At 32.1% G+C, this 71,856-nt stretch overlaps 3 protein-coding genes and 1 long non-coding RNA gene across 5 annotated transcripts in view; all 4 read left to right on the top strand.

Moving 5' to 3' along the window:
* The window catches only part of LOC132727792 (glycoprotein-N-acetylgalactosamine 3-beta-galactosyltransferase 1-like), a 12,544-nt gene extending 2,373 nt beyond the window's left edge, over positions 1-10,171 (top strand). Inside the window, exons 2-4 of the mRNA XM_060713377.1 lie at positions 5,747-5,809; positions 7,026-7,693; positions 8,262-10,171. Of these exons, the coding sequence (XP_060569360.1) occupies positions 5,747-5,809; positions 7,026-7,693; positions 8,262-8,393 (863 nt within the window). The 3' untranslated portion in view covers positions 8,394-10,171. The remainder of the gene's footprint in view (positions 1-5,746; positions 5,810-7,025; positions 7,694-8,261) is intronic.
* An 8,732-nt stretch (positions 10,172-18,903) lies between these two features.
* Positions 18,904-30,161, top strand: LOC132727791 (glycoprotein-N-acetylgalactosamine 3-beta-galactosyltransferase 1-like). Of its 2 annotated transcripts, none has more exons than XM_060713375.1 (4): positions 18,904-19,308; positions 27,275-27,337; positions 27,972-28,639; positions 29,168-30,161. In XM_060713375.1, exons 1-4 carry the CDS (start codon positions 19,146-19,148, stop codon positions 29,297-29,299), a joined length of 1,026 nt encoding a protein of 341 aa, XP_060569358.1. In that variant the 5' UTR covers positions 18,904-19,145; the 3' UTR covers positions 29,300-30,161. The 2 variants fall into 2 exon arrangements, with proteins under 2 accessions (XP_060569358.1, XP_060569359.1); XM_060713376.1 differs by lacking the exon at positions 18,904-19,308 and adding an exon at positions 25,073-25,276.
* A 5,730-nt stretch (positions 30,162-35,891) lies between these two features.
* LOC132727810 (uncharacterized) lies at positions 35,892-37,597 on the top strand. Its single transcript, XM_060713399.1, has 3 exons — positions 35,892-35,970; positions 36,529-36,642; positions 37,010-37,597. The coding sequence occupies exons 1-3, from the start codon at positions 35,898-35,900 to the stop codon at positions 37,543-37,545; spliced, it is 723 nt and encodes a 240-aa protein (XP_060569382.1). The 5' UTR covers positions 35,892-35,897; the 3' UTR covers positions 37,546-37,597.
* A 4,474-nt stretch (positions 37,598-42,071) lies between these two features.
* Positions 42,072-44,186, top strand: LOC132727798 (uncharacterized). Its single transcript, XR_009625394.1, has 3 exons — positions 42,072-42,295; positions 42,702-42,826; positions 44,156-44,186. It is a non-coding gene; the product is annotated as an uncharacterized LOC132727798 (long non-coding RNA).
* Positions 44,187-71,856: the final 27,670 nt, after the last annotated feature.

Below are 71,856 nucleotides of genomic sequence, written 5' to 3'. Positions count from 1 at the left end.
TTTGCAAGTACTTTTTTCCTACTGCAGCATTTTATTGACACTCAGTTATAAACGAACAAAAACATATCATTTGGATATTCAGGGACCTTATTATATGTTATGTGATTATGAATAGACATTATTGTAATAAAGTAAGGAAATAATAGAGTAGTTGTTTAAACTTTTTCCTTTTTTAATGCATTGTGATATAGCCAGTTTTAACTTCCGTACCTGCTATATAAATTATTATCTTCATATAATTATACAAAGTTACTGATATTTTTTTTGTAAAATAAACTAACTGACTCCATCTGTCAATATGTCAGGATATTTGGTAACTTAGATATACCGATTTTTTTTTTTAATTTAAATTGACAAAAATCAAAATAATTTCAATATAAATACTGTTAATTGCACCATTGTCTTAAGAAATATGGCGGACTTTGCAGACATCTTAGCGTGAAACAATCGCTGATTGGCTTATCTGTAAGAATACTGCCAGCTTGATTGACAGACGGCGTAATGTCAATTATTACGATATCAGCTATACTGACCAAACGATAAAGTAATTGGACGTTTAACTAATTAATAACCATTTGTCAACAATTAGTCATGTGACCTGGGCAGAGGTTAACGGTGGAATTCGAAGTCATGCAATACATTTAAGTGAGTCATAGTTTAAATAGCTTAATAAGAAAAATAATTAAATTATTTAAAATGAAGATTTTTTTTAGATTTTTTACGCAAATACAGATGGATTGATACTTTTATTTTATCCAGAATTGTTCTAGATATATTTATTTAAAATTTATACTGAAAACAGAAAATAAAAGAATGACCAGACGAGTAATGAAAAACGTGGGACACAAACGTATAATTATATATGCCTTAACATAGAGGATATTGAAGTTTTGTTTATATAAATACAGTACAGGATTTATTTTCATCGAGTGGTTTGAAAATAAATATTTCACGAATAGCGATAGCCACGAGTGAAATATGATAAGTTTTATACCACAAGATAAAAATTAATAAATCCTGTATTTATAGAAAAAAAACGTGAATTTTCTCTTTATTTATTTATCTTTTTATTTATTTATATATTTTTGACATTACAATTTGAAAGATTTAGATATACCCTTGAATTTTGTGTATTGGGTGAAATTAGGAGAAAGTAGTCTTGCAAGACACCAGTGAAAATACTGAAAATATGTTTCACTGCAGCGAAAAATATTTTTTTACAGTGAAAATACGGAAAATAAAAAAACGCATTTTATTTCATCAATATTTCTAAATATTTCATTTAAGTATTTCATTTATGAGAATATAACAAATTTACTTATAAATATATATTGATTCTAATAAAGGGCAAAATATTTTTGATTTTCTAGTTAAACCATTACTTTATGAGCATTTTTGTGAAAAATGGCTGTTTTCATTGAAAAGTCTCCCATTACAAGTTCAAATTGCTATAATACTATAAAAACTGCTTCAACACTAAACAAACTTGGCACAAATGTTGACTGTACCCTTGCCCTTGCAACAACATACTCAGGCTTAAATTTTCTGTTACCATGGCAACGAGGGGACATCTCAAAATTGCCAAAAAATCACTAGTTTGCGTTGATTTTTTCCGTCAAAATTGATTCCAAAGTGCTGCAACTTCTCAATGGGTTGAGATAGAGTCAAATGCTTTTCAGCGTTGGTTACACGTTACCTTATGATCAATCTGGGTCATTTATAGCCTCTTAAAAGTCCAAAATTTTCTTGGCAATGAGGGGGCTTCCGTCCCTCTTCAAACCCCCCCCCCCCAAAAAAAAAACAAAAGGGGGCACATCCCCTTCTGGCAACCCCCTGATGTATTTTTGGTTAGGGGGCCGCGCCGAAAAAGTGGTCATTTTTTTTTACAACATTTCTCAAACAAAAACAAGTGTTGGGGCGTGAATAAGGCATTTCTTCACCATTTGAGACAACAAAAAAGGGGGGGGGTGAAAAAGGCGTTAAAAGGCGTGTATATGGCGTAATGGGTTAACAGAAAATGATGAAAATACTTGAAATTACCCTAAATTGCGTTTTTCCATGTTTAAACATGGCCTGTCATATAAATTTGAAGAAAAATTGTTGTTTTGTAGATTTTTTTATTTTTTTCATTAACCCATTACTTCATGAGCATTTTGTGAAAAATGGCTGTTTTAAGGAAAAGTCTCCCATTACAAGTTCAAATTGCTATAATACTATAAAAACTGCTTCAACACTAATCAAACTTGGCACAAATGTTGACTGGACCATTGGCCTTGCAACAACATACTCAGGCTTAAATTTTCTGTTACCATGGCAACCAGGGGACATTCAAAATTGCCAAAAATCACTAGTTTTGCGTTGATTTTTTTCCATCAAAATTGATTTCAAAGTGCTGCAACTTCTCAATTGATTGAGATAGAGTCAAATGCTTTTCAGCGTTGGTTACACGTTACCTTATGATCAATCTGGGGTCATTTATAGCCTCTCACAAGTCTAAAATTTTCTTGGCAATGAGGGGGCCTCCGCCCCCCTTCAAACCCCCCAAACAAAAGGGGGCACATCCCCCTTCTGGCATTCCCCTGATGTATCTTTTGGTTGGGGGCCGCGCCGAAAAAGTGGTCATTTTTTTAACAACATTTCTCAAACAAAAACAAGTGTTGGGGCCTGAATAAGGCATTTTTTCACCATTTGAGACAACAAAAGGGGGGGGGTGAAAAAGGCGTTAAAAGGCGTGTATATGGCGTAATGGGTTAAAACTATTAAATGGTACAGTTAAACCTATAAAGAAAGGCCATCAAAAGGAGAGACAGAACATGACCTTTTAAGAGAACTGGTCTTTATCTGGAGGTATCTTTATTCAATCAATGAAGACTTGTCGAATGGTGGTCTTTATATAAAGGATGGTCTTTATTCGGATGTGGTCTTCAACACAGGTTTTACTATATAATTATGCATGTGTATGATATTTCCCAAATGTAATTAAAATGTATGTCTAGACCAACGAGATCTAGATATTCGTACATGATTAAATCTATTAGTTTAATCACATACTCTACTTAACTGCACTCAGTATAATAATCAGTATTTAAGGAAATTTCCGGAATTAACAATATTTTCCTGTTTCTAAATTACACAGGAAATGCATGTAAATTTATAACTAGATCTTTGCATGTATTTTTGTGAAAACTGTAAAGTTTTAGGGCCTGATTAAGGATGTGCACTTTATCACAGTATTATAAATAATCCACCATACCTGCCAGTTACTCCTGCCTATTACAATAAATATGCTCTACAGTAAAGTATTAACAGGAGGGGAATTGTCCGCCGTAAAAAAATAACGGGAGGGGAAATGTCCGGGTTGTGAAAAAACATTCAAATTTACTGGGAGGGGAATCATCCGAGAGGGGAATTGTCCGGATACCTTAATATACATGTGCATGTAATTATACATGTACTTAGGTGACTGGTCTACTTTAGTATATTTATATCTGCTAAAATCGCTACATAATTAATCATAGACATACTAATTAATCATTACACACATTAAAGCGAGTGTCTCGTGTATTATGCGTATAAAGTTTGTAATTTGTTTGTACACATGTTGATGAACTTTGCGTTATTCTTTTTTGTATGTTTAATCATCATTACAAGCCGGTGCTAGGGGGGGGGGGCGTTGATGGTAGTTTGCACTTACCACTTTCGTCCATGAGCAGACACTACATTTTATACTGAAAATGAGTTTTCCGTGTTGACCAAACTTTTTATTTTGCTGCAGTACAGTAAAAACTCTGAAAACCGGACCCTCTGAAAACCGGACAATTTTAAAAGTCCTATATTTTATCCTTATAAGTTTATTGAAAAAAAATCCTCTGAAAACCGGAACCTCTGAATTCCCAAATTCGGACGATTTTCTATGGCTACTTATGCTAATTATGCATAAAAAATCCTCTGAAAACCGGACAGCAATTTTAAGTGTCAACTTTCTGTGTATTTTAATGTAGATTAAAACATAATCTCAACAGGTGACATATTCAATTACCACCTCTTGCTTATCTATGCAGGTGTGAAAACAATTCCCAGTGTGTGTTAATTTCTTATTGGCAAATAAATTATTGCTCTTTTCATCTTAAGACTTTCCCTGTATAGGTATGATTTTTTCAAAATGTTGTTTTTTTTCTAATACAAATGTCTAAAATAATTAGGAAACTTTGTTAAATAATTCCTGCTTTGCTTAAAAATTTTGATATTTGAATTTATCTTTGTTTGAAAATTAATCATATGCAAAAATAGTAATAATAAATTCCATTAATTACATATTTTCAAAGCCAATGAATATTTTTCAGGCAATATATTGTTTTAGTATCTGATTTTCTGAATTTTATTCTTAGATTTGCATAATTAAAGTACTCAAGATATTTATTGCAAAAAGATATTAAAGTATGACTGAGACAAAAAAGGTTTGAAAGGTAAATACATTAATGATTGAACAAAGTCATTGTTCAAACACATCATAATTATCAAGAAATGTACACAACCTCTGAAAACCGGAATCCTCTGAAAACCGGACTTTTGGTCAAGTCCTGGCAGGGTCCGGTTTTCAGAGTTTTTACTGTATTTGTTTTGTTGCAGTATTTAATTAAGTAATGTGTAAATACGGACTTGAATTGTCGATTAAAGTCCTTGGTTGTTTAAATGTTAAATGTTAAGTGTCGGTCTATTTACCCCCAAGATACAAATTTATAGTCCCAGGACTACCCCAAGACACCCCAAGAAACTTATATATTGCGTAAGTTTTATTATTTACGACGACTGATTTTTTAAATGTCATCAAAACATCAAAAATGGACAATTATGTATGAACTTTTTTCATCAGCAAAATATTTATTGAATGTTCTTTATAGAAAAACATTATTTTTTTAAATCAACTTTACTGAAACAATAAGTCTTCCAAAGTTTGTTAATCTAATGAAATGTGGGGCAGATAAAATAAAAAAAATCAATTTTATGAAACAAATATGATCGATTTAATAATCAGGCATCAACAATACGTTAATCATAAAATGACACATTGTCGCAGAATTAAACTTGCACTACACCAAAACCCAGTACCTTGGCATTATTTCATTATTGTAAACTATTTTGCACAAAAAATAATTTATAAATTTACATTAAATAATACAGGGAAATAAATGAAGGGAGATAATTCAATACATGTGAAATCGCATATTACCTCCTGTAAACAATGTAAAATTAAGACGTATTAACATGTCAGTAAAAGGGTTCTTGGGTGTCTCGGGGTGTCTTGGCGTATCTTGGGGTAGTCTAGGGGTTGTCTTGGGGTGCCTTGGGGTAGTATTGGGGTATCTTGGGGTGTCTTGGGATAAATATAACGACCGGTTAAAATATGCACTTCTACATGTACACTTAGATTAGCATGTTAATTCTTTAACGTTTTTTCTATCTTTCACTTGTAATTGAAATAGATCTAGGTTTAAACAATCTTAAGTTAAAATTATTGACTGACATTTTCAAATGTGCAGATATGCGGAGCACCCATCGCGAAAAGTGATATGTTCCTGTTTGAATTTTAATTCAATGCTGTGTGCATTGCATACCGATCAGTAAATCCCCTTGATTCAGCAGGTGCTCGTGTAGACGGGGCCTCATGCGAACAGGTCCTTCAAGTGTTACTAACATGTATGTTTTTGACAGCAGGTTAAACGCATACATATTTTTATGATTTCAGTAACACAGATGGCGCCAGGAATTCGACGATATATTGACCAAATATCTTCAATACATGAGAATTGTGAGTAAAAAAAACTAACAAAGTTCTCTAAAATATTGTTTCTTCTTTATTGTTTTTTTTTTATCGTCTAAATTTTAAGTACATTTAGTTTCTTATCTATCTATCATGGTTAATTGTTTGTCTAGTTTTGCTATACAGCTTTCGAAACTTCGGTGGTTCTACTCGGGTGCCATCTCGAGCATGGAAAAATTTACGAGATCTTCCTTCAGCTTCAGGCTGGAAACTCGCCAGGTTTGTCCTCAAAAGAGCATGTCCATCGGCTTTGTAATCAAAGGGTCGCTGGTTTAATTCTCGACGGTTTAAAATTTGCCTTTGATGAAATAAAAAAAACAGATGGGATGTGAAGTCTTATCCAGGAAAGTCAGTTTGGTGAACGATCGCAAAGATATGACCAAAACTCGGCGTAAAAACCAATAGATTTTGTTTGATTGAATGGTTTATTGGTTTATTGGCAAATTAACTACAATGCACAGTTCAATACAATCGCGTTTAACTTATCGTCTTCTTTATTATTAAAAGTTTTGTTTTATGCAGTGATACTTTTAGGAGAAAAGAGTTGAAATAAATAATTTCTAACGATTGACCCGAAAAGGTTTAAACTTCTTAGATCACGATGTCCTTTTCGCACCATTTGTTTTGTGGACCATTGAGCATAGTACTCAATACACGACTAAACAGGTCGAAATTACAACATTATTTCAGTCCTTGTACATTGCCTTTTGTCTTTAATTTAAATCTTGCATTGTCGTGTGTCGTTTCGTATTGTTGCAATGTCATTACGAATCGTCACCATGCTAGGGGCGTCCGTAGCCGAGTGGTTACGGTCGTTTACTTCAAACCACTTGCCCCTAGCCGCTGTTAGTTCAAATCCTGGCGTGACTATAGATTCTTTCAGATGTGGAAGCTATCCAGCTAGCTTACGGAACGTTCGTTCTTCTTGGTGCCCATTTGTGAGTGCCTGAAATAATCCACGGAAAGGCATCTGAGGTCTTCCTCCACCAGTAAAGTTGGAAAGCCGCCATATGACCTATATTGTGTTGATGCGACGTAAACCCACATAAAAAGGTCACAATGCTATTTGCGGAAACTACAAGTAATGTCAAATTGCACGATCATGGCAATGTATTTTACCTCTATGTTATCTTTATCCCCAAACAATTTCAGGAGTATGAGATGAAATACATTAAATGTTCAAAGTGTCTGGTTTCTTTTTCAGCACCAGATAAAGTACAGACAAAGAATACGCGTGTGCTTTGTTTGATATTGACGTCATACATCACGTTCAGGTCACGTGTTTTTGCTGTAAATGCAACATGGGCCAGGCGATGTGACAAACAGTTTTATGTGCTCAAAACAGAAAAGAAAGCTCCTGATATTATCAACACCCCTTTTGGGGAAACCAGAAACAATATAGTGCATAAAATAAAATTTGCTTTAAGTTACATTTATGAAAACCATATTGACGATTTTGATTGGCTTATTAAAGCTGACGACGATACGTACGTCATTATGGAAAATTTGAAATTTTTGCTACGAAATCTTGATGGTCATAAGCCAGCATATCTTGGTTTCCATTTTGACAAATTCGTACAGAATGGATATATGAGTGGTGGTGCAGGTTACGTCATCAGCAATCGTGCTCTTCGTAATTTGGTGGAGTTGGGATTTTATCCGGAAAAATGTCCGGTTATTCCAAATAAGGAAGATCCTGAAAATAGCGAAGATGTAGAGATAGGCAGGTGTCTGAACAAAACAGGAGTGCCTGTAATAAACTCTTTGGATGATGAAGGGAAAGAAAGATTCCATCATTATCCTATTCAAAAACATTTGTTTGGTTCTGTTCCTAGATTTGTATTCGAATGGGCGAAAAATCCGCACACAGAGGTTTGCTTTTTCCCACTCTTTCAGTATTGTATGTCATAAATAAAAGTATCTGATTTAAAGAAAGGGATTTTGCTTAATATAACGATTTCTTTCTAATTTTGTTTCTCTGAACAATTGTTCCTTTGCATTTAGAATCTTAAGAAATCACAAATACATGTACTCGTATTAGCAAAAGTTTTTACCGTCCAATAAATTTCTCTCTGAACTCTAAACTTGGTAGCACAAATACAAATCCTACACCTAAGGTTTTTAAATACATTTGCATACGGAAATTTCTAAACGACTTATTTCCGAATGTTTTACACATTGTGTCTGTTTTGTACATGTCCAATACCATCGGATTGGATCAATATTAAAGTTCACATAGATCCACTGTTTTTAAATGTATTTGAAACATTAAATTATTTAACCACGTAGAAAGAAATATATATCAAATATATATATATCAAAATTATTAAGATCTGTTGATTCTAAAGACATGTTCAGGGTGGAATTTATTTGGAACCCTTTCGGAATGCCATACTTGTTTGTGTCTCTCTTAAAGAAAAAAAATCTCTTTTTTTTTCAGGGCATGGCCTGCTGTAGTAAGTACTCTATCAGCTTTCACTACATGGATCCGGCCTCCATGCTGATAGTTGATCACCTTCTATACAGAACATCCGTATTCGGGTTAGAAAGGGTGGATTCAAAAATTTCATGATGATCTTGCCACAGAAATAGCTTCTTACTTACATTTTTTACGTTTTCATGTGTGCATGTCATTTGCCAGACGTAGATATCTGCTTAAAAAGGGACATAACTGTGACGAAAGTCATTTCAAATCATGATCACACGTGGTCCAACAGCTAGGTGATACTAATTAGAGTGCCAACGATTGTGATATTCGCTGAATGAGAAGGAAATGAACCATATTTTTTTCTCGAAAAGAGAATTCTGCAGCGGAAAGAATGGCCGTAAATAAAGTTTGCGATTGGCTGTTGAAATTAAATTGTCGACATCATCCATGACTGTAATCGACCACACCTGTGCTATCCATTTATTATTTATTATCTCTATTTGTTTATGATGACCAATATGATCATTTGCAAACAGATTTTGGATTCCTAAAATGGACTCATCTATAGATAAAAACACATGAAAACCAAATCCTATTAACTGACAAAACATTTATTATATAATTATGTGTTACATAAAAACAGGAGTCTTAAAGACCATCATGAATACATTGATGCATACATCATGGTTTAAAATGGTGTATATCAATTATACCATTTTTCAATAATACAAAGTTCATGTGAGCGACACATAATGACTCATTTATTGAAAACCTCGCAACATATGTTTGTTAATTTTACAATATTTAAAGACATTGTTACATTCCGTCCACTAGAGAAGTAATTAATTTATTTCTATAAAATGTGAGTGCAGCTGCTCTATAGGAAAGATGATGTAGAAATCCAAAAAATAACTAATACAGGGAGTCCTTTTTAACTCGACTTGTATGTTGATCATAACTTTTGAAGTTCTTGATGTTTTGTCTTCATACTTGGCCACAATGACCCTTAGGACATAACCTTATAATAAACCACACTAACCCTGACTTTCATCAGTAAATGACCTTGACCTTCCACAAATGTCTTATTCACTGGTTTTTGCTATTAGTGGCTATAACTTTGTTATTTATGAACTGATTGTCTTCAAACTTGAACATAATAATCTTTTAGGATATACCTTTAAGTTGACCAGACAGACCTTGACCTTTACTCATAAATGACCTTGATCTTTAAGGTCAAATTTCCAAATGTTGCTTGTTTTTGCTTTAAGTGCCTATAACTTTGTTATTTTAGTGCCTATAACTTTGTTATTTTTTAATGAATTGTCTTCAAACTTGAAAAAATAATCTTTAAGGATAATCCTTTAAGTGAACCAGACAGACCTTGACCTTCATTCATATAGGACCTTGACCTTAAAGGATAAATTAATGGAATTTTCACTTTTTATGGATTGACTTCATAATATAATAGAACATTCTTTAGGATAAGATTATTTATGTATATCAAACTCAAATTGACCTTGGCCTTATTTTGACCTTGACCTTGAATGTTGAATTATTGCATTTTCACTAAACTTAAAGCAAACAAATAAACGGTTTAAACAAAAGCAAATGATTTGTTTAAACCGTTTATTTGTTTGCTTTAAGAAAAAAGGAAAAAAAGTCGAGCGTTGCCCCGCCCGGCGATGACTCTTGTTGGTATTTTGTTACAGTTTCAAAAAAAACTCATTCTTATATACACATGTACACAACTTATTCATCTTAAGTTCTGTTAGGGACATTTCCTTTATCTATATCATTATTATGCTTAAAGGCCCATTTTATCTAAGAAATGTTATCATTTTTATTTCTAAAAAAATGTTTATTTTTCGTATCTTGTTACAGTCTCAAAAAAAATCATTTGCTATATACATAAACTATCTTTCGCAACTATGTTTGCAATTTGTATAATTATATTGAATTAGTATTTGTATGGAAGTCAAAAAACTACTTTTTTACATTTTGCTACCTTTACGACACCTAACTGCATGCTGAGCACAACTTCTTTTCAGTTATAAATCATCTAACATGATATTTATCCGTCATTCAAACATTTTAAATAATGTTTGATATTTCTAATACTGTATATTATCTTATAACATATCTTAACATTCTCGTTGTAAATTAAAATATTTTATTACCTAATAAAATATCACTTAAAGTGACAATATGCCCATCAACGGGTATATAGTGAGTGAACGGGTGAAGATCATTTTGCCATAATCCCTTATAATTTAATCATTTACTCCACCTAAACAATAGATAACATACAGATCCGAATGAAATCTCTGTAAAAGAATTTACGTATAAATAGCTTAGTTTATAAAAAGAGTGGGGCAGTTTTTTTTAAATTTTGGGCAACAAAAATTTTTTATCCCGAAAACATTTTCCAATTTATCAACGGGTTGGCCCAAAACACCTTTTTGACAGTAAATCTTTGAAATATAGAGCCCAATTAAAGCTCAACTTGACTTTTAAAAATTTATGGGGCTTTAGGGTCACTTAAAATTAGTTTTTTATTTCCCTTTTTTCGGCTTGCCCAAGAAATTTTAATCACAGATTTAATGTTTAAATATAAAAAATTTTAAAAAGGATTTTAATAGAAAAATTTGGGCCAAAGGGAGAGAAAATTGAAAAAATCGGGGAATTGTTTAACAATGATTGTCCCCCTTTTTTAAATCCCCTTTTTTGTAATCCCAATTTTTTTTAAAAAAAATTGTAATTTTAATTTCATTTAAAATGAAAACAAACGCTTTTTTCTTAAATAGCTTTTGTTTTCTTCAGAAAAAAATATGGTTATTATTATTAATATTTGTATTTGTATTAAAATTCATGTTCCTTTATTTATATTAAAATCGTAATTTGTAAAGCACTTTTTGACTTGTTTATTTACATGACTGGAGGTGATGATGATGATGATGATGATGATGATGATGATGATGATGATTAAGCGAGTTTTAAAAGTATTTTATCTTAAATAGCTCAAATTGCCTAAATTAAGTTAAAACGTATTGCCTTAATTAAGTTAAAACGATACACAATATTATATTTCTGTATAACTTCTTGTTATTGCTTATTTGATTGACGGATTCTAGTTACTTCCCTTGAAGTATATAACTCCCTTTCTAATGTATTTAAACATTGTTTAGTACTTATGTACTTATACATATAAATTATTGTCGCCGAAATATTGTCTTAATACGTTTTAGTAGAAGACGATATAGTGAGAGAGTAACTTTTAATATCTTACATCTGGGATAGCGACACGAATCGTTTTACATCGTCAGAAATTGATCTTACTACAAAAGGAAAAAGTATGTCTAACAATAAAGTGTTCAAAAATTATGAATAGATACTAAATGGCGGCATGGCCGAGTGGTATAGCGTCGAAATAATAATCTAATGATCGCATGGATTCAAACCCTGTCGAGGGATAAATCATTGTGTCCTTGAGAAAGGAAGTTTACAATCATTGCTCTGCATAAGTTGATTCCAGGAACGGATTCGAAAGTGTATCTATAAGCTTATAGCTTCCTACACAATCGAACTAAAATAAATTCTGTTTAAACTAAAAATAAAAGAAACCACTTTCCGGCTGAAGAGCAAACTGTTGCAATTTGGGCTTTTAGAAAACCAAAAACAGCACTAAATGACTGAATAACCAGCTTTTAATTGAAAATATTCCTCAAAATTGAAAATGGTTTTATAAAACAATATGCCGTTGAATATCTGTTTAAGAAATGACCGTTCTCATTGTTTTGTACAAAAAAGGCTGAAAGAAGCAATTCTTACTGGAATAAGTAATAATACCCACCTCTCTATCTTACCAAACAAACACAATTAATGATCTAGTGTCTACTGCATGAAGAATACCCAGGCATTTAGTTATATCACTGTTGCACATTTGGTCCATGTGGTATCTAAACAACTTCTCGACCATCAATGCATGTTTGATCTCATGGACAGGTATCTAAATATCTTTGCATGTACTTGACCATCAAAGATAGCTGCCAAGTATCCCTCGAGTGGTTTGACCTACATCAGTTCCAATCGCTACTTACATAAGATTACTGACTGATAAATCATATATCAAATTTTAATCATGACTGTGATAGGTAGTTTCTTCAAAAACCTAATGTCATGATATTATATATCTATTTCAAATCATCATGACATGGTAAATTTTATGTATCCATTAAACTTAACCAAACAACAAAAAATGGAATGAGAAAAAAAAATATTATTTGTTTTTATATATACTCGTCCTATCGATGACAGGGCAAAATCCTTTTTGTTATCTATTAAATCAATTGATCTGAAAACAAGAAGTATCTTTAAAAATGATACTTGGCTGTAGTAAAACTGATTAACACGCAAAATTATGTTATTTCTAAGTATTCAGTAGAAAAAAGAAATGTTAGCAATGCTTGCATAAAATGACATAATGATTTCTTGTAGCTAAGAAAACACCTATTTTGTAACAATTAAAATTATATTATAGCATAAGGATATCGATGATTTATCAAAGCAGGGCAACTTTTATTCTAGGTGTCTCTTTTACTTGTTTTATGTTTGACTTTATAAATTGTGTAATCATTTACAAATTAACTTAACAGTAAAAATCATTTAATTATTATTTTAAAATGACCATCATATTCACCAATCTTAGTTTGCAATTATAAAATTACCCATTAAAATTTTCCTTTTAGTGGCGGCATGGCAGAGTTGTTAAAGCGATGGACTAGAAATCTTATGATCGCTAGCCGCATGGGTTCAAACCCCGTTAGGGGCAAGTCGTTGTTTCCTTGTACAAGAAACTTTACACTCATTGCTTAGTACTGGTTGGTTGCAGGAACGGATTGATTCAAAAGTGTGTTTATAAGCTTATAGCTTCCTATATCATAGAACTAAAATAAATTCTGTATAAACCAATTCTACTTATACTCAGTCCTTTCATTTCAATTTTACAGGAAGTCAAACTAATAACAGACGGAATTGTTCCAAAAAAAAACAACAAACAAACAAATTGAACAAAATAATCTAATTAACTGACAACTTTCGTTCTTCTTATTTTGTGTATAGACTATTCACAAATGTCAACGAAGCAAAGTTTTCCCTCTCGACGTTTCAAGCGTTTATAAATCTCCTGGACAACTATGAGCCGAAGATCGGACTTGCAGAAATCTTGTTGGAATATAATTACAAGGAAATTGAAACATTTCTTCACGTTGTCTTGGCAACTGAATCCATGATCCTCGCCAATGTGTTCCTTATTAGAAATGGTAACTATACTTTGTACTTCATATAATGCTACTTTTTAAAGATCCTGTAACTCAAATTTTGTTTTGTGATCATAAATCATGATGCTCAAATGAACATTTATCAATATTAAAAATTCCAAAAAGCATTACTTGTAAAGATACTACCGAATTTACATTTCATGTAAATAAAGGAGGTAATTACAAATTTATTTCGATAAAGTCAAAGCCAAAGTCTTCAATAAGAAATGATTGCATACAATTTTTGATTACCTATAATGAGTATAAACATTTGCAGTACAGTTTAACATATTCTTTGTTTTAAAAGACTTATTATATTCATAAACAATGTACATCATTTTACTTAATTGACTGTTGTTACATCCTTAATTACAACATACAGGATCTTTAAATATTTGTTTAGTAACTGTTTATGTCTATGAACTTTATTAAATTAATTATCGTACTCCGTTCAATGTTACGAATTATTACAAGACTTTAATTCCATAGACTTCCTGAAATACATAAATTTGAATACAGGGAAATTATCTTAATTTTGCAATCGTTCAAAAAGGATAATCCACAATAGCATCGCAGTTTAAATGGAATGGCTTATTTATGAATAAGAAACATTGCAAACACAATTTAAAGCTATTCCTGACCAGAATATGTAAAGAGAAACTAAGAGAAACTAAGTGAGAATATCATTCATTTTCAAAACTAAAAATTCATGTAAATAACTTAATGTTTCTACAATGAAATTTAACGCTGAGATTCGGGATACTTCCTCGAGAAAGCTATTTTCAGCTAAGCAAATCAAACTGTCCGTTACAGAAAGGTATTAGGCGAAGTATCAAAATATCACTGGCCGCAGAAGTAAAGCAAATTGTTAATTTTTGTAAGAAAATAAGTAATTTTAAACCAGTAAATTGGAAGTTATAGACTCAATTTTTAAAGGGTAAGATTGTTTTGCTAGTTTACCTGCCGGCTTTATGGGCATGCCATGTTTGCTCTCGTAATCTTGAAAATTACAGTATCAGTATTAATTTCCAAGCGGTTAAAAATAGAAACCACATTACTTTCAAGATTGTGAAAGCTCACCGATGATAGGCTGTTTGAAAGGTCATAAGAAGGTGACCTCCTATTGGTGCCCGTCAGATTCTAATGCGTAGCGTTAATAAGGAACTGATTTTAATCAAATTGTTGCATCTTTGAAACGTAACAGAACTAAGGAACGCTATGGGCAAAATTATTGTTGTTTTGTGCTTTAAAAATGTAATGAGTAATTTAACTGTTGGGGCGTCACATATTTTGATTTTTGGTGTAATAAGTGTTATGCATATATCATAGCAACTATCCACGCTAGATGACATTTGGATTTTCATCCCGTAAAAGGGACTTCATTTTTTTTCTTTAACCAGTAAATAGTGTTTGAGGAATAAACAGTATTCTAATGTAAATCGTTACCTTAATTCAAAACTGGAAGGTAAATATAAATCATAGGATTTATTTAAGCTCTATGACGTGCTGACAAGTCTGTTTGATTTAAGATCTTTCATTTTGTTAAGAGATATGATAATCTACTAAAGTAAAGTGAACAAATATATGGTCTATATTCGTTGGTAACTTCAATGGTATATAGATTAAAGCATGTTTAAGCCGTACAAAGATAATAAATGTCAAACACTTTGAAAATTTAAAGGATTGTGACATGTTGCTTAAACTGTATCTATCTGTCTTGTATTAACTAGATGCAAAGTAATGTATTTTGCAGCCAAACATAAAGGCGGCGGCTTTCCAGTGGTTCGGCGGAACCAATTCAAAATGTTCGTTTTTCCTGGGAACCAGTCCTGAGTTCGATCTAGCGGTTTACACAAATTGTGCCCTGCCAACAGTGTATCCATTCAGACCTATGACGTCAGTCATAAAGCCGGGAGCCAGATCGGTACTGCATATCCGGCTGTTTAAGAGGGAACGATTTTCACGTGAACTTTGAATAGATTCTGACCGATATGCATGATGGAAAAATATAATGCTGATAAACTTCATTGTTTTATCAACGTTATACTAGTACCCTCAAATAAAAGTATATTATTCATACTAAAGTGTTCTGTTGTTGTTGTTCTTGTTGTTAATTAAGTGTTTCATCTTTAACTCTCCTTGTGTGTATATATCATTTGAAATGTTTATGAATATGTTGATACAGAGATGGCATTGAGTTGTTAAATTTATGAAAACAAAGTCAATGACTGTTAGTAATTAATTATTTCTTTACAATAAGAAAACCACACTTAACTTAAAGGTAGTAACGTATACCTCTTACCAATATGAGAATCACATTTAACTTTAAAGGTAGTGAAAAATGTACACGTACTTGTGAAATGTCCGATGGTCTCTAAATGTCACAGGGTGAGAAAATAGAGAATACATGGTTGATGTCGGGATGAAGAAGGTTTATCTGGTGAGCGAGAAAGTGTATCTTGGCGAGCTTTAGCGAGCAATATCTTGGCTGTTATGCCAGCAAAATGCCTATCTTCCAAGCCGTCACTCTCTTTGCTAGTGGCTCACGCACCCTACAACACTTTCATTATTGTAACTTCCCTCGGCTTAAGTCAGGACACCAGCAGAAGAGTCTAAGGTTGCGATAGAAGCCTAAATCCTCAGAGATTAAGGGATAGTTTGGTCCCCAGGACCAACCCTATATGTACAAGAACCGAGCTCGAATCTTAACTAGTAAACGCGTCCTTGGATAGAAAAAAAACGAAGCACCAAATGTTCTGCTGATGCCCTGTGCCTTCTCTGCAACGTGCACGCACTGAAGAGATACCTTACATGAAAATAAGTTTTCCAAATTTATATATAAAACACCACACAAACTATGGTAAAAATACTTTTACAATAGTGCATAGATTTGGAATAGATTATTTTTTTATTTTGAAATCCGCTCTTCTAATTCTCTGACGTCTTCTCAAAATAAATATAGATAACATATATCTGTTTCATGTCATTATACGAGGAAGTCAACAAAGGCTGGAACCGCGAAGCTGGCCCAGGCTTTGGTTTACCTGGCTATAGACTACATGTGTTTATTCAGAAAGAAATGAAATTGAAACAAAAATAATAAAGAATATATAGAATTCTATAAATAAAATTTTACGTTTCAGTTCAATTTGGGCGCCGCCTTTTTCAGTGTAACTCAATGATATGAGACGGTTTATGCTCTAATTCGTTACAGTACACTCAAACAAGCATAAATTATTTACATTCTTTAATAAAACAACTTTGAAATAAAAAAACAACATAACACAGAGTTAAAAGAGGCTAGAGGGGTCTCCACTAACCGTTTATTTCCAACAAAAACAAAATTTTTGACATGAAGCTACATCAATTTTTGTTAAGACAAAAATAAAAATATAGCTTAGAACTACGTGACTTATAGTAACGAATTTTCTAAGCAAATATATCTACTAAAATATGCCAAATACTTCTTATAAAAGGAAAGAAAGATAAAATTTCCGATATGACTGAATAAGAGAGTTTTGGAAAAGCGGAAGTTTTGATATTTTCGAAAAGTCAGGTTGCTGCAAGCGGGATACCCAACCCTACTCCAACGTGGGAGGGGGGGGGGGTATTGTTGAAGGATGAATCCAGACAGCGGCTCCTTCGAACCTACCTGACATAAAACCCAAATTTAGCGGTTTTTATGTCATAATGGAAAAAAGAAAACGAATTTTGAAAATTATAAAAAGGCAAAGGCACAGATAATTTCTCTGAAATAAACTCATTTCATGTACATATTAATTGTATGTAAAAATAATAATAATTAACAGTGAATCAAAACAGAATTAAATGAATATGCCTCATCGATTTTGAAAGTCCATGGATTATATTTATTTCGTGTACTAAGACACATTTTTTCTTTGCTCAGACCTGTACATAATCCTGAAAAAGAAAACAATTGTAAGGAACATTAACAAAACTTTTTGTATAATATAGACGAAAATAGTTTAATATTTTCGGAAATTTGACATCTTAACGGCTTGACAAATAAACCTCGAATTCCCGCTTTACAAATAACAAGAAACTCGTGCACTATTGCTGCCAAAAAACATAACTTATGATTAATTCCTTATAAGGTAATTCTAAGTTACGGTGTAAGATTCCGATAATAAATACATGTATTCCAATGACAATAATCATGAAAACTGAAGCGGTGCATGAATTACCGAATGACACTTTTAAAAAGGAAAAATGAACGAATTTCTAACCGATTTCCCTGTTCATAGGCTTTACCTACTACCATATTATCATAATACTCTTTATGCATGTTTATTTTTTAAAGACGTGTTAAAGGAAATTGTACGAAATTCAATGTTATTTTATTATAGAAAAGGAAACGTTTGTCAAAACTATCAAATTATGTTTGTTATAGGACCAAATCTTAATTGACAATTCTTGTTTGTTGATGTTGTTGGGTGGGTATGTTTTATATATTGTTTAGAAGGTCATGTTTAAGATTAAGACATGTTATTTGTGCTTTACGATGGTGAATTTTCATGTGGTACTTTCTTTAAATGAAGATTATTATTATTATCACTATTATTGTTAGTAGTAGTATTTTTATTATTACGGTTATCCTACAAAAGCATGGTGGGTGGTGTGCCCCGTAAGCGCCTTTTTGTTTTGTCGTTCGTATTGTTACCATGTGGTTTAAACTATCCATTTGCTTAGGGCAAGTGGTGTACGTGTGGAAATGTCTTACTCTTCCTAAGTTGTTGTTGTCGCTGTGTGGTTGCTCTTTTGTTTTGTTGTGTGTGTGTGTGTGTGTGTGTGCGTGCGTGCGTGCGTGCGTGCGTGTGTGTGTGTGCGCGTGCGCGTGGGTTTGTGTGTGTGTGGGTTTGTTTGTTGGGTTTTTTTGGGGTTTTTTGGGGTTTTTTTTATAATTTTTTTTTTTTTTTATTTTTTTTTTTTTTTTTTTTTTGGGGGGGGGGGGGGGGGGGTTGTTTTGTTGGGGTTTTTTGTGATGTTGTTGTTGTTTTTTTTTTTTTTTTTTTTTTTTTTTTTTTTGCTTTTATTAGACATCAATAGAAAATCACAAGTTCCACAAACTTTACAATCATCCTGCAAAATTAACACATTTTTCTTCATTTTTATTTTAAAATTCTTTCAGACATAATTTTACTTTTCGCCACTCATTTATACAAATTTTTGCGTTATTTTTACAAGAAGAATTTACTAACTTGAAAAAATTTTCACAGAGGAATGTAGGTTGAGATAAGAGGCGGAAATTTAGTATGGCGAGCTTTATTTTAATCTTACTGTCTGATCAAGCTTTATGTTGTTGTTGACGCGATTTTTTTATTATTTTCATTTTGATATTGAAAACCCTTAAACTTTGATCGGGACTATACTAAATTCAAAGCTGGATAAATCAAATTTACAAATAATAAATCAAACAGCAAAATGAAGGATTTTTAATACTCATCTTATCGCTCCAAAACTTTTTTACCTTTAACCTTTATTTAACACGTGTGACACGGATAAAATTTTCGACTTTAATGCAGCAGTTATAAACAGGAAGAGTGAATATTAAAAATAAACAATGACAAATCTGAAGAAAAAATGTAATAATATAATATTCTCTAACCGTCATTGGAAATTTACCAAAACTTTGGGTGTTTTGGGATTTGCCAGCCTATTCTGTGTTTTTGGATTAATTTACCGATATAGCAGACTAATGTTAAAACAGGATTTCGACGATGGAGGTTAGTATCTTTAAATGATTGATTTTGAAACTTTTAACGCGATTAGTTTATGATGATTTTGAATTCGACACCCATATTTTTTTTCTATTTTAAACATGCGTTTTTTTTTATTTAGGTTCAAGCTCGCATCATATTTTATTTATATCAACAGACATGCAGGGAATTTAAAGTCCTTCGCATTTAACATGATTTGAGCAAACAGTTATAAAAAAAGATGTTTATTTTTATTTATTTTTTTGTTCTGTCATTCGATCTTATGCCAATATCCCTTTAAGAATGAAAACTTTCAGACCATTTCTAGTTTTTATTTTTACGAATTATTATTGTAATTGTACACTGTTTACCCTCCCCCCCCGACCCTACCCCCCCCCGTCTTCAACCAAGCCCCCCACCCCCCCCCACCCCCCCCCCCCCCAAAAAAAGAAAATAAATAAAAAAATTAATTAAAAACAAATATTGAAAAATTAACACCATAAACATATGGATTCAAAAGCTAAAAATGTTAAAGTGTAATGTAAACAAATATGCTGTTCTAGTACACAATTACAGATCCACTCTCCCGACACGCACCCACGCAAAAATGGAAATTAAGATGCAAAAAATAACATAAAAAAACTTAAAATTTACATGTACACGATTTGGGGCAACCTGTCGTTATTCTATTTCTCTTTATAAATGTAGGTCATGACTTTGTGTAATAGATAAAAACCTGCTAGGTCATCCATAATCCAAGTACGAAAATACCCAATTTTTTCTTAAGTAAATGCGTTTGCCATACGTGCGATAGAGCGAAAATATATGTATAACGCACAGATTACATGCACATAGACGCTACTCATATTTTTGTGTACTTAAGTATTATTTACTCAGTATTAAGGATATATATATATAAATCATCAATAGCCTAGATAATTTAAAGGCCCATCATGCCTCAGAAATAGAAATACTTTCATTTTTATATCTGAAAAGAAAAACTTTGTTTTGTTTGTATCTTGTCACAGTTTCCAAAAATACATACTCATTTGCTATATACCTGTACTATTATTTGCATTTTTAGCTCGGTTGGCAATTAGTATAATTATAAAGAATTAGTACAGAAAAAATTCTAGACCTGTCTGGACTTGACCATAAGTCCGGTTTTCAGAAGATTCCGGTTTTCAGAGGTTTTATATATTTATTGATAATTATGATGTGTGTTTGAGCATTGATAGAATCATTTTGTGTTTACTTTTTAACCCTTTTGTTTTAAATACAGTAGTTACATTTTAATTTCTTTTTGCAATAAATGTCTTGAGTATTATTTATGCAAATTCATAAATATAATTCAGAAAATTAGAAATAAAAACAAACATTATATAAAATGTGCTCTTGTAAAAAAAATATCTGGATCCGCACCTATAAATGATATGTAATATACTTTTATTATAGAATGTATAAGCAAATAAATATGATGGCTAATTTGTGCCATTCGTGTTTTTACCCCGCGTGTTATTAGCGAGGGCGCGGGGTGAAGTTTAATGAATAGAACTTCGCCCCTCGGGGGTGCGGAGCGAGACTTAAGAAATCAAATGGCGGGGTCGCGGGACGAATACACGCTTATTAGCGGGGACGCGGGGCGAATTTCAATAAATATAACTTCGCCGCGCGCCCCCGCTTATTAGCGTGCATTCGTCCCGCGACCCCGCCGTTTGATTTCTTAAGTCTCGCTCAAATTCCCTTGAATTCATTTATTTAAAAAGAAGATCATATAAATGAAATGTAATTTCGTTGGGAAAAAATGAAAATTAAATAATAAATTGGCCATTAAGTTTTACTGAGTTTTTTTACATTACGGGACTGTGTTTAATGTTTTTTATCTCTGAAAGTTGATTTCAAAAATCATGCGTGATTAGTAGTTGTATCATAGTTTGGGGGCTTTTTTGTTAAAAATGTGTCTGAGTTAAATCGTAAACATACATATACATGTAAAGTGCGTGAACTGGAGTGCAGGTAATAGTTACCCGCACTCCAGAGCATGCCCATTGATTGGCTCAGTTTTGATTGGGTTTACTTATTGTGACGACAGAGAAAGGTAAAGCGATACAAATATGATATTCAGATGCTCGTTCATTGGTTACTTTTTTCCCGGGTTTCATATTGTGACAACAAGGAACCTGTTTTATGTTTGACTATCATACAAAAGAGAATGAACATGAAAACACTCGGTTACGCCAGCTCGTACAAATCAGATAGCCCCGTGTTTCGATGCTCTTTCTATTACTTTATCACTATGGAGTGCTGGAAAGTATGTCAAAACCTGTTTTAAAATCTGCATAAAACTAGAAATGCGAACAAAAAAAAAACATAAACAGACAGGTGACGATAGAGTAGTTTGACAGTACAAAAAAGATATACGGACAGTGACGGGTTTGGCCTTCAACGATTGGCAGTCCCGAAGTGTATAGGCTTGTTGCTTTTCTGATACATCGCGTAATAACTATGCAGTGGTACACTTGTTTCATAATTATTACGATATCTATACTTACTAAACGATAAAGTAATTGGACGTTTTACTAATTAATAACCATTTGTCAACAATTAGTCATGTGACCTGGGCAGAGGTGACGGTGAAATTCGAGTTAGTCATAGTTTTAAATATATAGTTTAATAAGAAAAATACTTAGATGATTTAAAATGAAGATTTTTAAAGTATTATAGGGGTTGAGCAATAAAAACGATATCCTTATTTATCATTTCTGCAACTTTTACCAAAAAGTCAAATTAGAGAGTCTGTCATAATGATGACCATTATATAACTATAAATATTATATATTGTCGAGTGAACAAAATAAGCAATTTTAACTAGGATAAAGAAATAGCCGGAAAGTTGGATTTTCAGAAAATATTTGAGAAATACTCTGGAAAAAAAATGTGGTGATATAAAATAAAGCATGCAAAGCGCGCGTTGCGAACGTGTCAATGGCATCGTGTCAAGCTTCAATTTATTGATAATATCCGATATGTTCCGATTGGAGAAAATGTATGTTCATCGTATAACTAAATTCTTGTCATATTTTGTTTTTCTAAAGTTTGTATACGATACATCTTCTGAAGATGGGGGCGACCATATGATTTGATAATCATAATTATAAATGACTTCATTATAATACTGAACGTGCAATTCATATATCATAACTTAAGGTTCATCGTGTGCTGATAAAATATACGTCGGATATTTTTCCTTCTCCCTTAAAAAATCAAAAATGCATCTGTGTTTGCTCTTTTATCTATACTTTTTTGGGTTAACCGACTGTCACAATTGTAATTAATTAAACAGTTCCTCCAATCACATAAAACATCAAAAGCCCGGATCAGTTCGAAAAACTGCGGAAATTTCATCTTAAAATATTCAACGTTCAGCATAACATAATTATATCTAAATCGGCATATATATATATATAATCTATGTTATAAGTCTGGCAAAATAATGCTCCCTTAATTTCTTCTTCTTCTTCTTATTCTTCTTCTTTTACAAAGATATAATCTGGTCATTCTTAAGAGGTTTCTGTTGCACTTAAGTTTAAAGATTAACTGATACCATAATAGCATTACGTGCCTAAAAAGATGAGATAACACCCTGCAAATTAATATGGATAGAAACACTATCTTCCGTTACTAAGTGATTAAGTAATAAAATTGATCTGTGCAAATACAGGTCAACATTTTCATATTACATTTCTTGATTTGCTTTTGTAATAGAACTACATCATCATATCTCCAAGCATTAGATTACCAGTTTAATTCGGCTCTTAGTGCTTAAATTAAGAGTATTCACTTGGTTTTGCCAAGGTCGTTCAGACATTCTCTTTAATTCCGGAGGAAATAAAAGTATCTGTCTATCTGTATCATGTAAAACGTTAACATCAGATTCATTCTGCGGAAGTGGTTGCTATCAGGTACTTACTGGGACGACTGATAAGTGATTATTTAATGCGTACAAAGTATTAATAACTTGCAAATACATAACATGTGTCGTACATTAAATTTTCGAACGGGCGTAGTGTTGCCCATTGGAAACCGTCACGAGTATAAACCCAAGAATCTTGGGTTCGATCTTCTGCTTATAAAAGTAAAATTACTTTAATTAGTCTTTAGGGTCAGTGTTAAGGTGATAAATGCGCATTACATGTCTAAAAAACAGCTGGTTCTTTAACACCCCAGAAAATAGTAGCCAGTGAACGAGTATATGTATATATCGTTATCCCTTTCAAATTTTAAAGCAGTGTAAAATAAATGTTGTAAAATGATTAATGGAAGGAAGAATAATTCACACATGAATCTCAAATATCCGAGACATTTAACTAAAATGCTTGATTCCGAAATCGTATTGATTATTAAAGATATAAGACGTTTAAATGCGTTTCAGAAAAAAAAATCTTTATATAATTTTTGTTAATTTTAGAATGGCCAATAAGGTTACTTGATTTGAGTTTATAATTTTAAATGGAAAATCAAATCTGACTTATATTCAGTTCATCCCTGTTAGTTTTACAGGAAGTCAAACCGATCTCAGACGGAGGTCCGGAAAAATCATTACTTAACGGTTAGAGTCATCGCATAATATTTTGTTCCGGAATATTATATTCTGCTTACACAGTTATCATATGTATTAAATTAAAAAATGACCATTTTCATTATGGAAACAACATATGAGCCGCGTCACGACAAAACCAACATAATGTTTTTGCGACCAGCATGGATCCAGACCAGCCTGCGCATCTGTGCAGTCTGATCAGGATCCATGCTGTTCGCTTACAGACCCTATAACAAGTAAAGAAACTGATAACAAACAGCATGTTTGCAGTCCATGTTGGTTTTGTGGTGACGCGGCTCATATAAAGTTACCGTCATCATGTATAATAAAAAAATAGAGATTTATACAATTTTACATAATTTTATGTAACAAAATCCAAAATTATATTTAATCTGGCGACAAGGCACATTTTCATTATAGCAAGAGTGTTGGGGCGGGGTGGGAGGAGCAGAGATAAAGCACAGACTGGTCCGGACAATATTCCTTTGTGAATATTCACAACTGATCGTTCAGTATAGTATCCATATTTATTACTAGGTTTAAGTACACATACCCTAAAAAAAACAGATGAATACTTATTTCGAAAAAAAAAACAGTTTTCCGCGTTATCTTATCTATTTTTTTCTTCTTATATAAACACATTAGAATCTATATGTCATGAGCTGTGCATTTAACCTACTGTGTGCACATGCCACAATATAACTGATGCATACCAAACAGATAACTGCCTTTGTCTCACCACAGGACCTTCTATCAATATGAATGATAATATCCAAAATATACCCCCTATACAGTATAAATATATGGTTAATATTGATAGAATTTCAAGTTCCTGTAGCCTCACACACTGTCTTATCAATGGGCAATTACGTCATTAAAGTGACATCATTGATAGATTTACACTCGCATGTGTCTGTGTCAAAATAATAATTAATGCATTACCCGTATACAAATAATTCTGTCGCGGAAACAATTTCAAACATCCGGTCACTTATGGTAATTGTAAAGATCTCATAATTGATAAAAGGTACTATTGTGTCAAAGTTTGTTACATTATCTGTGGTGTCGCCTAGCTGGTGTTATTTTTTTTAAAGCGGAGACGTAAACAAGTAAATATGTGTTAACATAATGATGTGTATAATTATAACGACAAATATATAGAATTAAAACAAGTGTAAAAAAGAAATGCTACGATTTGGAAACTTTAACAAGTGTGGTTAAAATAGCAAGAACTATATTCAAAATTAAAGATGGAATTTGTAAACAATAAAGTAAAAAAATGTGTCTCTATCAAGTTGTTCCTGTGTGTTGTGTTTTGTTTTGTTTGCATGACCCTCTTTAGGGAAATGGTGTTAAGTAGACAGATAGTTGACATAACGAAACAGCATAAAGAAGGTTTGTGAATTTCACCTTTAAAAAGCTATTTTTTAAAGTTTTTTTTTTAATTGTTCTAAATATATTTATTTAAAATAACCAGACGAATAATGAAAAACGTGAGACACAAACGTATAACTATAGATATGTTTTAGGGAAAAAAAACAGTACATAGAGGATATTGAAGTTTTGTTTATATAAATACAGGATTTATTTTCATCGAGTGGTTTGAAAATAAATTTTTCACGAAAAGCGATAGCCACGAATGAACAATGATAATTTTCATACCAGAAGATAAAAATTAATAAATCCTGTATTTATAGATAAAAACTTGAATTTTTCTCTTTATTTATTTTAATTTATTATTATTATTATTATTATTATTATTATTATTTTTATTATTGACATTACATTTTGAAAGATTTACTGTAGATCTACCCTTGAATTATGTGTATTGGGTAAAATAAGAAAAGTAGTCTTGCAAGACACTAGTGAAAATACTGAAAATATGATTCACTGCAGCGAAAAAAATTTTTTCAGAGTGACAATACGGAAAATAAAAATAGATCTACACATTTTATTTCATCAATATTCAAATTTCATTTATAAGAATATAACAAATTTACTTAAAAATATATAAAGGGCAATATTTTTACTTTTCTAGTTAAAATTATTAAATTGTACGGTTAAACCTGTAAATAAAGATCATCAAAAGTAGATATAGAACGTGACCTTTATAGAGAAGTGGTATTTATTTGGAGGTACAATATCTTTGTTCAATCAACGAGGTCTTTATTCACAGGGTGTTCTTTAAAGGGTGTGGTCTTGACACAGGTTTTCCTATATAATTATGCATACACGATATTTCCCAAATGTAATAAAAACCTTATATCTACAGTAGACATATACTAGATCTAGATACGCGTACATGATTAAATTTTGTTTAATTTAACTGTATACAGTATAATAATGAGTATTCAAGGAAATTTGTGACATAGCTTCCTGTGTCATAATTGCAAAGGAAATACATGTAAATTTACAACTATGTATTATTGTGAAAACTTTAAAGTTTTAGGGCCTGATTAAGGACGTGCACATTTTTATGTAGTATTATAATATCCACCATACCTGTCTTTACAATAAAGATGCTTTATAAATTTTCTAAAATAAAAACAGAAAGGCATTCGATTTAATTCATTCTAGAATTCCATTAGAGTAAGTACAGTAAATATACGTACATGTATAGTAATGATATTCATCATAAGGGACTTTAAAGGGCTACTTTTTGTAGATTTAAAAATGCAAAATCAAATAATAATTAAACATGACATAAATAAAATTAAACATTACAATTTAAACATTAAAGCGAGTGTCTCAAAGTGTTAAAGCATCGGGGTAAAATTTGTAATTTCTCTGTTTGTACACATGGGTTTTATTTAAATTTGCGGGTATTTTTTACTTTTTTATGTTTAATTTATTATTAGTAAATTTCAAGCCCGGGGGCTAGAGGGCCTTGATGGTAAATTGGGACCTACCACTTTCTTCAAGAGAGACCCCAAAAATTTTAAAAACTGAAAAAGAGTTTTCCCGGTTTTTTTTTACCGAATTTTTTTTAAAACAGTGTTTTAAAGTATTAAGTAATGTTTAAACACGGACTTGAATTGTAAATTTAAGTACATGGTTTTTAGATATTAAAATATGCACTTCTACATGCACTTTTAGATAAGCATGTAAATTAATATTTTTCTTGCTTTCACTAGTATGTAGGTTTTAACAATCTATATTGACTGATATTTTCAAATGTGCAGTTGTGCAGGCTTAGAGAGCAACAATAGTGATGTTCCTGTTTGAATTATAATTCAAATGTCTTGCGCCGTTGCAGGTAAACCTCACATATCGATCAGTTAGGCGGGACTTCATGCGAATAGGTCTTCTCCACGTGTATTGAATCTATTGATCGGCGGTAAATATCTCACATGTAGCAGATTTCTTTAAACGAATACATATCTATCATTTCAGTAACACAGATGGCGCCAGGAATTCGACGATATATTGATCAAATATCTTCAATACAAGATAATTGTGAGTATAAAAAAACTTACAAAGTTTTCTAAAATATTGTGTCTTCTTTATCTTTATTTTATTTATTTTTGATCGCCTTATTTTTTTTACAGCTAGTACAATTAGTTACTTATCTTATCTATCAAATCATGGAAAATTGTTGGTTTTTGCTATCCAGCTAGCTCACGAAAGGTCGGTGGTTCTGCCGTCCTTTTGCATTGCCATTTAATATAATATTTTCAAACTTGCATTGCTGTGTGTCGTTTTGCATTATTGCAATTTCATTACGAATCGTCACCATGCTAGGGGCGTCCGATAAGTGGTAAAGGTCGTTTACTTTTTCCCCGCCGTGGGTTCGAATCCTGACATGGACTTTGGATTTGTTTATCAGGATAGCTTACGGAACGTCCGTTGTTCTAGGTGCCAATTTGTGACTGAAATAACCCAAGGAAAGGTACCGGAGGTCTTCCACCACCACTAAAGTTGAAAGTCGCCATATGACCTATATTGTGTTGATGCCACATAAAAAGGTCACAATACTGTTGGCGAAAACAAGTAATGTCATGTCAATGAATTTTACTTTCTGTTATCTTTATCCTCAAACAACTTTAGGACTATTAGATGAAATGCGTTAAGTGTCTGGTATCTTTTTCAGCGCAAGATAAGGTACAGACAAAGAATAGCCGTGTGCTTTGTTTAATATTGACGTCATACATCACGTTCAGGTCACGTGTTCCTGCTGTAAATGCAACATGGGCCAGGCGATGTGACAAACAGTTTTATGTGCTCAAAACAGAAAAGAAAGCTCCTGATATTATCAACTCCCCTTTTGAGGAAACCAGAAACAATATAGTGCATAAAATAAAATTTGCTTTAAGTTACATTTACGAAAACCACATTGACGATTTTGATTGGCTTATTAAAGCTGACGACGATACGTACGTCATTATGGAAAATTTGAAATTTTTGGTACAAAATCTAGATGGTCAAAAGCCAGCATATCTTGGCTTCCATTTTGACAAATTCGTACAGAATGGATATATGAGTGGTGGTGCAGGTTACGTCATCAGTAATCGTGCTCTTCGTAATTTGGTGCAGCTCGGATTTTATCCGGAAAAATGTCCGGTTATTCCTAATAAGGAAGATCCTGAAAATAGCGAAGATATAGAGATAGGCAGGTGTCTGAACAAAACAGGGGTGCCTGTAATAAACTCTCTCGATGAAGAAGGGAAAGAAAGATTTCATCCATATCCTACTCAAAAACATTTGTTTGGTTCTATTCCTAGATTTGTATTCGAATGGGCGAAAAATCCGCACAATGAGGTTTGTTTTTCCCCACTCTTTTAGTATTGCATGTCACAAATAAACCTATTTGAATGCATAAGTAAATTAACAAGGTTAAGTATCTGATTTAAAGAAAGATATTTCGCTTTATATAGCGATGTTCTTTCTAATTTTGGTTCTCTGAACAATTGTTCCGGTGCATTTATAATCTTAAGAAATTACAAATGCATGTATGCTTCACATATTCGTGAAACATTAGCAAAAGTTTGTATCGTCCTGAACTCTGAACTTGGTAGCACAAATACAAATCGTTCACCTAAGATTTTTAAATACATTTGCATACGAAATTTCTGAACGACTTATTTCCGAATGTTGTACTAACTGTGTCTGTTTTGTTAATGGCCAATGCCATCAGATTGGATCAATATTAAAGTTCATATAGATTCACTGTTTTTAAATGTTTTTGAATTTTTAAATTATTTAACCACGTAGAAAGAAATATATATCAAATATATATATGTGCACCACCGTTTGTGCTTCTTAGAGAAAAACAATCGTTTTTTTCAGGGTATGGCCTGCTGTAGTAAGTACTCTATCAGCTTTCACTACATGGATCCGGCCTCCATGCTGTTAGTTGATCACCTTCTATACAGAACTTCCGTAGCCGGGTTAGACAGGGTGAATTCAAAGATTACATGATGATCTTGCCAAAGAAATAGCTTCTTACTTACATTTAATTACGTTTTGATGTGTGCATGTCATGTGTCAGTCATAGATATCTGCTTTTGGAAACTATGACGTCATGACCCTACATGGTCAAATAGGTGATACTAATAAGAGAGCCAACGATTGCGATATTCGCTAAATGAGAAAGACGTGAACCATATTTTTTCTCGAAAAGGGAATTGTTTGTGAAATTATATGCAGCGGAAAGAATGCCTAGATTTATGTACCAATGCATAACTTGCCGTAAGTTTGCGATTGGCTGTTGAAATAAAATTGTCGACGGAATATGAAGTCATCATCCATGACTGTAACGACCACACCAGTGCCATCCATTTATTATTTCTAAACTATTTAAATTGTGTTGTTAATGGCAATGATGATAAAATATGATCTTTTGCAATCAGAATTTGGATTCCTAAAATGGATTCAACTATAGCCCAAAACACATGAAAACCAAATCCTACAATTAACTGACAAAACATTTATTATATACTTGTGTGTAACATAAAAACAGGAGTCTTAAAGACCATCATGAATACATTGTTGCATAGTTTAAAATGGTGTAGGTCTATATCAATTATACCATTTTTAAAGATAACAAAGTTCATTGCATCACATGAGTGAGAAGTTGATATTGAAAACCTCGCGACATATGTTTGTTAATTTTACAATATTTTAACGACATTTTAACATTCCGTCCACAAGCAAAGTCATTACTTTATGTCTATAAAATGTGAGTGCAGCTGCTGTATAGAAAAGATAATGCTGAAATCCAAAAATTAACAAATACAGGTTTTCCTTTTTAGCTCGACTTTTTTTAGGTACATGTGTATTGTTATAGACTCAGAGCAACAGATAAGGTGCGTATTTGCGTATTTACGCATTTAATTTTATAAAATACGCAATTGATTTTTTATGAGTGCGTATCAAAACCCATTAAAAAAATTAAAATACGCAATTGTCTTAAAATCCCGTGCGTATTGTCATTTTCATCACCGCAAAATTAATCTGTCGTACACTCGTTGTTTTGGACAAATTATATCGATATACAAATATATCCGAATCAATGCCAACTAATCAACGGTCTCCGGTCTTCGACGGTCCCCGGTCTCTAAAGACCAACTAAGCATGAGACCATCGATTTGTCTACTCAGGTTGACGGTCTTTACAGACCGGCAGAGACCGTTGATTTTGCGGAGACCGTCAATAAATAGGTCCCCACTGTAACAATAGACGCTTTGAAAAGCAATATGGCGTCGTACAAAAGGGAAAATGATTTGAAACAAAACAGTCGCAAATAATCAAAAATCAGTCAGAAAACGAACTTGTTAAAGATATTATGTAATACAACATGAGCATTTTAGATAAAAAATAAAACAATTGTGAAAAGTTCTAGTAAATTGTTAATCCTATTTTCTTTTTAAAACAGTTAAGATAGATCTATCTAAATTTAATTTTATTGATATTGAAACCATAAAATTCATATCTTCATAATTAAATACCCAATTGATCTTGAAATCATAGGGTATCGAGTTTTTGAATGCCCAATTAAATTGAGCCAATACCCAATTCCAAAGATAATGATGGAGTAATACCCAATTCACTTTTAAAGCTTATCTGTTGCTCTGTATAGTCATGTCGGCGTTGCCGTTGACGTTGCCGTTGCCGTCCGCAAACTTGTACGTTGATCATAACTTTTTAAGTTCTTGGTTATTGTCTTCGTACTTAACCACAACTACTATTGGGGCAATATCTTTTAATAGACCACACTAACTCTGACCTTCATCCGTAAATGACCTTGACCTTCAAGGTTAAATGTCTAATTCACTGGTTTTTGTAGTGGCTATTACTTTGTTATTTATGAACTGATTGTCTTCAAACTTGAACATAATAATCTTTTAGGATAGACCTTTAATTTGACTAGACAGACCTTGACCTTTACTCATAAATGACCTTGATCTTTAAGGTCAAATTTCCAAATTTGCTTGTTTTTTGCTTTTAGTGCCTATAACTTTGTTATTTTAGAATGAATTGTCTTCAAACTTGAAAATAATAATGTTTAAGGATAACCCTTTAAGTGAACCAGACAGAACTTGACCTTCATTCACATAGGACCTTGACCTTGAAGGATAAATTAATGGAATTTTCACTTTTTATGGATTGACTTCATATTATAATAGAATATTCTTTAGGATAAGACCTTCATGTATATCAAACTCAAATTGACCTTGGCCTTATTTTGACCTTGACCTTGAATGTTAAATTATTGCATTTTCACTGAACTTATATATATTCTTTTCGATTTGTTTAAACCGTTTGTTTGTTTGCTTTAAGAAAAAAGAAAAAAAAGGCGAGCATTGCCCCGCCCGCCCGTATTTTGTTACAGTTTCAAAAAAACCACTCATTCCTATATACAAAACTTATTCATTTGAAGTTCTGTTAAAGCCATTTCCATTAACTATATCATAACTATGCTTAAAGGCCCATTATATTTCAGAAATGTTATCATTTTTATTTATAAAATTTTGTTACAGTTTCAAAAATAAATATACATTTGCTATATAAACTATCTTACGCATCTTAAGTTATGTTTGCAATTTGTATAATTATATTGAATAAGTATTTTGTATGGAAGTCAAAAAACTACTTTTTTACATTTTGCTACCTTTGCGACACCAAACTGCATGCTGAGCACAACTTCTTTTCAGTTATAAATCATCTAACATGCTATTTATCCGTCATTCAAACACATTTAAATAATAACAGTGAAAATGAACTAATCATCAACGTGTACAGTATATATGGTATTTTTCAAAAAACAATTTAAAGTTCAACCTAAAGAAACTTGGCACAACTCCATAATTTTCCTGGCAATTTTCCAAAACTCTATCTATTTTTAGAAAACTTTATTAATTTTGTTACTATTTTTATATATCACGTGACTTACCATCTTACACAATTTTTATACTTTAGCTAGATTTATACTTTGTAAAATTTATCCTGATGAAGAACCAGATAGGTTCGAAACCGGTAGATCTTTTATTAAAATTTTGTTAACATTTATCCGGTGTTGACGTGTGGTTTCTTTGAATTCTTCCTTTTTATCCACATTTAAATAATGTTTGATATTTCTAAAGAATTTATAAAATATGGATATCTGAGGCATAATGGGCTTTTAGATTAAAAGCTCTCATAATTGTTTCTATCACTAAGATAGCGGTGCTTAAGTACAATTTCCCTTGACAAACCGGTATTTAAAACCATGCGAGGTTGTCAGTAGGATTTCTAGTACTGTATATTATCTTATAACATATCTTAACATTATCAATGTAATCAAATGTATTATCTAATACCTAATTAAGTATCACATTATATTTTTTGTCATCATGACCACGTGACGTGATAATTGTTTTGTTTATGTATTTGTATGGTGATGTAGGCCTACTATGTACTAACTACCTACTATCTACTAAGTCTTAAATAAAATGTCTGTTCTATTATGTTCTAAAAGAGTTTGACAAATCACTTAAAGTGTATAAGAAAATATATCTGATACAAAAATTATTGTTTGGATTTTAAAAAGGAATACTGCCAAAATGCTTATTGGGTTAAATATGGTAATTAATTGTCTTAAAGCGAATGGCGCATGCACAAAATCATTGCTGAATGGGATTATACAAACCCTACTTAAAATAGCGAAATGATATTTTGTTCTGGAACATTTTATTCTGGTTATGTACATTATTCATGTGTGTTAAATAACAGAGACATTCTAAGTTACAACTTTTTCGGGAATCAACCATATAATAAACCAATATAATTTTACTGTTGATAAATTTTATAAAAAAATATCTTAAACGATATCGATTTATACCCTTTAATTCAGCTGTGTATATTGTTTTTTTCGTGGATTGCCAGTTATCTAATCACAGAGCTATATTTAAATGTAATTCAAGTCAGAATATTGACCCCTCCCCCACCGAAAAAATGACACTTTTGGAAAGGGAGAGAAGTATTGTAAAAATCGAGAATTACCTATATACAATGATTGTCTTCCGTTATTACTCTAGCCACTTTATATTAGTAATAAAATACATGTTAATTTTTTCTATTAAAATTGTATTTTGTAAAACATTTCTTGACTTATATACTTCCATAACTGGAGATGATGATGAATATAATGATGATGATGATGATGATAATGATGATGATGATGGTGATAATGATGGAGATGATGATGATTTTGATGATGATGATAATGATGATGGTGATGATTTAGATGATGATAATGATGATGATTTTGATGATGGTGATAATGATGATGATTTAGATGATGATGAAAATTATGATGGGGATAATGATGAGGATTTTGATGATGATAATGATGATGGTGATAATGATGATTTAGATGATGATGATTTTGATGATAATAATGATGATGATGGTGATAATGATGATGATTTAGATGATGATGATAATTATGATGGGGATAATGATGAGGATTTTGATGATGATGATGATGATGGTGATAATGATGATTTAGATGATGATGATTTTGATGATAATAATGATGATGATGGTGATAATGATGATGATTTAGATGATGATGATAATGATGATGGTGATAATGATGATGATGATGATCATGATGATGAGGATGAGGATGGTGATGATGATAAGGATGATTCTGATAATGGTGATGATGATGATGATGCAGATTCTGCGAGTTTTAATGGTATTTTATTTTACATTGTTCAAATTGCCTTAATTAAGTTAACCGATAAGGAATATTATATAATTTTGCCATTGTTTATTTGTTTGACTACAGGCATTGTCGGGTTCTAGTTACTTCTCTTGAAGTAATATTAAAATGTATATGGGTTTAAACATTATGCACATTATTCTTATATCGAAATATTGTCTTCACACGTTTTAGTAGCAAACATATCAATGACTAATTATTGTTTCCATGCCACCATAAATACTGTACAAAAAAATTTAACGTACATGTATTTTAAAATGCATGTACACAGTTTATTTTACACATTTGAACGTTTTATACATTTCATTTATATTTTAAGTATTTGTATATATTTATGATATGATGTACACTAAGATTCAAGAGTATATTCAGCATAAACATAAAATATATGCATTGCTATAGATATGATATAATATGCATGTTATAATACAAGAAAACACAAATACAATAAACGAATATAAACGAACAAACAAATCTGTGAACTACATTTGAGAACAACGTAAAAAAAATGTTGTTGAGAAAAGTGTAAAGAAAAAGTACATTGTAATATGTATTTAAACAGTAAAATTTATAAATTATACTATTTTGTTATAACTGTAGCTATGTATTTATATATTTTGCCAGTTTATTTATAATACTTTTTCGGGGTAAATGAGTACAAATAGGCAGAGTATGTATTTATAACAACACTTAGATAAACCTTGCGATATTTTAAGTATCTGGTGCGAAAAACCCATTCTTTTTTTAACATGTAATATTTATATCTACATAATACGTGTTGCGTATCTAAATTTATACGGAATCGAATAAGTGCCATTTAAATATTTAATGTCGCCCCTAAATTCGTGCACATGGGCATTAGCATAAATGGTTTATCAAACGAAACCTATATAAATTTTATTTGCAGTTACGAGCGTGTTATTCCGATTCCAAAAGAAATACACATCATTCGGTCAAAACTTCTGCACAGTGGTCGCCCAGGCCGAAGCCAGCTAGAATAGTCTGGATTCAACAAGTACCACTTGACACGTGATATATTTTTCTACACGTGCTTTCATAGTTGTATTTGAGCCGCGTCACGACAAAACCAACATAGTGGGTTAGCGAACAACATGGATCCGCGCAGTCTGATCAGGATCCATGCTGTTCGCTATCAGTTTCTCTATTTGTAATAGGGTATGTAAGCGAACCGCATGGATCCTGATCAGACTGCGCGGAGGCGCAGGCTGGTCTGGATCCATGCTGGTCGCAAATGCATTACGACGCGGCTCATGTATATGTTACTACTTTATCAGTTAAAATTGATCTTCTCCAATGATGATGATTGTTGATATTATGTATATAATTATGTTTATGTCATGCACTTTGTTTTGCATGTTTTGTGTCCTGATGGACTTTATTAATGCCTGTTTGAATAAAATAAAATGTCTACTGTCTATAAAGCATTGGTAAACATCTTCCTAGTTTTAATAATCTTAATGTGTATTTATGATAATAATGTGCTATCTGGTTACACTAGAACTAGCCAAACATATTTATTTCAAAATAAACAACAACAAAACACAGAAACATTACTATGTCTAAAATTTTATGAAATACTTATCCGCTTTATATACTTTAACATCTAATTATATCAGAAACGGTAGTCCATTTAAATACGTACATGTATATCAGATAGAATTATATATATATGCTTATATCATTACACAAACTGTCTATAATTAGCGGAAGAAAGGAACCCTAGTTCGCTTTTCAGGGAAAACCCATATGGTTCCTATTTTTAGCATTAAATACATGCCGAAATTTAAAATGATTCCGCAACACGTTTACCTGTCACTTGCATTTTTCTACCTATTTTTTTACATCTACGCAATGACGGAAGGTAAGAATTGTTTATTTATTTATTTATTTATTTATTTATTTATTTATTTATTTATTTATTTATTTATTTTATTTATTTATTTATTTATTTATTTATTTATTTATTTATTTTTAACACACGAAGATAGAAGATAAAGAGTCATATATAAAACAACATATCTTTAATAGATACGGTCTTCTATATACAATATAAAAAATACAAACACACACTATATACTACTCTATCTACCCTCGTTCAAATCTACTTTTATTCATGTGTATTGAACAGTATATAACTTGAGATAAAGCTCGCGTTAAAGTCTACTAATTACTGTAATTTTATTGAAACCGGAGTAAGTTTCGTTTTTGTTTCTTTTTTCTTATTCGAATGGATTTATATTTACATTTATATTAACAACAATAATAATTATGGACTTAAGTTTACGATCTGCTGTATTTGTGGAAGAACCTGTTTACATTATATAAATCACGGACGGACGATAGTTCATAATCCAGTGTAATATGTGTTAGCAGTGTTTTAGTAACTTTAAAACACTTACAGATGACATTTTTTTTGTAGGAAATTGTGGAAAATATTATTACTACGATGCACCTACAGGGCAGTGTAGGGATTGTGGATGGCTATGTGACACGCCGGCTTCTTATCCAGTTTCTTGTGACTGGCTTTGCCCAGGTTTGTAATTTCTCATCATTTAAACGTTCATTTGGGGTTAAAGAGTGTCAATCTTATTCGTATTCGTATTGAGTGTTTCTTTGCCTTATAAAAATTCTTACAAACACAATGCTGAAAAACCCATGGATGTTGTGTGAGATATATAGGGACAAATGATCAAGTTGTTTCTGAGCCCCAGTCTTCATAAAATTTTACGGGACAGATAGTCTTTCATATATTGTAAGGAGGACAACTCATACTGATATTTCAAGTGCGAGTTGTCTCCCTTACTGTCACAATTGCCTGAGCCACGTATGTACAAAGTCATAAAGTCGACATTCATAATTGTTCAATAATATTTTCTTATTTAATCTGTTTCTTATTTCAGATTACGCAGCTAAAAATCGCGTGACACCACAACCTCCTTCTCAAGATAATAGCTTGGAATTAAACATACCTGTTTTGGTTATAAGCGTAAGCGCTTTTTTGATCCTCGCGGCATTATTATACTTGCTATGGAAGAAAGTTTTGAAGAAGAAGTTTCGTAATATTCTTGAAACTTTCCGGAACAGAAAGTTACGACGCCCAGTCCAAGCTCAGAATGGCAACGACGGGGTTCAGTATGAAATGGAACGACTCACCAGCATTGACTCTAATCTTGACAACGCAGGTTCATTAGACAGTGTCGTCGGTGATTTTGAGGAGGAAGTTATCGCTTCTCTAAACTACATAGAAGCGAATGGGTTGTCTCCAACACACAGAATCGATGAACTTCATCTGCCTAATATCACATATGAATCCGAGAATATGGACAGTTTTACAAGCGGTGATTTTAATTTTGGAGAAACATTTCCATTTCATTGGCTAGAATCTCTGGACAACGTGTTGGAATTCAGTAGTGATGATACGCATAGAAAAAGCTAAATGTTGTTGTATTTTTTGTTGTTTTTACGTTGTTATTTTTCCCACAAAATAAAATAATGAATATGTTTTATCTTGTGTATTTAATTATTAGTAAAATCTGAGCAGCCATGTATAGTAATATGGGAAGGCACGACGTAAACTATATGGTAGTGAAACAATGATTTTTTATAAGTATATGTATGCCTTTTACTTAAGTTCAATTGAAATTACAATTTTAAAATGCAGAGATAGTACATCGACCGGTCCCTAAATTATAAACATTAACTACTCGGCCAGCGTTATTACTATATCTAATATAGACCCATGCCCAATACAAATGAGTTTCGAAACGTATGGGACGTTTCCTTTTATTAGGGAGCTGCCTGGCTTAATTACTAAAGGTGACTGGTAATATTTCGGTACCCGATCGTGTTTGCACAGCTGTCGTTGGAGACATGGCTATGTGATACCTATAAATGTATGTTGGCTGATAATTTCCCTTTTCCGCGATCAGTGATTTTACTCACTTTATTGGGAAAAGGTCTTAGCTTAGATTTATTGCTAAAATGCCTATATTGGGATTTGGGAAGTACAGAAAGCAGGTGTAACTTGGGATATTTGAGAAAACTGCATTATTTTAAAGAACATTCTTATTGGGAAGAGGCCTTTAATAAGTGGCCTCTCTTTTGTAAGGTGACAATCACATCAATATAATATAGGATATTAACTAAATATTGGCATCTACAAAATAGATGAATTATAAAATGAAGTATTTGGCCGAAAGATGTGTATGAGATAAGTCTACAATGAGTCGTAATGTGAATAACGACGCATTATTAGATTTCTATTTTTAGAAATGGAATCACCCAAATGTTACTATAAATAATTAAATAATTAATAAACTACTATCAACAGGTTTCCCCCTCATATTTTATTATTAAAAAACGAAAATCAATCTACACCCCGTCAACCACAAACACACGCGTGCACACAAAAACCTACATGAAGGATTTCAAGGACTTGTGCATCTGTGTTACATAATCTAAAACTGCATGTTAAATCGAGCAAGCCGGAATAACTTGGTTTTAGTGATTAGATAATTCAATTAAAAAAATCTGTATTTAGTGGGAATGATCATATTTTGTAGATCATATAATCACTGTTGGGGGCCACGGCTACCAGATTAACCTTTCTACTCTGTATAGCCATAAAAGGGAAAGCACTCGAGATTTTGTTTAGTTGTTTCCCTTCTTAAAATTAGTATATTAAAAATAATTTTCAATTAATAACGCCGTGCAATCGTAGTAAAGGCGCAGTCTAGTGTTAAAGGCATGCTGGGTTTATATTATTAATAAAATGCTTATTTTCATTTTCGTATTTTCACTGTAAAAAAGTATTTAAGTGAAACATATTTTCCGTGTTTTCACTGGTGTCTTGCCGGACTACTTTCTTTTAAATTCTGCCAGTACACACAATTTAAGGAATAGTTTTCCAAATTGTAATTTAAAAATAGAGACAAATGTATATAATTAACAGAAAATTCAAGTTTTTTTTCTATAAATACATGATTTATTTTCATCTGGTGGCATGAAAATTATCACATTTCTCTCGTTGAGCTACCGCCACTCATAAAATATTTATTTTCATACCACTTGATGAAAATTAATCATGTATTTACAGAAAAAACTTGAATATCCTCTATGTATTTTTTACATCTTTTGCATATTTGTCCGTTTCAAATGTCCATGCCTTTTTATCTATGTAAGAATTTTTTTATGTGTTTAGGTTTTAGGACCTCAGTTAAATACCTTAACAAACTTATATATTATAAACCGATTTTAACTTTAAGGTCCCAGCTTCTTTCAATATTCATTTTGATACCACTTCCAATTGTTCTTGCGTTTTAATGCTCGAATGACGAATAAAAACTGTTTCGCGCATGTCAAGTGATGGTGTGCCAACCACGTTAACTTTTTGGTCCAGGCGGGGAACAATAGTTTCATAGCAAATTAAATCGAGATCGAAAAATATTTTGCTGGCGTCTTTAACGGATTAGTTTTTTTTTGTGAGAATCAATCAGTGGTTAAACATACAAGAGCTCAAGATTCATGGTCGAGTGATTTTCCATGCTCTTTACTGTTAGCTACATATGCGTGAAGTCTGTGAGAGGGATGTGACGGAAACGAAACATTTGGAATTATTTCTTTTATTTTAGGACGTCAAAGAACTAAGTATCAATCAAAAATGTGAGTTATTTTGTATTTTATTAAAACTATATAGCCGAAACGTAATATTATTACAGATGAAAATCGGGAAAGCGTTACTGATTTTTTTTAAGGAAAAAATGTAAATATTACACAGAAAATCCGGGATTATTATGTTATTGTATCACATAAAATTTGTAAATTATCAAATATTTTAGGTAGGCACAAGTTAAATTTTCCATGAATAAGGACTTTAATTAGAAATTAGCATTAATCATAAGAATTATGCATGTTAAACTTTTGATTTTTCATTTGACGTTTCGATCATAGTTAACGGTATTTTTTACTATTAAAATCATTATTCATATAATTTACTTACCATTGTAGCCATCTAATCAACAGGCTGGTGCAAATGCCCGATTGGGCTAATTATGACATAAACAATCATATTTCTAGAAAAATAATGAAGATATTTCCATTAAACTTTGTTTGTTTATTGAGCATAGTGTATAACAAAAAAACAGAAAAAAAAATATTGGTAACTGTCACTTTTGTGAGAATTATTTCCCCCCTGTTCATATTTATATAACACATAATTTTCCAAGTCCTTACATATAGAAAGTATAAAACAAAATAGGTTAAATAACTTCTTTATGATCCTATTCATTGCGCCAACACCTGTCAGCCTACATTTCATTCAGTTTTCAAAAGAAACTTCAAAGTATAATGTTCAGTGTCAAAGAATTGTCAAAGTATTTATGCCAGAAACAGAATAATAAACCCAAATATGTAGAATAAAGGTTCTGGCGAAATAATTTTGAGCAAAATATGAAGATGTTGGACACATTTCTGTTAAGAATTTTACATGGCAACATATTTTTTTTTTACATGGCAACATATTTTTTAAGGAATTCAAATTGTCACAGGTTCATAAACGTACATGTATAAATGTTTTATTGTTTGTCCTTTTAAATGTCCTATAGCTTTAATTTTCATCATACGTTTCATTCATCCCCATATAAATCATATACTAACCACCATTACGGGCCTCTCTATTCATTGATTAACTACACTACGCATGCGCAATATTTTGAAAGATTTAAATGGCGAGAGCCGCGAATAAAGTTATATGAAAGCGCATACTTTGTGTATTTACAGGTAAATTGGTAGATTGTTTTGATGCTCTGATTCATACTTTCCATTTTGTCATTCATTATTTTCAGTGATAGTTTGTATTTTGCACAATTTTGAAAGATTTTGATGGAAAAGAGTCAACTCGGCCAGATACACCAACTCGGCACGGGTCAACTCGGCCCACTTTACAAATATATATATAACGTATTTTAATTAACTTTGCTTGGCATATTGTTAAGGTAAATGAATAATAAGACATATTTTATTGTTATACATTGTACTTCTGCCGAAATAAAGTATATTTAGAAAAAAATTGTTATTTATTTGTCTTGCAGATTCGATAGAATTAATATAGATCTAGTAAAAATGTGTTTCCGTAGATGCATTTTGTTTGTAAAGTAATATTCCAAAAAAATATGAAACAAAAACGTGTTTACTTAATATCATAAGCTTCTAATATTGCAGGTGGTCACTGATCAAATTTGAGTGAAGGAGTCAATCATAATTATCACCTAATTAATCGGTATCTTTAACCAGAGACATAGATAACACTCTGCTTTAACATACTGATTGATAATAATAGCCCGTGACAATAGGAGTTCTTTAATGTCTGTTTTCAATTACCTTTTATTTCAATATCTATCATTTTTATAGCTCTAGATCTTATTTTCGTAAAATTTTCAACATTATATCTAGCGACATTACCTTTTCCATACAAATCTTATTAATATACAGATGCTTATGTTTTTTAACACAATAATGTATGAACTAATGTTTTTTTTTAAGAAAAAAAAACCTAAATGCGTTATAGAACAAAGATACAGAGAGCGGATTATAAATAAATATTGTTTAAACTAGAACAAAGATGCAGCATGTAAATATCATTTATAGCTCTGTTAACGTGTCTTTTTATATATATAGCGGACCAACAAGACGTCAGTTTTTTGGAGATGCACAAATCGATTATAAATAATTACAATAATTACAATAAATAGTGATAACACAAACCTAAATATTAATAATTGAAAAGTGGGCCGAGTTGACCTGTGCCGAGTTGGAATAGAGCCGAACTGACTCGGGGGCCGAGTACGTTTTAGGGCCGAGCTGACCCGGATTTGATTTTGATGGCAAGAGCCGCGATTCTTGATTTCTATTTAGCCATGATTCTTGATTTCTATTTCTAATAAAATTATTTGAAAGTGCACAATGTGTGAATTCACAGGCCCTCTGTCCAGGTCAGAAGTATCTAAACCCACAGCGTTCATTAGACATCTTTATCTTTTGGACTGCGACAATTGGCGCCCAACAGGGGGCTTTGGCTGCCACAACCCTGGAGTTATGGGTGGATTATTCCAGGGACGAATGTTGAGTGGTGTTCAGTCAGCCATTTTGTTTATGTACATGAATGCAGGATGTAAACAATGGTGGAATGTGTAAGTTTTATCTTATTTCAACGTCAGTTAACCATTGGCAGTGATTTATTGCGATATTCTGAAATGAATTAGACCAGATTTATATGTGCACGATTGTTTTCTTGTAAATTATTAGCTAGCAACTGGATCGATTTCTACTTACGTTTTCTAATTGGTACCATATAATGGCATATTTTGCGATTGACAACACAGATGACATTTTCTATTGGAACGTTTAAATAATTCATAGAAGTGTGATACATTTAAGGACTTGGCACTGTTTTAGTCAGCTTCAGTAAATTTGAGTGTTATTAATATATATAATAGGACTTTTAAACTAAATAGAATTTATTGACTACATTGTATATTGTACGTGTCGTGTTATTTTTCTATTTTTGTGATTCTCAATATTTTATTTAAATTTCAGATTTGACATTGAACTGGTTGTTATATTGAGTCAGTAGTCAGCTTGAAGAATCACAGTTGAAGGGTTGTTCATCTTGGCAGAAGGATCTTAGCATGTTTTCTATAACAGTACTTTTCTGGTGATTGGTGAGAATCTTACTAACATTTCCCATCATAAGCCCTTAACATTAAGGCTTTTCCTTACATAAAGATCTCTCCCATTTCCAATATGCATATATTTGCCCTTCCTTGATGTACCTGTCTCTATTTGGATAATATAGCATATATATTTATGTTTATATTATGGCGATGTGTTTGGAAGTCAGCTTAGTAGGACAGATATTTATTAGAAACCTTGAACATGTATAGTTTGTCAGTGGTGCTGGTAAGTTATGGTAGTTTAAAGTGTAGTCTTCAACTGATCATGTTGTGAATACATTTAGTAAGAGTGCCTTTGATGGTAAAGGAACTATATTGCTTCTCTTGAGATCAGGACAGATTGTTGATTTTCTCTTTTGTTACATTGAATGTGACTCCAGTGAAATCTTTATATATTGGAGAATGTGACTGTCTATATATTTGTTTACAGGTCAATAAATATATAACAGGCCTGTGAGTTCATCAAATATTCCAAAATCTGATTTTCCCTCTTTAAGTTCTTCCACTGAGAAGTATGTTATTCGGCAGCGAAGGAAGTCCACTTTAAATCCCAGTGCTGAAGCATTTTATCCAAATCTTCCAACCCCTTCCAAGAAAAAATTTGCATAGTTCTCATCCACTGATTGGATAACTTATTTATATTGCTGAAATTAAGTATAAATTTGTTTGAAATTAATCAGTTGATATGTTGTTGAACAGTGTGTGTTTTGTTTCAGATGTGAAAGTCTCGGATACAGTAGTAGAATCTTTGGATTCTCATGACAATTCAGACAATTGCTCATGTTGCTTTCAAACATTTTTTGCCACTATAATTCCTAATAGAACATTAATAAATAATCAAAAAATTAGATTATAATTAGCAATTATGATTAATTTTAATCTAAATAATTTCATGAGTATTATAGGCCTGATACTCATACTGAATCTGTCTTGATATCAAGAGAGCAAGGTGGTTCATTTACTATTTGTTACTGTAGTATTAGTACCAGTTACATAGTAATGTAGTAATTTAAGTAGTCCTTGCGACAGGTATAGTATTTCTGAAGTAGTGCCATGGATACAGCTGCTTAGTACGCAGTTGTGTGTTTGAAATGTCGGGACGACATTTTTCCTGTGAGGGGAAGGATGTCGCAGGTTCATATATGTACATGTTTATATGTGTTATTGTTTCTCCTATTAAATGTCCTATAGCTTTAATTTTCATCATACGTTTCATTCATCCCCCAATAAATCATGTACTAACCACCATTACAGGCCTCTCTATCTAACTTTCTACTTCATTGATTAACTACACTACGCATGCGCACTATTTGAAAGATTTTGATGGCGAGAGCCGCAATTCTTGATTTCTAATAAAATTATTTGAAAGCGCATAATTTATGTATTTACAGGTAAATTGGTAGATTGTTTTGATGCTCATACTTTCCATTTTGTCATTCATCATTTTCATTGATATTTTGTATTTTGCACTATTTTGAAAGATTTTGATAGCTAGAGCAGGGATTCTTGATGATTGACGTGTGATATGTAAAAAAGATGGCCATGTTGATGACAATCTTGTTGTTTATGGTATGTTGGTGAGGACGTCCATGGGTGTAACAATGATAATGAAATGGCGTTGTTCATGGTAGTGAGCAATCATCAGGTAAATCTAGTTATTTATAGAAACTAGCTTTTTTAGAAACTACATGTACTTTTAGACAGAGTTTTATCAGTTTCAGAAGATGAAATTTCAAAAGGAACCAATGAACTTGCAAGTAATCATACTGTATCTGGCCATGCTTGTGGAACAAGGACAGCAAACATTATGCAACATAAAAACAGCATACTTATTTAATTCAATTTACATTTGGAAAATTTGACATTATAAGAAATTTGATATACATATATACATGTAAATGGTATTATGTCAGTAACTGAAATTGCGTAGAACTACAAAATTTTATTTTAGAAATGAAGATTTTTTTTTCAAAATTGAAAACTATGTTTTGTTTGCATTGTTTATATCCATTTTGGTTTTGGTTTCTTTCTCACATTTTTGGAGTTGATGTGTGATTGGGGTTATTCGATTTGGGTTCGGTGTTTTAGTTTGTCTCTTTGTGGGAGTTGTTTATGTGTGTTATGGTAGTTTTTTTGTCTTTGTTGGAGTTGTTAATGTCATTTGTGTGTTATGGTAGGTTTTCTTTGTCCAAAATTCAGGTCTTATTTCTGAATGGTTTGGGAATTCAATTGGTGGTCGATAAGACAGTTGATTTTTCGCTGGTACATTGTGATCGATTTGAAAATTTTGGATTTTGTTATACTAGTCGAATTATTATAATTCGTCATTTCTAATAGTTATATCAATTTCATTAGAAATGGAGGCACATTTATAGTTATATTGAATTTTTAGCTGTACAATAGCCAATTTTATATAATTATATTGATATTTATTATGAGTAATGTGATATTTTTGATAATTATATTAATATATAGGTGGAGAATGCGACAATATATTAAAGATAACATTGATTCTTTTAGATTTAGAATGTGACATTTTTAATAATGATATTTTGGTGTTGAATGTGACATTTTTCAGGCCTTGACACTAACTTTTTTAGCAAGTGGTAAGCCGGACCACTAGATTTGAAATTTAGGTGGTCCTTCCAGAAGTAAAGTGGTCAATTATTATTATTATAAACTTTCCTGCAAATTTAGAAGAAAAAAATATGCTTTAAAAAATTGATGACAAAGATTTTTTATTAATACCTTTAAAGAAAACAGGTGTTTTCAGACATATATATTTAATCTAATCAGAAATTAAGGAGAGCAAGTCAGTAGGTATTCTATCGTAATGTTATTTGGGTTTTTTAATCTCATTCAAAAATACAGAACAATGCTTTTATTTGTGTAAATTTTTATATTGAAGTGATTTCTCCCTCAACTCTGTCTGTTATTTGGATATTCATTGCTGATACGTGGTACGTCTTATTATCATGATAATTACTTGTATCTACTATAGATTAACATTTTTAAGAAAACTGATAAATAACCTTATTCTTGTCTTTGAAGACAAGGAAATATCGAAATATCTAAAGGATAAAAAATAATAACAACGTAATATATAACTATAGTTTAGCTTACTTTCTCACTGATTAATTAAGAATTCAGAATTTTTATCTCGTTGACATATATTTTTGTGACATTGAGTATTTCTAAACTTTTAAAGTAATTTTAACTCTGGAAGAAATAGATCTCTTATCGTTAAACAGTTAAAATAAAGATAAGTAGCAAATAATTATTAGATGTATTTGTCAAGTTCCTTTCATTTGCTGACATTATTCAAATATCTGAAATTTAATTTTATGCGATATCCTATACATGACTAGTATCATAATTAATCCAACGATGCATAATTTCTTGCATCATTTGAATGAACTTTGTACCTAAATCATTATCACTAATTTAACGTGCAAAAACAAAATTTTAGCGACTTAAAATGAAAGTTATCGATGACTTAAGAACTTAAACTAATCAGAGATTGATGAACCATATACATGTTCATCGGACAAATGATTTTAACAAAATGTATATAACATGTTTTTGACACAAATCACCATTCTCTTGCACGAACCAGAACATTCAAGTGGTCCGACGGACCAGTGGCTTTTAAAATTAGGTGGTCCTTGCCAAAATCAGGTGGTCTCGGACCAACGGACCACCGCTAATGTCGAGGCCTGTTTTTAACAATTATATATACCGATTATTTTAGATACAGAATGCGACATTTTAGACTAGTATAATATTATTGTTCTTTGGTTTTTCATTTGTTTTCAGATGGCGTAAGAAACCATCACTGGATTACGATTGAAAAACCAAAGTAGATAAAATCGTATATTTCTAAATATTATTACTATATATTTCAGACTATTGCTCGATTGATGGTAAAAAAAATGTTTATTGATCATTTTTTTTTTTTTTTTTTTTTAACATAACATACGTTTTATTGTAGTTAAAGGCCTCCGGCCCACGATACACATAATATTGTACATTTTTATGATAGTTCATTATTTACAAAATAAATGATGCATCAACAATATATAATTCATATACATAAAATATTATTCGTGATCAATACATAAGCGGTAATTATTTACGAATAAGTGAGTAACAAGAGTATTATTATCAACATTAACAATGCTGAATTTAAGAATGTGTTTTAAAGCACGGCAAAGGAACAACTTATTCGTGTTCTTTAAATACTGTTCACTGTATAAATTTGTTATGCATTTAACATCATCTAGTTCTTATTATCGGTTCCAGTTAGTTAAATTAGGATGTTCCAACATTTTTAATAAACATATTTCTAGTTTCCAAAGCTTTGTATATATAGTTTGCAAGAGCGAAAATGCCTCAAGAGCAAAGGAAAGTGTACAATATAGTGGGAAGTGATCTGAAAAGTCATCAGTTCCGACGCCGAAATCCGTTACAAAATCGAATATAGCCGTTGACGCTATGAAATAATCCACCGTACTTAGTCCGTTATTTGCCGTGCACGTGATTTCACCTTTAGTATCTTGAAATAATCGGCCATTTAGAGTATGCATATCTAAGGTGCAACACATTTCTATTAATGACTTACCAAACTTATTTATAGTACTGTCTTTATTGTTTTTATGCATTTCAAATGTATCTGCAGGGTAATCAGTTTCTCCGAATATGAAGTCTACTTCGTCATGAGGTATATAGTCTTTCAAATCACCAATTCGGGCATTAAGATCGCCCGCGACCATATAGTTAGCAGCGGGGTAATCCGTCATGATATTTCCTATATTGTTACTTAGAAGTTCAATGCCATCTGTGTCGATTGATTCGTAAATAGGAGATCTCTCCGGTGAAACATAAGCGAATATGATGATTAGATCTTTATCCATATGCCCAAGCGATCTCAAACGAAGAACAACACAGTTTTCGAAATGACTGTATAATCTCTCCACATAATTACTCAACCATTCTTTTATATAAACAGTAACTCCTCCAGACCCTCTTTTATTTTTACTTTTTCTAATATTGATATGTGCCATATAACCTGGAATCATAAAATGTTCGTCTGCACGAGTCCATGTTTCGCATAATGCCAAGATATCGTATTTTGAGCAAAAGTTATAAAAAGTCACGTCTCCATCATATTTATTTAATCCTTGTATATTAAGAGAACATAATTTCACATTTAAAACATCGCTATTTACAGTTGTGTATCGTGGGTCTTGGCCACTCTGCTATTTGCTAGCCTGCACGGGTTTCTTTTCAATTGGGTCAAATACGTACGACTCTCCATCAACTATGAGTTTATCATATTTGAAAAAGGCGCTCTTTCCATCTTCATAACATTGCTTTAGAAAAGGATATAGACCTGTGCGGGCCTTTGCTACCCTTTCAGGCAGGTCTTCAACGATTCTTCCTCGCACAATTTCATGTTTGCGTTTTTCCTTGTAAGCATTTAGAACTTTATCACGATCCGATTGTCGCGTGAACTTAACTAGCACGGCTCTCTCAGCTCGTCCCGGAAGTTTAAAGGCAGCATTTATATCTAATGAGTCTCCGTCTAAACCAAAATTATTTGTTAAATGTTGACGAACGCTTAATTCTACTTGATCCGGTTGAATATTGTCAATATTTTCGATTCCGTGGATTTTCAAATTGTTTTTTCGGATATGCATTTCCAATTTTTCGTGTTTAAGTTCGAGTTTCGAGTTTTGATCTTTAACAGCTTTTAAGTCATTGGACAAAGACTCAACTTTACTTGAAAGGATGACATTTTCCGCTTTTATTTGACTATTCTCGAGTTTTATTTCTTCGACCGATTTTTCTAACGTATCAAATCTTCTGTTGATTTGTCTTAATTCTGATCTGATATCTAGTAAAATAGACGTCACGTTCAAGTTTTCATCATTTTTTGATTGGGATGACTGTGAAGATACCGATGTTCCATCTGCAGTAGATGTTTTCTGTTGCGTAGCGTCTGGTTGTAGCCAAGGTACGAGAGACGCTTGACCAGAACTACGCGTAGAATACATATGCCCGGCATCATCTGTTACGCTACTCTGCGAAAGGTCGAACTCGTTTGTCGGTGTCGGTGGATGGGAAGAAGCAATGGATGATCGCCCACCACGACCGCCCCCGCGTGGTCTACCGCTTGTCGGTCCTGGATTTCGCTCAACGCATTGTGCCGTTAGAAGAAGAAAAAGCAGAATTCGTATGCATAATGATAAATAATGACTGGAGGCGGTAGTCGTTAGACAATTTTTTTTGTGACTGGACGGATTAATAAATGTCCCGATTCTTGCTCGCCATAGTCCGATCGTAATCCCCATTATCTCCTTAACACAGTATCAATAAGTATAGATCCGTTTTGCTGATTACAGTTAAGTCAAGCGTGACGATCAGGCGGTCAATATAGGTATGTACTTATTAAATCTAAGTGATGTCCTAGCTAATGACCAACTATAACCGCCAACTATATAACAAAGGCCATCAATGGCAATTCAAATTTCACAAAATGTATCAAATTCACAGTTCCGAGTTTTTTTGCATTCAATAACATAGATACATTCTCACCGCTCATCTATAAGTTAATCCATTTAAGGCACAAATAATCCAGAAAATTTCATTTTATTTCGCCTGCAAAATCAACAACGACTATTTACACCGGAACCGGATACTATCCATTGAGCAGACGTAAAGCAGGAAATTGTGGGAACAATCCCAGAAGACGACAGTAGTTGCGCAGATGCAATCATGCACCATATCAGACTGCCCGAAATTACAGCCTGGCCTAGCTCTATACTAGACTCGCTTTCAGCAGGTAAGGGTTTTGAAAAAGGAAATCATAATTTTGTAATGTATGTCTTGTTTACTTTTTGAAAATAAAAACTTTCGTGTCAATGTAATATTTATGTTGACATATCATTATTGTCTAATGTTTCATTATGAACCATTTTTAGCCCAACTGTTTGAAAAAAGAGTAAGGGCTATCTTAGTCACTTGGTCGTCTGTTCTTGTAAAACATTCATTTTGCATATGTTTTGTGTGTATTTTCCTACCTCAGAATTCATTATGATTGTGTAACGTGGAACATAATCTAAACACCTTTAACTTAAAACTAGATTTTTATTTATATTCAACATCACTAATTTCCCATCATCACTTATTTCACAGTAATGGCATATTTTCAAGTGAGCAGTGTTAAAATTGGTCAGAATTGACATACATTTATTTTATTCAAACACCTGAACAACAAAGTGTTTGTGCAAAATGTTTTAAATCTATAGATTTTTATGTAAAACAGAACAACATTTTACAATATTTGCAAAAAAGCAACAATAGTCTGTTAAATTTGTGTATACAGCTGAAACAATCATTATTTTTTAAATGTTCTTTTATTTTGTTGAAAAAATAAATTTTGATGTATAATGTAAAGATACTTTTAAAATTTATAATTATGCAAAATAACATGCAGAAATTTTGACTGAGACATGAAAAAAACTGAAATAAAACACCATTACTGCGATTTAAATGATGACATATTGTTTTCAAAATGGCCTACTTATGGTCTATGCCTGGCTCGTTTAAACTGATTTTGACTAAGTATATTGTTGGCGACGCCGGTGAGCGGCGTCGTCTATTATGGAACGCTTTTTATTTTTGCCTATGGAAGGAGCTGTTATTATTAGCAGTTAATTTCATGTTGTGCTAATTAGTTTTATTTTGATTCGTAAAAATCAAGTAAACAAATGTGTTATTAAATTTGTATTTAATAACTTTTTATAAAAAGCATGTGCATTGTGATATTATTTTCACGAAATTTCAGGTTAAGTTTAACAGCTTGTCCCTTAGTTTTAATGACAATACTAAAACCCGGATTTCGAATATCGTTGTGGTCTAGATTGAGGCCGTATCAGTTCATTCATTCATTTATACATTTTCAAAATTTTCCTACAAGAAGAAAGTTCACCTGCAATTGAGTATAAGGATAGGTAATGGAACTGTTGTAAACGATTATCCTATTGATTTTATCCTTATTACATTTATCTGTTGCGCAGAATGGTTGTTTTTACAAAGTGTACCAGTATCCGGATGTTGAAAGCTATCCGATTTTCTGCAATTACTGCTGACACATGGCCATCTATTTTTTTATGAATACATTACCATTAATTTGCATGGCTTGATAAAACTGAACCTGCAGCATTTCATAATTTTGCTGTTTAGGGTGTTCTTTTGGGTTTCAGGTTTTTCTTTATTTTAAGGGGAAGTAACTCATGTTTACTTAATTATTTGTTCTTTTCCGTCTATCTTAGGTATTACTTATAATACTATTTTTGTTGTATATAATTCACCAGTTGTAAGGTCATCAAAAGCATGTTAATGTTAGGATTTCATATTTATTTAATATAAACTGGGAATTATTAATGTTATGTGCATACATGTATATCTTAGACAGTAGTATATTGATATGTTGAGACTTATATTTTCTGCATTTAAAGAGATACAGTTATGTCATTATTATTAAAGGGATGAGACTTTCATTTAAAGTTATAAATGATAAAACATGTATTGATTGAAAATGTCCTTAAACTTGGATCAAGCAATGTAATTAATAAAGTCTCAAAAAATCATATTCTGAATAGTTATTCTATTTTTTTTCTAACATGTGCATAGTTTGAAAAAAACAGCTTCGGTCTTATCTATTTGTAATGAAGAGACACCGGTCTCAACCTCCAGGTCTCCTGAGTCAACCCGACAACAGACTGTACATAGAGTAGATTGTTACTTGCCCTTGAATAAATTTGTGCACTAAATTTATAGTGGGTGATTTGTGCCACATGAAAACCAACATAGTATAAAAAGTAACTGGGCGCCAGATGAAAACATGAAAATACAATCTACCACAAAGTGGTTTGTTTGTTGCATTTTCATGTTTTTGCCCGGTGCCCTTGATGCAAAATACAAAATAGATAAATACAGAATCCCTAAAGAAAGCCCAACACGGCAAAATTGAAAATGTTGCAGGCTCGGTTTGATTGAGCCTGTTCATGGACGGTACTGTCAAGTGCAAGTTACCGTCCACGCCCCCTAGCACCGGCTTAAGCAGAATTCAACATTTAACATGAACTGGTAAAATTTAGAATTTTGAAACATCCGCAGATGTGTTCATATGGCGGTTATCATATAACCTTCAATGTGACACGTTAGTGCCATTCCATGAAAAGCGGCATATGGTCCCCAAGTAAAAAAATGCGTGTGCCCTAAACGAGAAAACAATGGGCGGAACTAAATAAAATGGAATTTTGAAAGGGGATCTAAGGTTATGATGCCTGCGTATCACAGATAAGACGTCAAAAGACAAATTTAAAAAGCAGGCAACATATCCTAAGGGTGATTCAACATTATTCAAGTAGGAATAATGGAACCACCCAACTAGAAAATGCCAAAAAGTTGAAACTAAAAATACCACAAGCACAACAATAATGTCGTGCTGAACGATCTTCAAGGATCGAAAATATAACATCATTGATTAAATGTACGGGGAGACTTTTTACAGCCGCCACACGGCACAAATAACACGGATGTGATCATAAAATAGATAAATACAGAATCCCTAAAGAAAGCCCAACACGGCAAAATTGAAAATGTTGCAGGCTCGGTTTGATTGAGCCTGTTCATGGACGGTACTGTCAAGTGCAAGTTACCGTCTTGTGCAAGTGCAAGTTACCGTTACAGCCTTCGTAAAATTTCTTATGTTGGTCACAGGTTTGAGTTCTGGTCAAGCTCAAAGTTTTTCTCATCCTGTGACTGCATATAAGCATGAGTTCAATTTCCTATGCTCTGTAACATAAGAAATTCACGAACACAAATCGATATAGTGGGGAAATATGTTGTGGTTTAGAACTGTTTCATTATTAAAGAGAAAATGTGTAGCAGGCCGGATAGCTCAGTTGGTCTTCTGAAAGTCATGGGTTCGAGTCATGGTCAGGCAGTTTCAGTCAGGGTTTAGAAGTGGTTTTTCAACTGACACATGTTTGATTCATTTAACAGATTGCATTATTTGAAATGGACAAAGGCAGTATTGCATGATACTTTTAGATCTACAAAGGGCATTTGATACAGTTGAACACACTATACTGCACATCTGGGATGAAGAAGTTGTTTTTCTTCTTCTTCATGAAACTTCAAGCATCTGCCATATATAATGACATTCTTACATGGTTTAAGTCTTATCTCTGATAGTAGCTGGTTTATGTGGCTGGTACTCATTCTACTACTGCTCTGGGAGTACCTATGCTGTCCCCCTAATGTTCATTTTAGGTCCTCTTTTATGTCTAATATATGTCAATTACATGTCTTCAACCCTAAGCAATAAGCTTTTATTATAATGCACAGGCACGAGTATCAGACCTTGGAAGAAAAAATATGGCCAGATTGATAAAAAAACCTGTGTTCATCTTAAAAGTGTCAACAACCAAAATAAAATGTAAATAATGACCCCCTTTAAAAATATACTTCAAGTTGATAGTATATTTTTAAAGGGGATCATTATTTACATTTTTTGTTTTGGTTTTTATAAACACAGTTTTTTTATCAATCTGGTCATCTGGTCATATTTTTTCTTCCCAGGTCCGATACTCGTGCCAGTGATTATATGCTGATGACTCAGGAATCCTTGTGTCTCATAAATAAATCTGAAGAAATTCTTTCTTATAGCATAAGTCTTATAAGATTGCTTAATTGACTATAAATTGTCTTTGCATCTTGGCAAGACAGAGTCTATTCTTCTTTGGTTTAAGTTTCAACTTAAACTGGCCCTAGCCTCCAGGTCACATGTAATGGTACTGCTATAAAGTACACATCTTTTGTTAAGTATTTAGGTGCAAATCTGGATCAAATTCTTTTCGCGTCGCCCTTTGATGCTTTGCATCAATGATTTTCTTGTTGTTTCCTTGTGTCATACAGCAGAAAATATATATATGTTACAGCTTATGACAATTTTTGTACCCTAAGTTTCATGTGGCTTCAAAGTGTTAAGTGCTGTGAACTAAGAGGAGCACAGTATTATAAATTACATGTATGCCACTTAGTTAACTTGATTTAAAGCAGTCATGTTTAAAATAATAATTTAAGTTAACAATATGTTCTTATCAAATGAGTATAATAATGCTGAGCTATGGGTCATTAAGAACATTTCAGTAATTTAAACAAATAACTTAAAATCTTAGTTTCAATTATTTTTAAAATGCTAAAAAATGTAATATTTGTTTGACCATGTTACCAATAGTGTATCCACAGGTAGCAGACGACAATAAATGTTAAAGTGGAAATTTGCGACTTCCTGTGTCTGCTACTCGATGTTGTGATCTCAGTTACTTCCCCTGACGTTCAGTATATGAAATGAGGGTCGAGGTGAGATATTTTGAAGAAATACAAATTTTAGTTAAACATAGAACAATACATTTTACAGATAAGGGTTTGTGAGTCGCTGATTACACCTTTAACTCTGCAAAATATTTTAAATGGACTTGCCCATCTTCGAATCTGGACAAAACCATTACTCATTTTAAGGGAAAATTTCAAAATATGTACTGACTTAATGTTGAATAGTGCAGATCATGAGCAGATGTCAAGGATATGCCGACTGATTTTGGTCTGCACTGGTCGCATAGGTACATGTATATTATGTTCGCACTAGAAGGCTGAGAGTTAATCAACATATTGTACATCACAAAGTAATCAGAAAGTACTGATTACAGTTCATTAATAATGACAACTTAAAATTTGGTACAATGTTTGTATTTTGAAAGCATGTTAATTTCAGATGGAACATGACTTTTTATGCCCCCACAATGTGGGTGCATATAGCGTTGCACTTGTCCGTCCGTCCGTCAGTCCGTCCGTCCGTCCCGAAATCTTGTGAACGCAACTCCTCTTAAACCGGATGGCAGATTTTGCTTAAACTTACAGGGATGAACAACCTTAATATGTAGATGGCAGTAAAGGAAGGAATTTTTGCTGTGACCAAATTTAACAGAATTATGGCCCTTTGTTGATTTTTTTACTAGATACTATATAGAAATTTTGTGAACGCAACTCCTCTTAAACCGGATGACAGATTTTGCTTAAACTTACAGGGATGAACAACCTTAATGTGTAGATGGTAGTAAAGGAAGGAATTTTTGCTGCGACCAAATTTAACAGAATTATGGCCCTTTGTTGAATTTTTCACTATATACTATGTAGAAATTTTGTGAACGCAACTCCTCTTAAACCGGGTGGCAGATTTTGCTTAAACTTACAGGGATGAACAATCTTAAGGTGTAGATGGTAGTAAAGGAAGGAATTTTCGCTGTGACCAAATTTTACAGAATTATGGCCCTTTGTTGATTTTTTCACTATATACTATGTAGAAATTTTGTGAATGCAACTCCTCTTAAACCAAATGGCAGATTTTGCTTAAACTTCCAGGGATGAACAACCTTAATGTGTAGATGGTTTTAAAGTAAGGAATTTTTGCTGCGACCAAATTTAACAGAATTATGGCCCTTTGTTGATTTTTAGTTTTCAACTTGTGGCACATGTAGTCCAAAAAATATTTGACTTAGAGTCATAAGATTGACAGAACAGTGGCGTGTGGGGGCATCCGTGTCCTATGGACACATTTCTAGTTGTAATTATTGTTGCTTTTCTAGAAAAAAATGAACTGAACATAATAATATAAAGAACTATTCTTTCCGAGATCACTCGCTTCCTTAAAGTATTACAATCTAAATACCAAAAAATATACATTCAATAACTAAATTAACGAATAGGTCAAAAATATCTGCACTACTTTATGTTTTGTCCCAAGGGAAGGGAAGGAAGGGAATAATTATGAATTTTTTTTAAAAATTAGGGGGAATAAAAAATCTCTTATTAAAATTTATACTAAAAATATCTTTAATTTTTTCTATTGCAAAATTGTATTTTTAATATCTGGGACTTTGATTTCCCACTCAAAAACATTTTTTTTTTTCCCAATCAAAATAATTTTTTTTTAAACCAAATTTTTTCAGTTTCAGGTTTTTAAAATTGGGAAAAAACAAACTTTTAATGAGCCCCGGCAAACTGGTTTTGGCATTTACCCCTTTATCACAAACAACCTTTACTATTAAATGGGGTAAAGTATTTTTATAAAGATAGGGTATAATTTTTTTTTTAAGCCGCTAAAAGGGGAAATTCCAAATCTTTCCCCCCAGAATAGACCAAAACCGGGCCTGCACTGGTTGCGCGGGTTTGACCACCCTTCTTTACTGTTTGCAAAATTTCCCAAATTTTCTTTTCTTGTTTAATTATTTTAAAATTTAATTTATAATGGATTTTTCCCTTTAAAATAAAAGGGAAAAAGCCTTTTTAAAATTTTCCGCGGGTTTAAAGGGGAAAGCCCCCAGTTTCTGCTCTTTCTTTAGGGGAAAATTTTAAAAAATTTTATCAAAAAGAAAAATATTTTGTATAACAAGAAAAATTTTACACTTTTACAAACGGTTTTCCCATTTTCTATTTAAAATTACCAAAAAAAGGCCCAAAAAATATACAATAAACCATTAAGTTTAAATCACGCAGTAAAATTTTGGTAATAATTAGCGACTTTGGCGTTAAACATTTAGCACATAAAAAATTTTATTAATTTCATAATTTTTACTCTTTTAAAAATCTGAGTACATTTTTCTTAAGTTTTTTTTTTTAAATTTTATTTTTTCATCTGGGGGCGTGCAGTTTTAAATTTTTAATACCGGGAATGAGATGTTATCTTTTGGGTCCTAAAAAATGGGGCATTTTTGAAAATTTTATTTTATTTTTTGAAAAAATTTATTTTTTTTTTGTTTAACACAAACAGTTAACTTTTTTGTTTTGGCTAAGAAAAATACTTTAACCCCTTTCCCACTGCGTATAAACATTTTCTTCATTTTTTAAAATTTTAAAAAAATTTAATTTTAGTCATAAAAAAGGGGCGTCCACCGATTTTTAAGGGAATTTCTTTGATTTAAAATTCTTTTTTCACCCCCTTTTTTTCCCACTATTAGGGCCAGCGATTTTTGAATTCAGAATATTCAGGGCAGAATTTTTCAAAAGGGGTTCCACGGGCTAGTTTAAATTTGGCAGAAAAAATTTGGTTTATTTTGAGGGCCCCCCCCTGTTTTAAAATAATTTTTTATGGGGCTATTTTGGGGACCTTCTTCCCCCAAAGTAAAGCGGGAAATTTTTTATTTTTTTCTTTTAAGTCCCTTTCAGACAGAAACCCATTCCTAAAAAAATTAGTTTAATGGACCCCCTTTCAGGGAATTTTGGAACAGTCCTTTTAAAAGTTTATGGATTTAATAACAAAATAAAAATTTACAGACGAATTTTATAAAGCCGGGGCAGGGATGCACCCCAAAAGGGAAAATTAAAACACAACCAGAAAATTTGCCCTTTTGCATTTAAAATATACTAAAAAAATAAGGAATCGAAATTTGACATCAAGTAATTTAAAAGGCTTTTTTACCACTATTTGAGTAAACAATTATTTTTTTGTTTTTTTCCGAATTCTTTTTTGGTGCTTTTTTGGAAGAAAAATTTAAAAACATTGTTTTTATACCCCCAAAAACGAAGTTTGGGGGGGTATATAGGAGTCACCCGGTGGTCGGTTGGTCGGTCGGGCGGTCGGTCGGTCGGTCGGTCGGTCCAGACGTCCGTTGCATTTTCCTTGTCCGAACCATAACTTGAAGACTAATGGTTGGAATTCAATATAACTACATACAATGGTCAAGCACATTGAGAGGAAGTGCAGTGCACAAGAACCATAACTCTATCTTGACTAATTACAGAGTTATTGCCCTTTGTTACTTTTCCTTGTCCGGGGCATAACTTGAAAACTACTGGTTGGAATTCAAAACAACTTCATACAATTGTCAAACACAATAAGGGGAAGTGCAGTGCACAAGAACCATAACTCTTTCTGAAGTAATTACAGAGTTATTGCCCTTTGTTACTTTTCCATTGCTTTCTTTTGTCCGGACCATAACTTGAAGACTAATGGTTGGAATTCAATATAACTACATACAATGGTCAAGCACATTGAGAGGAAGTGCAGTGCACAAGAACCATAACTCTATCTTGACTAATTACAGAGTTATTGCCCTTTGTTACTTTTCCTTGTCCGGGGCATAACTTGAAAACTACTGGTTGGAATTCAAAACAACTTCATACAATTGTCAAACAAATAAGGGGAAGTGCAGTGCACAAGAACCATAACTCTATCTAAAGTAATTAAAAAAGTTATTGCCCTTTGTTACTTTTCCATTGCTTTCTTTTGTCCGGACCATAACTTGAAGACTAATGGTTGGAATTCAAGATAACTACATACAATTGTCAAGCACATTGAGAGGAAGTGCAGTGCACAAGAACCATAACTCTATCTTGACTAATTACAAAGTTATTGCCCTTTGTTACTTTTCCTTGTCCGGGGCATAACTTGAAAATTACTGGTTGGAATTCAAAACAACTTCATGCAATTGTCAAACACAGTAAGGGGAAGTGCAGTGCATAAGAACCATAACTCTATCTAAAGTAATTACAGAGTTATTGCCCTTTGTTACTTTTCCATTGCTTTCTTTTGTCCGGAGTATAACTTGAAGACTAATGGTTGGAATTCATTATAAATTCATACAATGGTCAAGCACATTGAGAGGAAGTGCAGTGCACAAGAACCATAACTCCATCTTGACTTATTACAGAGTTACTGCCCTTTGTTACTTTTCCATTGCTTTTTTTTGTCCGGAGCATAACTTGAAGACTAATGGTTGGAATTCAATATAACTTCATACAATGGTCAAGCACATTGAGAGGAAGTGCAGTGCACAAGAACCATAATTCCATCTTGACAAATTACAGAGTTATTGCCCTTTGTTACTTTTCCTTGTCTAGAGCATAACTTGAAAACTACTGTTTGGAATTCAATACAACTTCATACAGTTGTCAAGGACTTTAAAAGGAAGTGCAGTGCATAAGAGCCATAACTCCATTTTGACAAAATACAGAGTTACTGCCCTTTGATACTTTTCCTTGTCTGGAGCATAACTTAAAACGTACTGGTTGAAATTCAAAACAACTTCATACAATGGTCAAGCACAAAAAGAGGAAGTGCAGTGCACAAGAACTATAACTCCATCTTCAGTATTTGTAGAGTTATTGCCCTTTGTTCCTTTTCTTTGTCTTTCTGGACTTATTACAGAGTAATTCAATAAAACTTCATCAATGGCCAACCACATTGAAAGGAAATGCAATATACAAGAACCACAACTATCTTTAATTGCCCACAAGGCCACAACCATAACTCTATATTTCAATTCTTTTAAAAGATATTCTGTTACTAGTAACATCCTCATTTCCGAAGCAGTCTTGTGGGGGTATTAATCACATTTAGTGATAGTTCTAGTTTTTTTAGTGCGTGGCGTCTAATAAACTCTTTGTTCATTTTTTTCTGAAGAGTTATTTCTTAAACGGTTTGTTTGCTGGTATTAAGGTGTGCAGCTTTAAAGGCCCATTATGCCCCAAAAAATGTTTTTATTTTTATATCTGAAAAGCTTTTTATTTTTGGTGTCCTATTATAGTTTCAAAACAGATATTCATTGGTCATTTATCTGAATAATCTTTTGCTTTTTGAAAACAGTTTTAGTGATTTAGTATTTTGTGTGGAAGTTAAAATACTACTGTGTTTACATTTTGCGACCTTTAAAACAAATATTTTCACATTCAGCCATACTTTATTTTGCTAATAAGCATCTAACATGCTTTAAAGCATTATTTGAACGTTATAATACTCATGTTTGCACTGCCTAATGTAGGAAAAAATATTAATTTCTGAGGCATAATGTGCCTTTAAGGAAAAACAGTTGATTCTAAGTTGAATATAATTTTTACAATGCAGGTGTATCAGTGATCTTTACATTTCAGAAATACGGAACATGGTAAATTGAGCAGGTGAAGGAATGAAGAAAACACCACCCTCTTTACAGTCAGCAAAATAACTATGCTTCCGGTTTGGAACTACTGCATGCCGTTACAACATATGTGACAAAGAGATTTTAATCCACCTGATACGATTTGGTATCTTTCTGAAAATGTCATGTTCAACTTCTGAATGGTGTTTTTTTTTTCTGCCAAGTTTAAGAAATATATTACCATGTAACTGTCTTATATTTATGGCAAATATGAAGTAATAAGTTTTTGGCGTAGTAATGAAAACCATAAAAGGTGTTAGCTCGATTGGATTTTCTACATGAGCTTGAAAAAATAACACCTTCATAAATGCCGTGATGTGAACAGAATAGAAGGGATATTTTATTTGCTTTTTACATTGTACATCTTCTATTTACCAACATAGTGTAATGCCAATGTATTGTAATGGCAATAATTAGTATAATTGCAATAATGAATAATGCACTTTTTGGCAATGTATATTTCAAGTGGTGTAATAAGTAAAATTTGATCAGGAACGTATGTACATTTATTAAGACTTAATATATATGCAAACATACTGTACTGTTAACATAATGGCAATAGTAAAATTGCAGAAATGAATGATGCACATTTTTTACAATGTATATTTCAAGAAGTGTAATAAGTAACATTCAATAGTTAATAAAGACATACTAGGCCGTACAAAGAGAAATAATGATAATTTAACGACATCATGATAGAAACATTCATTTGAAATTTCTTAAGATTTAGATATAATGAAAACATAATGATAACTCCAACAATGAAATATTTCATCATTCAAACACATGCAATGATGAAAAAATGAAATAAAATATTAAAATATTGTAATAACGATCAGAAGAACAATAATGATGTAAAAGAATGAAATAACACTATGAATGAAATAGAATAAAAACAACAAAATGAAATGAAATAAACAATAATGAAATAAAATGAAAACAAAAATAATGAAATAAGATAAAATAAAAAATATAAAATAAAATAAATAAAAACAAAAATAAATGAAAACAAAAACAAATTGAAAAAAGGTAACAAGAAATGGAATGAAAGAATAATATTGTCACAAGTGACCATTTAGTTGTTTACCTATAACATGCATGACATAAAGTGTCCAGCCTTTGCCACCAGTATGCAGCCAGGCCAAACTGCACGTCCATGCATATTGACCAGGCTCTAAACCATTGGCTGACCAATTTCAAATTTGATTTTATTCAAGTTATATTCCCTAAATTGTGAAACGTATTCAAAAACGGAAGCTTGACAAGTCTTCTTCCGATAATATTATCAACCATATACGTGATATAATGTGTTCCTTTATATTTTGAAGTATCATTTGTTCCATTTTTTTTCTTTTAAATGCTTTAAATCAGGAGTCACAAAGGGTTACTTAATCATTTTCATTTCCAAGCAAATCCTCCTGCATTTCATCGCCGGATAGCCACTGATACCCACTGCCTAACCCTTAACGTTTAACTTGATTACTTGTTAATCAACTGTGGGTATCCGGCGATGCATGCGTTTATGCTTGTTTTTTTTTGTTGATTTTTTTTATTGTTGATTTTGTTTTCAATTTTTATATGATCTGACAAAAAGCTAAAAAAAGGGGTGGGGGCTAGGATCATTTAGCTTTCTTTTGTTTGCTTTTGATACGTTATTCTATCAATTTTTTAACTTTACTTGCCTGTTTTAATTTTTTAAAGTTTTTTTAAATTTATTTATTTACTTATCTTTATTTATTTATTTATTCATTCATTTATTTATTTATTTATTTATTGTTTTGCAAATTACATCAAGCGAAAAGGGAGGCTACTTGTTTTAAAATACAGATTGATCTCCCCTGAAAATTCAAATGATAAGAACGGACCAAAGGAGACTTCTCTTCAGTAAAACAAGTATAAAATGATTTAATTCTTTTAATTTTCTAAAATAGGACCTACACTTTCCATTATATCACAGTGACCCCCCCATCCCCCCCCCCCACCCTCTACTCCACTTTTGTCTCCATTCTGATCTCTTTTTTTGTCTATTTATCTCCCTTTCTCCCATGTCTACTCAATCCTGAATGCAATTTATATATTGTAATTTTGTCTGTAAATATTGATGAAGAAATAAATATTGTTTAAACCAAGTATAAAATGATAAAAAAAAGTCATTTTCCCGTCAGTTTACACTCCATTACCACTTGTTATATTTTTCTAACTGATAACTCTCACACATCTTCGGTACTAACATTAACTTTTGGGGAAAATGACTTTTATAATGCTACTGTAAAACTTCCAACAAATATCAATCAAAAGTAATAAGATTTGGTTGTGAAAATTTAGCCGCAAAAGGCATAATGTTTAATTATCAATAGGGAGAGTAGTCACCCTTTGGTCTTTGACTTCATTTCAATTTTAAGGGGAGGTTACACCGTTACTTAATTATTATAGGCAAGAGTGGTCTCCCTTTGGTCATACTTGCTTTTACAAATTCTTCTGCAATATTAAATTTAACATCAAAAACAATTTAAAGGAACACACTATAGTCAAAATTGGATACTTCCTTTTTTACAAGTATACAGAACTTGAAATATTTCAACCAATTTATAGGGTGGATTTAATGATAAATACGGAATATTATGTTGTAGTAGCTTTCTGAGGCTCTGTATTTTGCTACGAGCAGCGGTGGAAAATTAATATCTCGCGAGACCGAAGGTCGAGCGAGATATCAATTTTCCAACTTTGCGAGTAGAAAAATACATAGTCTCAGAAAGCTACTACAACATAATTTTCCTTTTATTATATACCTTTTCGTTTTATTCAGAAAATGAAATGTAGTTGTCAAGAAATAAATTCATGACTGACGGATGAATACGTAATTCTTGCAAATAGGCCACGCCTTTAATAATTTTGGTTCCCGTTTCCAAATGCAACGTTATACAAAGCTAAGATCGGAACCAACGTCAAAAATAGTCCGGCACTTCCATATATGGTACCGTATTTGTCACTAACATAATACGGAAATTTCTATCCGTTGAAGGGTATTTGCGCTTCAATATTTGCGTGTATTTTAGGGAGAAAATTTATAGGTATATAATAAATGCTTTGATTAGAATCTTTTCACTTAGTACATATAAAAATATGAAAATACTATAGACATATGGAATCACGATTTTTAAAGTATTATTTAAAATAGTTGGCTATAATTTGTGTCAAGGGTAAACAGAGGGTAAACCATTAAAATTTTGTATACTAGTTTATATATACATGTATCTGGAATATTTTAAAGAACAACATTTGACATTTTAAATCTATCTTGTATCTTGGAAACTTCTTTGCTTTTGTAAATATTTCTTTAAACAGATTTGTTAAAATCGATTTCAGTTCTGGACAATATTTAAAATATCTCAACATCCTTAAAATTCTTAATAATTCTAACAATGTCCTTTCATAGTTTGAAACATTAATATATTTGGGGAAAAAAATTAAATTAATTTGTGTTGTGGGAACTGCTTTAATATCTATACGTACATAAAAAAAAGCTTAGTTTTAATGAAAACCACTACTTGAAATAATTTAACTTGTGTCTGGAAAATCACTTGAAATATCTTAACTTAGTTTGAACCTGGAACAAAACTTAAAATATTTTAACAAAAGTTGAGTTATGAAGAATAATTGAAATATCTGAACTTAATTGAGTCTTGAACAATAATTAACATATCCTGACAAAGTTTGAGTTTTGAACAATACTTGAAAAATCTTAACTTAGTTTGAGTCTGGAACAGTAATTGAAATATCTGAAATTAGCTTAAGTCTGGAAAAATACTTGAAATATTTTATCTTAGCTTGAGTCTTGAACAATACTTGAAATATCTTAACTTAGTTTGAGTCTGGAACAATACTTGAAATATCTTGACTTAGTTTGAGTCTGAATCAATATTTGAAATCTTTTAACTTAGCTTGTGTCTGGAACACACTTGAACTATCTTAACTTAGTTTGAGTATTGAACAATACTTGAAATATCTTAACTGAGTTTGAGTCTTGAACAATACTTAACAACTTCACTGAGTTTGAGTTTGGAACAATACTTAAAACATTTTAACTGAGTTTGAGTTTGGAACAATACTTGAAATATCTTAACTGAGTTTGAGTTTTTGAACAATACTTAAAACATTTTAACTGAGTTTGAAACAATACTTGAAATATCTTAACTGAGTTTGAGTTTTTGAACAATACTTGAAATATCTTAACTGAGTTTGAGTTTTGAACAATACTTGAAATATCTTAACTGAGTTTGAGTTTTTGAACAATATTTGAAATATCTTACTGAGTTTGAGTTTTTGAACAATACTTAAAACATTTTAACTGAGTTTGAGCTTGGAACAATACTTGAAATATCTTAACTGAGTTTGAGTTTTTGAACAATACTTGAAACATCTTAACTGAGTTTGGGTCTGGGACAAAACTTAAAATATCTTAACTAAGTTTGAGTCTTGAAGAATACTTGAAACATTTTAACTGAGTTTGAGTCTGGGACACCACTTGGAATATCTTAACTAAGCTTGAGTCAGGAACAATACTTGAAATATCTTGACTAAGTTTGAGTCTGAATCAATATTTGAAATCTTTTAACTTAGCTTTTGTCTTGAACAACACTTGAACTATCTTAACTTTGTTTGAGTCTGGAACAACACTTGAACTAACACTTGAACTAACTTAACTTAGGTTGAGTCTGGAACAATACTTGAAATATCTTTACTTAGTTTGAGTCTGAACAATACTTGAAATATCTTGACTTAGTTTGGGTCTTGAACAATACTTGAAATATTTTGACTTAGTTTGAGTCTGGAATAATACTTAAAATATCTTTACTTAGTTTGAGTCTGGAACAATACTTGAAAAATCTTTACTTAGTTTGAGTCATGAAGAATACTTAAAACATCTTAACTGAGTTTGAGTCTGGGACAACACTTGAAATTTCTTAACTTAGCTTGTGTCTGGAACAACACTTGAAATATCTTTACTTAATTTGAGTCTTAATTTAGTTTGAGTCTGGAATAATAATTGAAATATCTAAACTTAGTCTGAGCCTGGAACAACTTTTGAAATATCTTAACTTAGTTTGAGTCTTGAAGAATTCTTGAGATATCATAACATTGCTAAGTTTGAGTTTGGAACAATAGTTTAAATATCTTAGTCTGGAACCATACTTATTAACTTAACTTAGTTTGTGTCTAGAAGAATACTTGAAATTTCTTAACTTAGTTTGAGTCTGGAAAAAACACTTGAAGTATCTTAACTTAGTTTGAGTCTGGAACCACTTTTGAAATATCTTAACTTGGTTTGAGATTTGAAGAATACTTGAAACATCTTAACTTAGTTTGAGTCTTAGAGAATACTTGAAATATCATAACTTCACTAAGTTTGATTTTGTGCCATAGGAAGCACCTAACTTCATATTAAATATTGTATCATGTCTTTTATGCAGTTGATTGATATCATTGATTTTGTAAACAAAAACAATTACAAGTATTTTTGTATGCAAATTATTTTGAAAAACAATAAAATTGTACTGGAATTAAAAAGGATATTTCTGAACGTGTGAAGTTATCTTTTCCCAATCTTTATTAATAAGATACTTATCTAATATTTCTTAGAGTAACCTCCCCCGAAAAATTCAATTTGTGTTAGGGGCCGGTAAACACACTATTATTACGTCTATCTGATAGTGTAAACCCCACTGAAAATTGCAAATGCATTGAAAAAGCAAAGGGAAATCACTCTTACCTTTCATTAATAAGCCAGATAGAGTAACCTCCCCTGAAGAAAACAAAGGGAAATCACTCTTGCCTTTCATTAATAACCCAGAAAGAGTAACCTCCCCTGAAAAAAACAAAGGGAAATCACTCTTACCTTTCATTAATAAGCCAGATAGAGTAACCTCCCCTGAAGAAAACAAAGGGAAATCACTCTTACCTTTCATTAATAAGTCACATAGAGTAACCTCCCCTGAAGAAAACAAAGAGAAATCACTCTTACCTTTCATTAAGAAGTCAGAGTAACCTCCCCTGAAGAAAACAAAGGGAAATCACTCTTACCATCATTAATAAGTCAGAGTAACCTCCCCTGAAAAAAACAAAGGGAAATCACTCTTACCTTTCATTAATAAGTCAGATAGAGTAACCTCCCTGAAAAAAACAAAGGGAAATCACTCTTACCTTTCATTAATAAGCCAGATAGAGTAACTTTCCCTGATGAAAACAAAGGGAAATCACTCTTACCTTTCATTAATAAGTCAGATAGAGTAACCTCCCTGAAAAAAAACAAAGGGAAATCACTCTTACCTTTCATTAATAAGCCAGATAGAGTAACCTCCCCTGATGAAAACAAAGGGAAATCACTCTTACCTTTCATTAATAAGCCAGATAGAGTAACCTCCCCTGAAGAAACAAAGGGAAATCACTCTAACCTTTCATTAATAAGCCAGATAGAGTAACCTCCCCTGAAGAAAACAAAGGGAAATCACTCTTGCCTTTCATTAATAACCCAGAAAGAGTAACCTCCCCTGAAAAAAACAAAGGGAAATCACTCTTACCTTTCATTAATAAGCCAGATAGAGTAACCTCCCCTGAAGAAAACAAAGGGAAATCACTCTTACCTTTCATTAATAAGTCACATAGAGTAACCTCCCCTGAAGAAAACAAAGAGAAATCACTCTTACCTTTCATTAAGAAGTCAGAGTAACCTCCCCTGAAGAAAACAAAGGGAAATCACTCTTACCATCATTAATAAGTCAGAGTAACCTCCCCTGAAAAAAACAAAGGGAAATCACTCTTACCTTTCATTAATAAGTCAGATAGAGTAACCTCCCTGAAAAAAACAAAGGGAAATCACTCTTACCTTTCATTAATAAGCCAGATAGAGTAACTTCCCCTGATGAAAACAAAGGGAAATCACTCTTACCTTTCATTAATAAGTCAGATAGAGTAACCTCCCTGAAAAAAAACAAAGGGAAATCACTCTTACCTTTCATTAATAAGCCAGATAGAGTAACCTCCCCTGAAGAAAACAAAGGGAAATCACTCTTACCTTTCATTATTAAGTCAGATAGAGTAACCTCCCCTGAAGAAAACAAAGGGAAATCACTCTAACCTTTCATTAATAAGCCAGATAGAGTAACCTCCCCTGAAGAAAACAAAGGGAAATCACTCTTACCTTTCATTATTAAGTCAGATAGAGTAACCTCCCCTGATGAAAACAAAGGGAAATCACTCTTACCTTTCATTAATAAGCCAAATAGAGTAACCTCCCCTGAAGAAACAAAGGGAAATCACTCTAACCTTCATTAATAAGCCAGATAGAGTAACCTCCCCTGATGAAAACAAAGGGAAATCACTCTTACCTTTCATTAATAAGCCAGATAGAGTAACCTCCCCTGAAGAAAACAAAGGGAAATCACTCTAACCTTAAATTATTAATCCAGATAGAGTAACCTCCCCTGAAGAAAACAAAGGGAAATCACTCTTACCTTAAAATATTAAGTCAGATAGAGTAACCTCCCCTGAAAGATGCAAATGGCGTAAGAAACCAAAGGGAAATCACTCTAACCTTTCATTAAGTCAGATAAAGTGACCTCTCCTGCAATTTGCAAATAGCACAAGAAACCAAAGGGAAATTACTCCTACCTTTCATTATTAAGCCAGATAGAGTAACCTCCCCTGAAAATTGTAACTGGCGTAAGAAACCATAGACGCTTGGGGGTCAGACCATGCAAACCCTTTATCAAAAATATTGTAATATCTAAACACGAATGGGACACCTGTTACAAAGATAAAACGGGTTTTCAAACAATTTTTACATATATGAAAAAAAATACCTGTCTCCATCAAGTCTCAATAAAGTATATATTTATAAAGGTATAAATCCTGGACAATCTTAATAAAACATTTCAGTAAAAATTGTGCCTGATTATATGTTGTAAGGGCCATTTATTTAAATGTAACATGTAAGAAACTTGAAAAGGTGTAGACGCGGCCTAATTTTCTTGCAAGAAATTACCTTCTTGGATGTCACCTGGATAGGTGTAGACGCGGCCTTACAGTATCATACCAAATTCAAACACGATTCACATTACTCCCCTATTAAGCAGTCAGTGCAGTCGAGTGAATAATTAGTTAACTGATTATGTTTGACGGCATAAAAGGGAATGATTGCAGTACACACGACGGCAGTAAATCAAAATAAGCAAGGCCTTTTCACCATATCTACGTATTTTCAATGCCTTTCATATGCAGAATGTCTTTTATCTCTTTCTATATGGATACTATGTTATTCAAGCTCGTCCGTGAAAATGTGTCTATTTTGCATAATAGTTTTTATTACTATTACAGAATGATACACAAAAGAATAAATTATAGATTGCTTTATGAAAGTGATCCGTAATTATGTTGCTACTTAATCCGTTTAAGTCCTTTTAGTGACATTTTCTTCAAACACATTGCATGTTTTGGACACACCAGAACCCACGACGGAAAGAATATCTCGATGAAGACTACATAGAAATCAAAACAAAAATGAGTAATATAAAGGAGAGTCAGGAGGGTAGAATCACATTTCGGTTTTCTTAAAAAGTGATTGAATTTTATAGAACTGTTTAAAAAGTTTTAGCTTCACATCTGGAGCAGCGGAAATTCACACATACTTTTTACCACATTTTTGAGATACATACGGGGTTCTATCCCGTGTTTCTTATTGTGGTGAAACAAAATGTATATGTGTTTCTAGGCCCAGGGCATGTGTCTTATGTTGTCGTAAATGAAAGAATTGAATCATTAAACATGAATTATATCCACACCCCGTCAACCACAAACACATGCGTCCGTAGGATTTCAAGGACTTGTGCACTGTTTATAATATCTGTTACATAATCTTAAACTGCGTGTTAAATCGAGCAAGACGGAATAACTTGGTTTTAGTGATAAGATAATTCAATTAAAAAAAATCTGTATTTAGTGGGAATGATCATCATGTTTTGTAGATCATAAAATCACTGTTGGGGGGCACGGCAGCGATCTGTATAGCCATAAAAGGGAAAGCACTCGAGATTACTTTATACTAAAGAATTTGTTAAGTTGTTTCCCTTCCTTAAAATTATTAAAAAGGCCAATCAAACTTTTTAAAAAATGCTTTCATTTTTAATGTTCAAATCTTTCTCTTTTTTTCTTGATATCCTTTTAAAAGGGTATATAGTTGAGCTTTTAGCTATTTGGAAATAAGTCCCTTTCTTGTGATTTAGTATTTTACATTTTTCAAAAATAAAAAAACGTACGGACGGATGTTGCGTCATTTGCTATTTAACGTATAGGAGAGATTTACCACCACGTCACTGATAACTGCTGTGTGGACTACGTATACACACAATCTTAGAAGGTCGTACAAACAACATGTAAACAATGATAGCATTTTCTGTAAAGTTAACATAAGATGATGTTCCTGGGGCAAAGTTTTAAAGATCAGAATTATTTGAACATATATTTTTTGTAATATTCAAAATGAAGAAAAAAAATACAAAACTATTTTCTAAATAGTATTGATATATTTTATATATAAGATAAGTGTGATGTTATAAAGGGTTTAATTTTTGCTAAACATCTACATGTACTTTAATTTTTATGTCTATATCAATCTTGAAACAACTCGCTACATGTGTTCTATGAATTATCATTTTTATGTGAAATATGCCTGCTAATTGCTCAGTTTTGTTTCATTTTCATTTTCCCTTTTTTCACCCTGTCAATGTAAATATGTTTTATGATTCAAGGGTATTATATTTTAGCCATTGTTAAATGTATGCTTAAGACCCAAAACTGAGTGTTGTTAACATAAATATAATTTAAAACTTTATGCTTAGTTCATGTTCAGTTTTAAGTATTTAGCAAGTTAAAGTGACATTATGCTCATATTTTCATAGTCAATTTGAGCTGAATTGACTTTATATTTCAAAAGATTGACTGTTAAAATGGTGTTTGACCGACAGGTGCTATTTGAAATTGTTTAGGATAAATTTAATTTATTTAAAAAGTTGACAAAATCCCCAGTTAAACATGTTTACAGCAGCCAATATAAAAAAGAAAAGGCAACATAATTACTCAAAATAGTCATGTGTCACATCTGTGGTTGGAAAAAAATCTGGGATCAGGTAGATATGATAATGACCTCCGTGAATTTATTTCAGAATACTGGTACACCTCTAAAACTATATCATACTTATAAGCTAGGCATTATATATTTGATGTAGTTAACTAATTATAACTTTTTTTAGGCCACACATTATTACAAATATCTAAACAATGTCTTTATAATTGTTCGAATATTACTTTTGCCTACAGTTTTTATAATTGTTTGAAGATTTCTTTTCCCTACAGTTTTATTTATTTTCAATAAAAAATAAATAAATAGGAAATATGAGATAAGAAAGATTGTTTTGTTTATATAATTTTGTAGTCAGTACCTTTAAAAGTACAATAGAATTGCATCGTTTCTTTCAATAATTAAACATATTTTCCCAGTCACTTTGCAAGCTTAATGTTAATGCTTTACTTTAATTATTTTCAATCACCTGTTTTATTCGCGATGAATTAAGTTTACGATGAATTAAGTGTACGTTATTTTTTGCTGATTTAAAAAATGATAACAGTTTCTTGACAATATTTCTAAGCAAGTTTGTTTCACATATGTCTTTATTGTAAATAAATAGTTACTTAACATATTGTTAATCTTTTCTTTATTCATGAACCATTTAACTGATATTTTCTTAAATTTATGATAATACAATCATTTTTTATTCGGGGTCTAATGATGCTTTAGCATCAAAACCTCTACTTTATTGAAACAGAGCTCATATTTATTTCTTAATAGACATACACACCATAGTTTTCTTATGTAAAATGACTAGGTAGTACAAAGAGGATGTACGACCAGCAACGGTTGCTATGGTCAGTGCTTATCAGCAATTCTATTTTTAGAATATTGGCCACTGGTAAATCTCTCCTATAAAATCTTCTTTTTTCTGAAGCGAAAGCTTGAAAAGGCGTGTTTTATTGAACTTACTATATACAAATTTGTTTACATTTTGCTACCTTATCACGAAATGTTTAACATTTCACGCACTCATATACGGGTAAAAGCATCCTTCATAGTCTAAATCCGTTTTTATAGCATTATTAAACGCATGTATTTGCCATTTTTATAGATACATAACTGAGACATAATGTACCTTTGAATAAATAATGTGAATTAAATTTATCATCACATAAGCCTAACGTAATAAATAACCTGAAAGACAAAAAAATGTTTCGTTACATATTTATATAAAGTCTCTCTTGCATGTCGATGTACGCTGGGCACAATTTGATTGATTGATTGATGGATTGATTGATTGATTTGGGTTTTAAGAAACGTCGGCACCATGAACACTGTAAAGGACATATGGCGACTTTCTAAGGAATACCTCGGGTGTCCTTCCTTGTCGAAAGAGAATCTGAGTAGAACCACCGACGAATGAAAAGTGCAAGTCACAGTGCAAGTCACAGTGGTAAAGTTCTAAGGGGCAACTGGTTAGATAAAAACTTAGTTTACAATCCACAAACTTGTAATATTAATGAAATTTTAAGTATAACTTTCATTAAACGCAGCCCCCTACAAAATGATGTCACTATTTAAAAACTGCACACATTTCCTATTAAAGTCATCTATACAGATAAACATGTATACTCTTAGATTTATTATTACTTTTGGTAATTATATTCATGACATACATGTTATATTTTCCCCTAGGACGCAGTGGCTTATACTTTGCCCAGATTATTCCGACTTCAAAATACGGCCAAATCAAAACTTCAATTCAATGTACGATTCAATGTACAAAATATACATAATTATACATGAAACAACGGGGGTTTACAACCGATTGTATACATGTAAACAAT

The sequence above is a fragment of the Ruditapes philippinarum genome, unplaced genomic scaffold (assembly GCF_026571515.1).
Source record: "Ruditapes philippinarum isolate M1 unplaced genomic scaffold, ASM2657151v2 ctg432_1_1_1_1, whole genome shotgun sequence".
Classification (NCBI taxonomy): domain Eukaryota; kingdom Metazoa; phylum Mollusca; class Bivalvia; order Venerida; family Veneridae; genus Ruditapes; species Ruditapes philippinarum.
The sequence above is the reverse complement of the archived record's forward strand: the minus strand, read 5'-3'. Positions and strand labels throughout refer to the sequence as shown.

What these genes read in the sequence shown, in the direction of transcription:
- LOC132727791 (XM_060713375.1), top strand. Translation starts at nt 19,146, where the DNA reads ATGACAAATCTGAAGAAAAAATGTAATAATATAATATTCTCTAACCGT. An exon ending in ACAGGATTTCGACGATGGAG is followed by an intron (nt 19,309 to 27,274) that starts GTTAGTATCTTT and finishes CTATCATTTCAG; the next exon opens with TAACACAGATGGCGCCAGGA. An exon ending in CGAAAAATCCGCACAATGAG is followed by an intron (nt 28,640 to 29,167) that starts GTTTGTTTTTCC and finishes CGTTTTTTTCAG; the next exon opens with GGTATGGCCTGCTGTAGTAA.
- LOC132727810 (XM_060713399.1), top strand. Translation starts at nt 35,898, where the DNA reads ATGATTCCGCAACACGTTTACCTGTCACTTGCATTTTTCTACCTATTT. An exon ending in CATCTACGCAATGACGGAAG is followed by an intron (nt 35,971 to 36,528) that starts GTAAGAATTGTT and finishes TTTTTTTTGTAG; the next exon opens with GAAATTGTGGAAAATATTAT. An exon ending in TTGTGACTGGCTTTGCCCAG is followed by an intron (nt 36,643 to 37,009) that starts GTTTGTAATTTC and finishes TTCTTATTTCAG; the next exon opens with ATTACGCAGCTAAAAATCGC.